This window comes from Dendronephthya gigantea, unplaced genomic scaffold, assembly GCF_004324835.1.
Source record: "Dendronephthya gigantea isolate DGI-Jeju-01 unplaced genomic scaffold, DenGig_1.0 000147F, whole genome shotgun sequence".
Lineage (NCBI taxonomy): Eukaryota > Metazoa > Cnidaria > Anthozoa > Malacalcyonacea > Nephtheidae > Dendronephthya > Dendronephthya gigantea.
In genome coordinates this window covers 215976-285655 of record NW_021163157.1, presented here as the reverse complement: position 1 = coordinate 285655, position 69680 = coordinate 215976, and the positions used below count along the sequence as shown (strand labels likewise).

General features: G+C 38.0%; 5 protein-coding genes and 1 long non-coding RNA gene across 6 annotated transcripts; 5 read left to right on the top strand and 1 right to left on the bottom strand.

Annotated features, from left to right (window-relative positions):
* Nucleotides 1-9025: 9025 nt before the first annotated feature.
* On the top strand, nucleotides 9026-12085 carry LOC114536807. Its single transcript, XM_028558150.1, has one exon. The coding sequence runs from the start codon at nucleotides 9026-9028 to the stop codon at nucleotides 12083-12085; it is 3060 nt and encodes a 1019-aa protein (XP_028413951.1).
* Nucleotides 12086-18401: 6316 nt separating this feature from the next.
* LOC114536806 (fibrillin-1-like) lies at nucleotides 18402-22463 on the top strand. The gene is made up of 10 exons (XM_028558148.1): nucleotides 18402-18444; nucleotides 18539-18550; nucleotides 18614-18727; nucleotides 19170-19286; nucleotides 19538-19907; nucleotides 20122-20492; nucleotides 20797-20919; nucleotides 21754-21879; nucleotides 22213-22335; nucleotides 22408-22463. The coding sequence occupies exons 1-10, from the start codon at nucleotides 18402-18404 to the stop codon at nucleotides 22461-22463; spliced, it is 1455 nt and encodes a 484-aa protein (XP_028413949.1).
* A 2063-nt stretch (nucleotides 22464-24526) lies between these two features.
* LOC114536805 lies at nucleotides 24527-25372 on the top strand. The gene has a single exon (XM_028558147.1). It carries the CDS (start codon nucleotides 24527-24529, stop codon nucleotides 25370-25372), a length of 846 nt encoding a protein of 281 aa, XP_028413948.1.
* Nucleotides 25373-25621: 249 nt separating this feature from the next.
* Nucleotides 25622-29278, top strand: LOC114536804. The gene is made up of 2 exons (XM_028558146.1): nucleotides 25622-25870; nucleotides 25961-29278. Exon 2 carries the CDS (start codon nucleotides 26075-26077, stop codon nucleotides 29276-29278), a length of 3204 nt encoding a protein of 1067 aa, XP_028413947.1. The 5' UTR covers nucleotides 25622-25870; nucleotides 25961-26074.
* Nucleotides 29279-34930: 5652 nt separating this feature from the next.
* LOC114536818 lies at nucleotides 34931-37072 on the top strand. Its single transcript, XR_003688487.1, has 3 exons — nucleotides 34931-35169; nucleotides 36280-36420; nucleotides 36663-37072. It is a non-coding gene; the product is annotated as an uncharacterized LOC114536818 (long non-coding RNA).
* A 10173-nt stretch (nucleotides 37073-47245) lies between these two features.
* LOC114536797 lies at nucleotides 47246-49564 on the bottom strand. Its single transcript, XM_028558142.1, has 2 exons — nucleotides 48661-49564; nucleotides 47246-48368 (listed from the first exon to the last, which is right to left on the bottom strand). Exons 1-2 carry the CDS (start codon nucleotides 48997-48999, stop codon nucleotides 47595-47597), a joined length of 1113 nt encoding a protein of 370 aa, XP_028413943.1. The 5' UTR covers nucleotides 49000-49564; the 3' UTR covers nucleotides 47246-47594.
* Between the last annotated feature and the right edge of the window lie 20116 nt (nucleotides 49565-69680).

The window sequence follows — 69680 nt, the reverse complement described above, 5'->3', positions numbered from 1 at the left end:
TTTCTTCATTATTTTGCATATATTCTTTATACAATTCCTTGAGACTTTGCTTGGAGACATATTAATATAACCGCAATCGGTGTAATGGTAGGCAATATATTGTGGTGGTGATTGGTGAAGTTCTTCACGACGGCAAGTAGGAAAATATGTTATCCCTGAAGGTAGGTAAAGCCACGCAACCCGATTTTTGTTCTATTATTTTATTCGATCTACAAAATCCTTGCTTTGCCGATGTCATTGTCAAGCGATTTTAGTCGGTCTACTGCAATCGGAGTATGTCAAAACAATTTGAATTTGCCGATTAAAATCGGCTAACTAAAATCGTAGGACAAAAATCGCGTCGTGTGCGCCTGGCTTTAGTTCTGATATATATCATGTCTGACCATTAATTGGTATACAGGGTGAGTCAACAAAATCTGATACCTTTGAAATTCAAATTAGCTGCAATGTGTCTGTAATCGGCTGTAACGAGACAGAAGTTGCCTAAAATATCTTATGGGTATACAAAGCATATCAAATAAGTGAACCCATTAATTAACCTTGAACATAAAGTTTGTTCCCTCTGGGAGTTAAAATGCATTCTAAGCTCTGTAATAAAAAAGAACGTGGAATTAGTTCAATTGGTTTAAACACTTTCGCATTAGTTAACCACGTCTTGTTGATGGTAAACAATGGAATTGTCAAATTCCAGCCATAAGTTCGCGGCTAATTGGAATTTTTACTCACCCTGCATGTATGTTATTGAATTCAAGATGGCTCCCTACAGTTTAATGAAATTGTCAAATACACGTCTTGAACAGGGATATTAAGCGTTGTCTAGATGACTAAACTTTTCTATGACTTTTAGGGAGCATGTATAATATGTAGAGTCGAAATCTATTTGGAACTTTCGCCTTTGGCAACCGTTGTTATAGCATTAAAGGCGTTTGGTTGATTATTTGATAAGCTTTATTCACCCAGGATTACCCAATCAGTAAAAACTGTTCTCCCTTGAGGCCCTGACATTAAATCAAATAATTTCTTTTGCAAATTCAAGTTAAAAACTACAATTACAAACTTAGTATCAAGATATAAAAATATATAACTAAAACAATAGTTTAATACTATATATGTTACAGTGAGATACATAGAATCCTATAAACGTTCGTCCAATATACAATAACTAAGACGAAGATTTTAAAAAGTTTAAAACAGATCTCTTCAAAGACAGTAGACTATCTTTCTCGTAATGCCTGCGCACACGAGAGCTATCAGCTGAGCTAGGGGTTACTCGTGCCTGTTAGCTCAGGCGACAGCTCACCGTGTGCGGATAGATTTTTGTGAGTTTTCTGCCCCATGGAACCTTTTCTCGCGTATCAAACAATGTTTCCTTTTGACATAATAAATGCGGAAATAAGCCATAACTCGAGAACGAAGCTTTCGGTAGCCTCGTTTTAGTGTTACAGCTTGTTTCCACACTTATTATGTCAAATTTAAAAAAGCTTTTTCATTCATGCGTTGAATAAGGATGTTTTGGACCTGGCTTTACACGTGGCTTGTTGTAAAACTTGAAATCGTTATATCCTGTTCTATTTAAAACGCTAATGTTGGGACGTAATTATCGAAAGGGTCTATTAATACGGAATAATTAAAATAAGCACCTATATATATTATATATCGTTCCTCTTTTATCGTTTCTCTTAGATAATTGCTAATCTCCTAGTGGTATTAGTACCCTCGCCTGCATTGCTCGCCGGCTCGGGATTTATTTTAAGATTCCATATACATATCTATATAGATTTATTTATAATAGGTGACTTATTGATGTTGTTATAAAGTGATATGTTACTTATTTTAGATGTCAATTTTTGCAACCCTGTTGTTGGCTGTCCACGAGATTCGGAGTAGAGCAGGTAAGAAGTGATAGTTGTTAAATGTCATTTACACAGAACTATTAGCCATTTCATTATAGATAAAAAGAGAAATATATAGTTATAATCCTCTACACCCTAAATTTGAATGGGGGCGATAAAGCCTTTTAAATACAGAACTCATGAAGAATGCTATCTCGATATCTCAGCTAATTTTGCATCGTTTCTATTGTAATAAAACTTTTAAATTATTTAATAATTATAATTTTATATAGAAATACGGTTCATATATAGGTAAGGAATTTCATCCTGACAGTAAGTATGGTGGCCTAGAAGGGCAATACAAAACTCAATTGATCTTTTGAATTATAGACAATTTTTGATCTATGAAAGGAAATGCAATCAAATCATGCGCCCTAGCTGAAGAAAGCGTACTAAGATTAGTAGTACTGCCAAGTTTGGCTGCGAAATGTTGTAGAATGTGGAAAATATAGCCTTGCATAGTTTGCAAATATTTATACTTTTTCATTAAAAACGAAAATTATTACCATTTTTGGGCTAAATGTGGTAACAATTTCCTTTTGAAGTAAAAAAGTATACAAATTTGTAAATTTTGCAAGGCTATATATATATATTAATATATATATATATAATATATAATATATATATATATATATATATGTATATAATATAATATATATATTAATATATATATATATATATATATACACTGTACAACGCAAACAGTTCATCAATTAGGCTAGCAGTCGATAGATTGAATGAGATCATTTACTGGATAAGCTATAACGCTGATGGTTAAAGTTTTATCTTAAGAAAAACTTTTTACAGTCGTAATACTACAGTTATAACCGGTTCGCTTGGAAGATCTGGAAAACCAGTGATTACCCAGATTGGGAATTATTACTACGTTCTTGATTCACCTCAGTCTATCATTTGTAAATAAGATAAAGCCACTGATACCGTTGTTCAAAACATCACAGTGTACAGTGGAGCTGCAGATATTATTGGGACTAATGGTGTGCGGATTTGTTGAAAATAACATGCAAGAGCAATTGCTACCTTTAAAAAGGGGCTGAGCAGCTTCTTCGACTGACCTATTCTCGCATGTGATACAATTATACCTGATCGTTATTTTAGTCAGCTCGAAAAAATTACTTAACTAACCGAAACTTTTTTTAAAGACAGTTTGAAATTTTTGCGGCTGAGTAACTTTTTTTTCATAAAATTAGTTCTTGGTTTGGGAAGTGCCCTAAATTGTATTAATTTTGTCAATTCTATAAAAAAAATACCAAACATGTATGTTACATACGTTCTCTGAAAGTTTGCATTACGATAATAGTAATGTTTGTGTACGTTTGTCTTTGCAAATACCATGTGAATTTAGTTTTGCAGAGCTTTTGGTCAGTAAGCCGGGACTATCATTATTTGATGATGATCAGGGATAACGGACTGAAAGCTCTCGAAACCTAAATTGACGTGGTGACGGTGGTATTTCCACAAACGTTCAAAATCTTTGATCCGCTCTCCAGAAGCTGATTATTTCTTACTTTGTATATAAATGAGTATTGTACATATATTAGCTAGAGAAAACTTTTTTTGCATAACGTGATGTATTCACCATACTATAAGAATTCTATGTCTTGACTAGGATATCTCTCAGTAAGTTGTATTCAAATGCTGTGGTGATTAATCGTTCCATAGTTTACCTTTATTTTCCTCAAATTTATTTTGTGAATAGACCTTGACGAATGTAATGAAAGTCCATCTCCTTGTGATCCGAAAGCAGAATGTAGGAATTATCTTGCTGGATCTTGCTGCACCCGTACCCAATTTCATTATAGCGCCATGGCTATACCAATAAAATGGCCGGGCACCGGGCACGCGCACGGATGAAATAATCCGGGATCTTTTACATGTTTGACGAGATCTATTACTCGTGATTGTTGAACTGTCATTTTCAAATATACCTTTTTCTTTTTAAAGTATTGTGATGCACATTTCCGACATTCTCTGAAAATTGGCTCAGTGTTTTTCTTTCATCTAAATTCCTGCATCGATCAAGATTAAATTATATAATATATATTTTTTATTTAAAAATCTAAAGTAAAAGTGTTCTTGCCCTTTCACGTGCATGCTCCTGGCACAAGCTTTATAGTATGTATAAGAAAATATTTTTCATCATGATTAGGCGGCAAAAGTGAATCTTATAATTACACAATATAATCTTTTAGCTTGTTTAATTATTCGAAATGGGTGATAATATTTCGTACATTAAAAATGAACAATGAATTAAGCAACTCTGTAAAATACTAGAGATATGCTCATATTCTAATTCACTAATAAAAAAAACTCTGTTTATAGATCTTTGCCAAATACCATATTTATTCTTCTCAACATCATCGGGAACGGTGTCTTATAATACAGAAAACTCCACAAGTATCCCAATGAAGGTTGACGATAGAGTTGGCGCCTTATTGTCATATGAAGCTATCAACAGACGGTTTTATCTCTATGTTAATGGTGAAGGAATCACAAGTTATTATTTAGATGGTTCTGATGAGATGACAACAAACATCGGAAATGTGAAGTTATTCACTGTCAATGGAAGAAACAATTTGATGTATTACTACCATGAACTGCATAGTAGAATATATGTGTATAATATTACTGGTGATCAATTGCCAGCGACTGAAGTTGATGCTCTCAAAGATATATCTAGTGTAAAAGATCTGGAAATGGACACAACAAATGGGTAAGGCGAGCAAGGCTTGTTTTCTTACGATTTTTTTCAAAAATGTTTAGGTTTTTATATTAATTTTACAAGGAATATATTCCTCAAACAAAACGTGTATAAAATGAATATATTTGATGACAGCAACTCTCAACTTTCTTTCAAATTGTACTTTGTTGTTATTGCACGTAAGACTTTATGAAATTGCTCCAGGCTTGTTTAATTATTAGTTATGTCAGTGTAAGTTGGAATTGAGTTACTTTAATATCCTTCACAGTTACCTCTACATAGCAAGAGCAGGTGATCCTCCAATCGTACGTTATAACCCAGCAGATAGCAGAATAATGGAGTTCAATTTTGATGGTTCAGCGCAGTCAATTTCTGTGGATGTGTACAATAACGTCATTTACTGGGCAAACTATGATGGAATCAATCACAATGTTATGAAAACTATGCTCAATAAGCAAACAATTGGTTTAAACATTAGTTATCCTGGATCGGTTGAATTGACGTCTGATGTTCTAAATTTGTATGTCTTGGACACCAGCAACAACCGTATTGATAAGTACTTGAAGACATCGTCCGAAAAACAAGGACATTTTACCTATCATGTTACGATAAATGACTTGATAATTGCATATGGTGAGTTTGCTCTTTTTCTTACTTCAACTTACATGAAACATAAGACATAAAATTACTGACATTACATTATTTTTACTGACTTGGTTACTCTATTTCCTGTCGTTGTAAACATAATTTAAAAATTCATATTTCTGTTCTGCTCTGCCTAAGTGTGTTTCAGTGCTACCACACACAATAGAGTATAACAGAACATGTGTTGTTATTGAATGTTGGTTTTGATTTTTATCAGCAGGCACACAGAAAGAACTTATAAACATTCCATTCATTTACAGACCATGATGAATGTTGTGCTGGAACCTTCTGTCACGTGAACTCTTCCTGTGCAAATTCTCTGGGAAGTTTCAACTGCTCCTGCAATGAGGGATTTGCTGGAAATGGCACTTATTGTCAGGGCATTTTTTAAGGAATTTTGACTAGTGGGGTAAAGTGTGTATTAGGGCCCATGCGCAAGACAAATATGTAATAGACGATTCCCCTTACTAAGAATTAGTAGCGCTTTGCATTATGGTTATGGTGTTATCACTGACATTCAAGACAGTTTGAATGAAAATATTGAATGTTTTCCTCACGATTTTGCTGTTGGTCATTCCTTATACACCTGCCCTAACTTTCCCAAACGCTCTTGCACAGGTGAAGACAAAAATTTACATGTGGCTTGACAATCAAAGATACCACTATAACCATGATGCAAAGCGCTACTAAATCTCAATAAAGGGAATCGTCTATTACATACAGATGTCAGGGCGGCGGAACATAATATATTTTGGGGGGCTAATTTCACGAGGAATTCGCGAATTTTTTTTGGAATTTCAATGCTCTAGGTCTTCGGAAATGGCCATTTCAGAGTCTTACTTGCTGCTTTCATCGTAGTTTTTGGCAAACACCGCAAACTGAAACGGCACAGCGCGTGTTGTGATATTTTCTGCATTTGAAAAATCATCTCTCAAATTCTCAAAATAATTTCCAAACAAAATGGCGGTCCGAAAATAATAACAATAATTGTACAACCACGAATAATCTGCTGTTAAAGACAACTATGAAAGATCAAAGAAAGTCAATTTACATTCACTTGATCCGTATCACAATATAGGATATCTTATTAGCATTTGATACGCCGGCGAGCATTAATTTGACGATTTCGTGGTAACGTAATATGTATGTATATTTAATCTCCCATTCTGGCATTCTTCATGAAATTTTTGAGGGGGCTAAAGCTCCCCCCTAGCCCCCCTGTTCCTCCGCCCCTGACAGACGTCTCACGTAAATGCCGTAATTACATACGTATTTATTTCTTCGAACAAATTTCAAGGCCCATATGTTAAAACTGATAATTTACCAACCCTTTACAGTGAAAAAAGGGCCCATTCTATCAGGAAATCAAGGTTCACTACTGGGGCAGGCACAGGGCCTACTGGGGTAAATGCCCCAGTAGTTATACACTTAAAAAATGCCCTGCTTATTGTGAAGGTAACTTTGCATGTACACTGATGGCGGTCAAAAAGAACTGCTCAAATGTTGCTATTATCGTATGTAACAGGAATCGTGACAATGTATCTTTTATTGTACACTAGCGGTCAAAAAGAACTGTTTAGATACAATTTCATTAAAAAAAAGCGAATATAAGAGAGAGCTTCATAGGCATTTTGGATAATTCTCTTATTCCAAACAATATTTCAATAATGTAAAGCAACCTGCCACACTTCCAAGATATAGTCAAGCAATGGTTTCAGGAAGAGGGAGTGACAGAAATGGATTGGCCTGCACAGTCAAAAACCTTAACCCTATTGAAAATCTGTGGGACAATGTCAAGGTGATAGTACAAGAAAGGATTTCATTCATAAAGCGTCCATGATTTTTTGGGTTGCTGTAAAGACTGTCCATAGGATGAATTTCTTTTGACCTTGAAGATTACCACCTTAACAGAAAGTATGCCACGCCGGTGTAAGGCCATCATCAATTATAAGGCCAAAGGAGGGTCAACAAAATATTTAAAATATTTCTTATAGCTTAGCATGTAATCTAGTCTATATTTACTCGTATATATTGTTAGTGGGACAGTTACGTTCATTTGAGAGCATTTTAACTTGTTTTGAGCAGTTCTTTTTGACCGCCAGTGTATATTAAAATTATGCCAACCTGCGCAACTAGCCAATGGATGATTCCACCTACAAACAAAATTTTATACTAGAAGAATAAAATCTAACAACACAGGTAGAAGAGTACTGGAGTGAAAAACCCCTTGCCTCTTAGCTATATTTTCTGTTGCATGTAGCTCTAGGTGTGCTTAATCGTGAAAGAACGAAACGACAAAAAGTCATTCGTATTTTCGAGCAGTTTTGTATCACTGTCAGTGGAAACTGCGATTCCATGCAATGGGATATGTGTGATAACTGTGATAAATGTGATAAATTCACCTTCTTCGTTTGAAATGACGGGTTTTTATAGCAAAATTCGGCCAATTTATAGATTTTCTTGTATATGCGAAATTCTATTTTTTCCAAGTATTTACTTAATTAATTACTTAATTAATTACTCAATTTTTCATGCTTGGATAATCTAACCCATAATTTTATGTATTCAAATTAATTTTTAAATTCCTGCGCGTATAAGTAATTGTGTGAAGAATTTCCTCTGTATTACACATTTCTTATAAGGAAAACTTTTACATTTCTACACAATTTTTATGGATATCTAGTTATTGATTTTGAAACAAAGTGTTTCAAATGAAATTTTTCCTAACATGCAGTTTAAAATCTTTTATTGCTTGCATTAAACTATCCGCTGTATAATACAAAAAAAATTCAATAAAACTACAAAGCAGGGGCGGATCTAGGATTTTTTTTACATTAGTCAAAATTTTCGTAGGCCAATTTTCGTCACCAATCGTCCTCCCCCCGCCAGATTTATGAAATTTGTGAGGCTTTCCAAGCTTAATGCCAGGTTATAGTCTGCTAAATTCCTAGGGCACAGCTATTGAATGCCGCACAAAACATTGTGTAGACGTTTTGTGGGTATAAAATGCATGTTTTTATAGCAATAGTCAAATCTCAATAATGGTAGAAATTTACCCCTTCGAACAGACCTCTCAAGAAATTTTCAGCTCAAAATGTTATTGTCTAGTGAAATGTAAGAACACAGGTTTATTACGTTTTCATTGAATTTGGTCAAAGCGAAATTGCTTTATATTTATATATTATAATGATTTCGCGAATATCCATAGCTTTCTAAATCTTTCAAACTGCAAATTACAGATTATTACACTAGCTCACAATGTATACAATGCCAGCAAGAAGAATCTGGGTGTACCATTGTATTACATTACATCAAGTAGCGCGCTATGATCGCAGGCGCAAAAAGATGGCGATTTGGCGCCAACGAAACGTTTTTTTTGTTTTTGACTGTATTATTGTATAGTAACAAGTAAAATATGGAGAAAGTCACAATAACTTGTAAGTAACACGTATAAGGTGCCTTATTTAGTTACTGCGGCATGTTGTAATATTGTTCATATTTGTTGTAGCGAATCTCATGAATATTCATGTGAATAAAGTTTGTGACGCGTTTAAAGAAATTGAAGTTTACATCATTCGAAGTTATTTAACCGAGTAAAATGTCAGTTCGAAGTAACGAAAGCGATAAAGAGACAATAGTTAGTAATGAAGAAGCCTCTACTGCAAAGTGCGAGAGATCACGATGCTTGGGAGAGCTTAAGGATGAACAAAGTAGAGTACAGCAGTCGATAAAAGATTTTGAAACGAAACCGGAAGAAGTAAAGGCCAGAATGGACAGGTATGAGAGTACATTCCATAAGTTCGTGAACAGTCATGAAAATTACATGAAGTATGAGAGAGATGAAGAGAAAAGAGAATTGATGACTGATAATTACAATAGTCAAAGAGATATGAAACTGCAGCTAGATTGCATGATTGATGTGTGGAAAAGTAATAAGGAAAGATTCCAGAACCCACCATCAGAATCTGGTTTTAGTATCACATCCCGTAAGAGCCGAAGTAGCAGAGTGTCCAGTAGAAGCAGCATAATTGAGAGGCGAAGAGCGCTAGAAGAAACAAAGTTGAAAATGCAAACACTGAAGGAGAAGCAAGAATTAGAACGCCAGTTAGATTTAGTACAGCAAAAGAAGACAGAACTCAACCGCAAGATTGAACTGTTAAGTGCAGAATCTGAGCTTAAACAAGCGAAAATTGATCTAGTGATGGAACAGGCCCCTGATAATAGAGATGATGATGGAAGGGAACTCTTAGATGAGTTTCGGATAGATATCGAGCAAGATAACCTAATCCCTGACCCACCTGTCGAGCAACATAACCTAACCCCTGACCCACCTGTCGAGCAAGATCACCCTAACCTAGAACCAACTTATTCTATTTCCACAACTTTCCCTGACCCAAGACAAAGGACCATGTTATCACAACATGTGACACCAAGCTCACACAACCCTCATAGTTCAGACCTGCAGCACAGTGCACCGGTAGAAAGATCTGTGACGGACACACCTCACCTTAGTAGAACGGAACAAAGAAAGAATATTAGACTGAATGCCACATCTCCAGAATATATTCCCAGTAACAATGTTCAGACCGCGACAGAGCAAGAAACCTATGCTCAAATGGATGCATGGAGCTCTATAGCACAGATAATTAAGGAAGGACCTTCCTTACCGAAAGTAGAATTGATGAAGTTTTGTGGAGATCCCCTAGAGTATGTTGAGTTCCTGACAAACTTTAAGGACAACATAGAGTCGCAAGTAAGAGATGAGTCACAAAGATTCACCCGGCTATTAGCGCAGTGTACTGGGAAAGCAAGAGATGCAATTAGGAGCTGTGTTAACCTAGATGCTGATCAAAGGTACAAAGAAGCGATGAGCGTGCTTCTTGAAAACTTTGGTCAACCACATATGATTGTTGAAGCCCACATGAAAAGGCTGAAAGAGCTACAGATCAAAAGATCCGATGCAGTTGCATTGATGGAGTTTGTGCGTTATCTAGAAGATTCAGAAAGAGCTCTTAGAAGAATGGGAAATGGTTACTCGAGTAGACTCGATAATGAAGACGTAATAGTAATGCTAATGAAGAAGCTCCCCGAGGATAGTCTGAAAAGAAAGTGGGCAGACAAAGCTGGAGACATCATTAAAAGCAAGGGACTAGTAACATTCAATGATTTTGTGAGTTTCCTGAAGCATATTGCTGGACGCATCAACAATATATATGGAAGAGAGCTCAAACTAACGAACGAGGCCAAGAGGCTGCCGACGACTAGGCTCAGATATGATCAACCAAGAGGAATCCATACAAGTGCCACGCAGAATAGATTTGACGATGATCAGAAAACGCAGAAGTTCCGAAAATGTCCACAGTGTTCTGCCCCACATGGCGTCTGGAGATGCCAAGTGTTTAAATCAGCCGGACTGGAAGATCGTTTGAAAACAGTAAAACAGCACAGGCTCTGTAATATATGCTTGGACGAAGGTCATTTTGCGAAGTCTTGCAGGAGCGGGTTCACCTGTCGTGTAGGTGGCTGTGGGATGAGTCACCATTACCTCATTCACAGAGAACAAAACACAAAGAAGGATGATCAAAGAAAGAAGGACGATCAAACAAACAAGGATAACGCTGACAAGTCTAGAGAACAAACCCCGAGAAAAGAGAACGAAGTCGCACAACGAAACACTACTGAAGAGAAACAGAAGCTAACAAACGCGCATTTGTCAGCATCCTTGCCCGAAAGCCCTCTAGATGATCCAATCAACGTTAATGCCGTCAAGGCTAACAAGCCGCGTGTTTGCTTTAAGGTCGTCCCAGTCAGAGTGAGTGTTCCCACCAGTGAGAAAGAGTTTGTCACACATGCGTTTTTAGACAGCGGTTCGGATGCGACACTTTGCTTAGAGAGCCTTGTTCGAGAACTTTCAGTAGAGAACGCTAAGCCAGTAAGGTATACGATGACTACGGTGAATTGCGAGCAAGAACGGATCGGTTATGAAGTACGATTGAACATAGAATCACTATCGGGCGGTGAGAAGTTCGAGTTAGAGAATGTATTGACTACCGATAGTTTGCCAGTGACCCCAAAGCACGTAGCTGATAATGATGAACTCAAGGAGTGGCGACATTTACGAGACTTGGTTTTGCCAGAAACCGACGATAAGCACATCACAATATTAATTGGTAGCGACCGGCCAGATATCATTGATAGCTGCCTTGATAGACGGGATGGTGAGAAAGGAGAACCATGTGCGGTCAAAACGCCTTTGGGATGGACAGTATATGGCCCGATGGGAAATGCCGAGGATGAAAGCGTCTCGGTCAGTCTCACTCGCTCAGAATATGATACATTGGATCATAAACTAGAACGTATGTTTAACGCGGAGTTTGACGACATTAATGAAGATTTGGAAGAAAGCATGTCTGTTGAGGATCGAGTGGCGAAGCAGATGATGATCGAAACGACAACGTTGAAAGATGGCCATTACCAGATTGGACTACCATTCAAACACAACCCACCACACCTCCCAGACAGCCTGCCCACAGCGAGAAAAAGATTAGAATATCTAAAATCGAGGATGGAAAGAAATCCCGTGTTCCACGAGAAGTACAGCAAGGTGATGAAAAAATATGAAGAGGAAGGAGCAGCTCGAGAAGTACCCGACGATGACCTTGCAAAGCTTAAGCCACTGTGGTACCTACCTCACCACGCTGTATGGCACCCGAGAAAGCCCGAAGAGCCGAGAGTTGTCTTCGATTGTGCCTCTAAAACTGAGGGAGTTTCATTGAATGATGAGATGAGATACAGGGTCCAGAAAACACCAGCACACTATTGGGCGTGATTTTGAGATTTCGAGTGGACAGTGTTGCGGTCACTGCTGACGTGAAGAGAATGTTTCATCAAGTATACGTAATAGCTGAGCATAGAAGCGCACTGTGCTACCTCTGGTGGCCGGATGGCGACGTGAAGAAAGCGGCAAAAACCTACCAGATGCTTGTCCACATATTCGGCGCGAAATTTTCTCCAAGTGTCGCTGGATATGCGTTGCGAAAGACCGCCGAAGACCACAGCCAAGACCATTCAGAAGACATCTTGGACGCAGTTTGTCGAGATTTTTATGTAGACGATCTCCTAAAGTGATTTCCTGATTCAGCAGCAGCGAAACGAGTGAGCAAGGAACTGCAGGATGTCCTAGCGAAAGGAGGATTTCAACTTACGAAATGGTGTTCGAATTCGCGCGAAGTCCTAGAACAGTTTCCAGTGGAAGGCAGAGCACCAAATGTGAAGGATTTAGACTTGCAAGCAGAAGAATTGCCTATGGATCGTGCCCTGGGCGTCCGTTGGGATGTCGAAAGAGATACGATTGTATTGATAGTAGAAGACAAGAAAGAGCAGAAAACTCGTAAAGGCGTGTTGTCGTCGATAGCGACGGTCTACGACCCAATTGGATTCGCTGGCCCACTTATATTACCGGCTCGAAAGATCAATCAAGAGCTGTGTAGATTAAAGTTAGATTGGAGCAGCGAGCTGCCTACTGAATTGTCAAATCGATGGGAAAAATGGAAAAGCGATTTAGCCAACCTACGCCGTTATGAAATACCGAGATGCCTCAAACCAAAGTCATTTAGCCAGATCAAGGAGGTAGAACTGCATCACTTCGCAGATGCGTCACAAGAGCACGGCTACGGTACCGTGTCGTATTTACGCTTCGTGAGCGACAATGGAGAATTCCACGTGAGTTTCGTGATGGGGAAATCCCGGATAAAGCCCCTCAACAAAGCGGTTATTGTCCCCAAGCTGGAATTGACAGCAGCGACGTTGGCTACGCGCGTAAATAAGACCATCGCGAAAGAACTGCGAGGAAGACTCGAAATAGACAGAACCATGTATTGGACAGATTCTATGATTGTCTTAAAGTACATCGCGAACGAAACAAGAATATTCGTAACATTTGTGGCGAATCGCGTTGCTGCAATCAGACAAGAGTCAACCCCGAGTCAGTGGCGCCACGTTAGGTCGGAACTAAACCCGGCAGACTACGCGTCGCGTGGAATCCAAGCCTTTGAGACAGAGAAATTGGAACGTTAGAAGCGAGGACCCGAATTTCTTTAGAAGCCGACCGAGGATTGGCCTATCCAACCAGCAGATCTAGCCGAAAGCCTGGAAGAGAATGAAGAAGGCGTAAAGAAAGAAAAAATTGTAGTCGGTGGAACCAATGTGAAAGACGATTTTGGAGCTTGCTATTTCAACGATTCTCCTCGTGGGAAAGATTACGAAGAGTCGTTGCATGGTTGATCAGAGTGCTTCGCAGACGGAAATTAGAGAAGACCCCAAATGCAAAGAAAGATTCGCAGGGCGTCGCGAAAGAGATCCAGCCACTTTCCGTGTCCGAAATAAATGAAGCTGAGAAGAAAATAATTAGACGAGTCCAGGAAGAGTCATTTCCCGAAAATGTCGAGGAAACGAAGAAAGGCAGTTTGTCACGACTTAAACCTTTCCGAGATGATGGGATTTTACGCTTAGGAGGAAGATTAAGCCAGTCAAGCCTGAATTATGATTCGAAACATCCATTCATCCTGCCGAAAGATAACGTGATATCCGAATTGATCATACTACACTACCACTGCCTTAACGGTCACACCGGAAGCCACCAGACGTTAGCGAAGACAAGAGAACGATTTTGGATAACGAATGGAGTATCTTATGTCAAGCGAGTCCTTAAGAAGTGTCAAATCTGCAGGCGAGAGAACGCGAGACCAGGAGAACAAATAATGGCACCGTTACCGGAAGTGAGAGTGTCGTCCGACGAGAATGGCGTAGCATATCCATTCGCGGCCGTTGGCGTAGACTACTTTGGGCCATTGTATGTGAAGTTGGGACCAAAGACAAGATCGAAGAATTCATCATTGGCAAAGCGTTTCGGATGTCTCTTTACATGTCTAAGATACCGAGCGGTACATATCGAAGTAGCGCAGGACTTATCGACAGACAGTTTTATAAACGCAATTCTACGTTTTGTCAGTAGAAGAGGACCACCTCGAGTGATTTACAGCGACAACGGTACTAATTTCAAGGGAGCGGAAGCAGATGTTGTCGAAGCCTTGAAGCTGTGGAATCGAGAGAAAATTCAAGGATCGCTCTCGCGTAGAGGAATCGAATGGGTATTTAACCCTCCGGCTGCCAGCCATCAAGGCGGCGTCTGGGAACGCCTCATACGATCGACTAAGAGAATCCTACGTTCGTTAGTAGGGAACCGTGAGTTGAATGACGAAAGTTTGAGAACATTCCTCGTAGAGGTGGAAAAGATCATGAACGACCGACCAATAACCCCAGTTTCGAGCGATCCTCAAGACCTAGAAGCGCTCACACCGAATGATATACTGCTGATGCGCAGAAACCCATCTATACCGACGGGAGAATACGCAAAGTTGGAGAAGTACGAGGCTAGATGGAAACACGTTCAGCTGCTAGCGAACATATTCTGGGAAAGATGGATTACGGAGTATTTGCCAACCTTGCAGGAAACACAAAAGTGGTTGAAGAAATTCCCCAACTTTGGTATCGGAGATTTAGTGCTTATCGTAGACGAAGATGTTCGACGAGGTCAATGGCCAAAGGGACTTATAGAAGAGATTTATCCAGACAAGCAAGGAGTTGTTCGTAGAGTAACGGTAAGAACGGCAAACGGAGTGTATCAAAGAGACGTGCGAAAGGTTTGTTTATTAGAAGGAAACTTGTTGGAACAAGAGATGGCGAAACAACCTTAACTCCGAAGAACCGTCTTACTTCTTAGGACACATTTACGATATTTAAGACGTTGAGTTATTGTTATAGAAAGACTCCCTTGTCGCCTTTCGGGGGGGAGTATGTACCATTGTATTACATTACATCAAGTAGCGCGCTATGATCGCAGGCGCAAAAAGATGGCGATTTGGCGCCAACGAAACGTTTTTTTTGTTTTTGACTGTATTATTGTATAGTAACAAGTAAAATATGGAGAAAGTCACAATAACTTGTAAGTAACACGTATAAGGTGCCTTATTTAGTTACTGCGGCATGTTGTAATATTGTTCATATTTGTTGTAGCGAATCTCATGAATATTCATGTGAATAAAGTTTGTGACGCGTTTAAAGAAATTGAAGTTTACACTGGGTAATGCGAATAATCAATACAAATGAGAATATGAATAGGCTCGAAATTCTAAATCGATTTGACGGGCGACGGGCGAATGCAAATATATGCTAAAACAGCAGCCTCAAAGCCTAAGTAAAATATATAAGCTAACAATAACATAGTTAAATCATCGGACCATTGTTTATATGAACTTATATCGGAGTATAGCTTACATAAACATCAACATTGGATAATTTACCTTATAACAGTACACTTCTCAATTCGTCGAACACATGCGAGTATATTTAATACAAAAACATCAATCTCTCGACGACACGTTATTTAATAGTGTCATGAATATAGCGCCCGCATTAAAACTGCTCTATACCGGTTTTTCTTTTGAATTCCCCTACAAAGAACTATACATTCGAATGCAAAACACGGGCTCTGATCGGTCATGATCGGTGATATTACTCACGGTCAAATATAAATGCATAATATAAATACATAAGAAATGCCTGCGGAGGAGGCTAGTCTGACTCTGATCGTTTGATCGGTCGTGATCGGTCAGGAATTAAACAGCCAATAAGAAATGAAGATCAGACCAACCTCCAAAACGATCACAATTTGTGTCTCCATGGAAACTATCGATCTGACCAATCAGATTGATGAAAAACGCCCATAACCAACCTCTAAAACGATCAGACCAAACCTCCAAAACGATCACCATTTTTGTCTCCTTCGAAACCACCGAATGGGCCAATCAGATTGACCAGAAACGCCCCTAACCAACCTCCAGAACGATCACGATTGTGCAGTTTGAAATTTGAATTCAGAGCGGGGAAATCAAGAGAGATCAGTGTTAATTTAATTCATTCGCCCAGAAAATTAATTATGCCGCTGCAAATTTACAACTGGACTGCGTTCGGAAAAATAAATATTATTTCACTTTCATTGAATCAAATTAGTGCGGAATTTTTACATTAGTCGCGTGATTGGTGTGACTACCCCTAGATCCGCCCCTGCTACAAAGTTTGCTCTCAAAATATAAATTGTCAATATTACAGCATTATACCTATTTGTATTACGGCAAGATGAACAATATGTACTAAACCTCTATCGATCTACAAAAAAGTGGTCTACTACTTAAATAATTTATTGAAATGCAGACTATCTGTTATCGGACACTTAACCCCCCGGGGTTAAACGGTTAATTGATAGACACCAAATTGGTCAAATCGGAAAAAAAAGAAGCTCTGTTTAGCGATATTAATTTATACTGTAGACCTCCCGGCCAGTAAATATAACACTTTATTGTATAGAATAATTGTATACAACCGTCTCAGTATCATTATATGTTTAATTTTATTTGCAATCCTCCTTTGTTATCTTTGTATATTATTTTCTAGATCGCTGTCAAATACCATACCTATATTTCTCAACATCAGTTGGAACACGGATGTATAATATAGAAAACACTTCAAGTATCCCAACCATCGTCGACGATAGAGTAAACGCGTTGACGCCATAAACAAACGGTTGTACGTCTATGTTCAGTCTGAGGGATTGACAAGTTTCTATTTGGATGGTTCAAATTCTACTACAACGTTAGTCACGGGTGTGGAGGTTTTCACCGTGGATGGCAGGAATAATTTGGTATATTACTACTATACAATTACAAAGAAAATAAAAACAATCAACATGACAACTGGAGAAGAAGGTGACGTTGATGACGCTTTATCATCTTTGACCAGCATCAAGGATCTTGAAATGGACACCACTAATGGGTAATAATTTATCATGTATCACCAACAGATACAGCTACTTCTCAAATTGTTCTTTTTTTTCTATTGTGTTACATGATTTCTTGCATATAGAGGTCTAATATTCACGAATGTAATCCCAGCAATATATTAAGTCTATTTCTATTATACGTCTTCTATAATCTCACCTGAATACCTTTGATATAGTAGGCCTAATACCTTAATTCCTTTCATACACCTTACTCTTTTCATTCATTTTTTCTTTTCCTTTTTGCTTGTATAATTACTAGTATATGCAAAATATGTGGTTAGATGACTAATTTATTTTAATTTTTCACAGCTACCTCTACATTGCAAGAGCAAATGATCCTCCAATCGTGCGTTTTAATCGAGCAGATAAATCAATATTGGAGTTCAATTTTGATGGCTCAGCCCAGTCAATTTCTGTGGATGAGTACAATAACGTCATTTACTGGGCAAACTATGATGGAATCAATCACAATGTTATGAAAACTATGCTCAATAAGCAAACGGTTGCTTTGAATATTTCATATCCTGACGTTATTGACTTGACTTCGGACATGCTTCATTTGTATGTCTTGGACACCAGCAACAAGCGCATTGACAAATATTTGAAAACATCGCTTGAAAAGCAAGGAAATATGACTTATGAATATACAATTTATGATTTAGTGGTTGCATATGGTAAGTTTATCATAAAATAATTTCAGTTTCATTTATCATAAAATAATTTGCTTTGTTTTACTACCCAAAACAAAGAGAAATATTAACGGCCTAATTTTAGAAAAAACCTGTGGGCATAATGTTTGCATCAAGGACCTATTTTTTAGTGTTTGAATATTTAGATATGATTTTTCATGCTTTTTTTTGTTGACTATAAAAGTATTTCTCAAACAAATCTTTAGTTATCATCAACCCTGAGTACCCGAAATCCAGTAATTCGTTTCCCAAATTATTTCAACAACAAGGTTTCACTTTTTGATTACTTAAACTTAATCGTTCTTGTTATCTGTGCTCAGTAACTCGTCACGGACGTTGCAACTTCTTGTTTGTTTCCCTACAAACGGCGTTTATATATAAGTATGGCATACAGTCCTTCAGATAAATTAATCATACTTACGATTTTATTACCTTTGCTTCTTTAAATACAGACTCAGACGAGTGTTGCCTTGATGCAGCTGCTGCCTGTCCCGCTAAATTTTCTTGCATTAACACTCTTGGGAACTTTGACTGTGTTTGCAGTGAAGGATATGTTAAAAATGTCAGTGATTGCGAAGGTAGTTAGCCTATTCTCATTAAATGGTAAATTTGTAGAAAACTTTGACAAAAGTTTTTCACGCGAAAGTAAAGTACAGAAAACCTGAGAAGCGTAAATCAATTTTGTGATTATTTTCAGCATTATTTGCCAGTAGGTTTACCTAAATATTTCTTATTTTATTAGTGAAATATTTTTTTTCTCTTTTCTCCACAGCTACCCCATGCTTAAGTAACCCATGCTTAAATGGAGGAATTTGTACAGACGTTGTTGACTCATTTGAATGTGAATGTCCTTCTGAATATCGTGGTAATAGATGCAAAATCGAAGGTAAAAGAAATTTAAGCTCTTTCTTGTTACTCGCTAATCACACTTATCTTATTGTTTTCACCACGGTGCGGAAGAAAACATAAGCCAAACGTGTAACTCTCATCTAATAACGGCACGAATCAAGTTTTGGCTTCCTTTAAAAAGATTTGTTATACCCTTGCTTGAACATGTGGGCCATTGCGATCTTTATATGGCACTCTTTTTGAAACGTACAGTTGTTACAGCAACGGTTACTAGGTACAAGTTCTGTATAGCTTTTTAATCTAGCTTGCTTTGTTTCTTATATGGTATATAAAACCCTAATCTTCAACTCAATCATTTAGATACCTACATTCATTTGCATTCAATAATATAAAAAAACTGTAGAGAGTCACCTTTATCACCTATAATATAATTTTACTTTTATCAGTAATGCTTCATTTATATCCAATTATTTATTCAGATATCAACGAATGTAATCGTTCTTACTGCCATCCGAATGCCGAGTGTGTGAACAATATGGGATCATTTACCTGTAGTTGTTGGTCTGGATACAAAGAAGACGGGTTGAACTGCACAGGTATTTTTTAATTTAGATGACAAAACAACTTGGCTGATTTAAGTTAAAATCTTTGAGTTTAATCGATTAAAATTATTAGCAGCGCAAGTCTTGTAATGTATAAATCTTGACTTGATCACGGATGTAAACCCTTGTTTTTTCTTTGATAAATACCTTTGCCGCATTGTCTGATAAATGGCCTTTGTTGCCAGACAATTGCTATTCCAAATTATTGTCCTTTTTCTCAAATTGCTGTCGTAATTTTTTTTCAGAAACCTGCGAAGATGAAATACTATTCTATTCCACGGGCTCAGAGATCATCTCACATTACCCAGCCTGTAACATCTCAGCCTCTGATAGTAAATTAAGTTATGACAAACAGAACAGAAGAATACTGTATTATGTTGACTCTGGAAATATCTTATACAGTGCCGATCTGAGCTGCTCGGACTCGAAAGTTCTAACTGATAAAGTTCGCGTTCTAAACTATGCATACGATGGTGTGAACGGTATTCTGTACTACGTCCATCCAAATATCTTTTTAATCTTCTCACTTAATATCAGCAGCGGAGATAATAAGCCTGTTCAAGAGTTGAGTTCCTTCACTGGAGTCAAGGAGATGGAAATGGACATAAAACATGGGTAAGTGTGTATGCAACTTTTAGGTTTCGCATCGTATGGAAAAAGAGTATTACTAATCAATTGGGTGCACTTCCTTCGTCTTAATAAATTATGTAAACAATAATCGTCGAAGGTTTTCAGGAGAGAAGAAGGTGGCCTGGGGGCTGGTTCTTTTTCATTTTCATTCCAAGTCATTTTGAGACGTTTATGTCAATGAATATTTCTATTTTTCTAGGTACCTGATAATTGCGAGATCATCGAAGCCTCCTATCGCTTTCTTTGATACCCAATCATCAACAACAAAAGAAATAGACTACGATGGTTCGGCCCAAGCGTTGTCCGTTGATCAAGATAACAAAGCTGTGTATTGGGACAATTTTGATCAAGATAAAGAAACGCACAATCTGACGAGAACATTCTACACTGAGCAAACACAGAATCTTAACATCAGCTATAACGGAGAAATTGAATTAGCACAAGACTGTAGGTACCTCTACGTGTTGTATAAAGAAGGTAAAATTATCGACAAGTACGACAAACGAACGTGGATGAAGTTAAATAGTACTCAAACTAATGATGGCCCACAGAAAGTGATTGTAGCGTTTGGTAAGTATATCCTCTATCCTCTATTACTATCACAGAAATAAAGTTTATTTGATGCCCAGTGAAACGTAAAAATGGCGGTGATTCTTCGTAAAAACAACGTGTGCAGGTATATTATTATTGGAAAAGTATTATTATTGAAAGGACAGACGAAATGAAAAATCTTTGGACTTTATAATTCTGTTTAAGTTAAACGAAGATCGATACCTGCTGAGTGTTTGCAGAACCTCGTCCTTTTTAAAATGACGTCTTAACTAACGTGAATTTTATAGCTACTATTCTTACTATCTACTTCTCTACTTTCTAGACTACGACGAATGTTGTGCAGAAACGTTCTGCCCGAGGGAAAACGCGATATGTACGAACAAGCCAAGTAGTTTTGAATGCATGTGCGAAAAAGGATATCTTCATAATGGCAGTTATTGTCATGGTGAGTAACAAAAACACGACATATTATGTTCTTTATAAAGACATTTGAGTACATTTATGAAAATTTCCCCAAACATGCAGGAGGATCTCGTGATACTTGCCATTTTGTTGATGTGTGCAATAAGCAAAAAATTCAGATTTAATACAGTCATACATGCATGCAGGAAAAGTTTACTCATGGTTTAATCTGTTGTCGTCGCAATAACAGCCACACGTTGATCATAAAAGACAGAGTTCACGAGATTTTCCATTGAGATCGAAAAAAATGCTATCTGTTTACATTTGTCCATAAACCACTTCCCGGTTTTCTGTAAGTGCATAATAGAGAGGTTAAGATACCCCGGTTCCGATATACGGGCACGGGTAGCCTTATTTTGGTCACTGAATTTCCATCATCGTTTCTCAATTTTTTCGAAGATCACCTCGACAATTCTTTTCTAGTAGGCTTTAGCCTCTTGAGGCGAGCATGAATTGTATCATGAAACATGCAAACAACAAGAAATTCCAATGAACAAAATATGGCTACCCGTACCCGTATACCGAAACCGGGTATCTCAACCTTAGAACCTCTCTAATGTAATCAACAAACGATAACGTGTACAAGTTTGCAATTTTGACAGGGGCTCCTTCAAAATGACAACCATGAGAGAGTGAAGAATTTGTGTTGAGAGAATACAATTATTATGCACTATTTTCAAAAGTTCTTTGTTTCTCTTTTTTTGTCATTGCCATCCCCCTATGAAGACGGTCATATGCAAATAAGTTGTGAAAGCCCAGAATTTTGGTTGTTAGACATAAAACTATATGGACATCAAGCTGTTGTTCATGTATTTAGATATTGACGAATGTGAAATGGATAACAACTGCAGTGTCAACGCAACTTGCACCAACACTGATGGATATTATAATTGCACTTGTATGGAAGGAACTGAAGAAGAACCACTTAACAGCGTATGCACAGGTAATTAACCTGGAAACTGAAAATTTCTGGCGTAATTTTCGCTACGTTCCGCTTTGCATGTGAGGCTATATTACTCTAGTTAATCATCAAGGATGTTTCACTAGAAAAAAGTTATTCTTTACCATTTTCTTAGATAATCATACCATTTCCATACTTAACTTTTTGAATCAGTTTTCGTGATATGTTAGCAGTAAATCCCCAGAGATATAAATAATTAATGTGTCACTGTACCTACCCCACTTATGTACGCGATATAAATGGCATTTTCTTTATCAATTTGCTGTATTTAAAATTTATTTCCATTTTTCCCTTATTTTTTTCTTTACAATTAAGATATTAACGAGTGTGAGTCGGGTGTTAGTTTATGCCATGCCAATGCTACATGCAGCAACTCTTACGGATCATATAGCTGTGAATGTATCGAAGGTTACACTGGTGATGGAGTGAATTGTACAGGTAAAATACCTCTACTATTGCTTCTCTTGCCGGGGCCAGTTGTATTAAAGAATAATTAACTTTTAATTGTAGTTAAGGACGGAATTGGTCAATCAGAGTTGTGTATTTCTGAGTTAACTGGGACTTAACTATGGAAAATGTAACGTAAAGAGTTTTATACAACTAGCCCCAGGAGTTAAAACCTATTATCATAATATTATTTTGTAATATCAGTTTGTGGTGGAAAGCTACATGTCACAGGTCTTTAAATAGCACTGGAGGAATCAAACTGACCAGAGGCATCGTAAAATGTCAGCCCCAGCTCTCAATCTTGTCCAACGTAATCATACTCCAGCCACCTTATCAACACCACCTTATTAACGCGATTTCCCTACAAAGCTGACTTTTTTTGTAAAATTGTCGTAATTAATAATTCAAAATTAAACAGCCCAATTCAAAATGAAACAGCTTGTCCATATCCCAACCAAAGGTAACAATATATTGGACCTTATAATCACCAACATGTAACAAGTCTATGATCAAAACTCCGTTTACATCATGAACCCCCCCCCCTCCCCCCTTTGGCCTTTCGGGTCATTATTTTTTGTCATTTTTTGGCCCATTGTACGACCCACTAACGCCAACTCCAGAAGGAAAGTCCTAATAAAACGGGACACTCGCCAAAGTAGAAAACACGGCTGCCTGAAAACCTGTGAAGCAAAATCACCATTTTCACTTTGAGTTAATAACCATTGGCACCGATACAATTATGCTCTAAAAGCAAGTAAAACTTCACGTAAACGATCCTCCATAGGTTTCTTCTGATTTTAAAAAACTAATCAAAACTCGTCAGCATGCCTTTTCAAATGGTGAGTCTGGAACATATCATTATTACCGAAACCTTGTGCCTTTCTTGAACCGATGCAAACTTACCAAAGTGTTGACCCTCCTTCTCTCTTTGATCAAGTTTGGATCTACTGTTTCTCGATTGCGGCTGTTTCATCTGTCCAGTGGAATCTACCCCATAAAGCACCTGTCTTGATGAGATTCCAACCTGGATTTTAAAGGAGTATGCCATAATACTTTCCAATCCAATTTGCCATGTTATAAACTGTTCTTTTCCTGATCAATATCTTCCCTCATCTTGGAAATTATCTAATGTCATCTCATGCAGTGCCAAAACAATGCCCGGTCGTCGGTCGAGGATGTGAACAATCACCTTAGACCCATTTCCCTAACGCGAACTGTCTCCAAAGATGCCGAGGGGTTTGTAATAGAATTCGAATTGTATATCGTTGAGGTTGACGTTGGGATTCAAGGAAATATATGTATTATATAAACTTGAGAGAAAGGGATAGACTTCAAAAAAAGTTTTATAAATCTAGAAATCCAGTAGACTGGGAAAATTACCGTCAAACGAGAAATAAGGTTGTCAGTATGAGAAGGAAAGCCGTACAATTGCATTTTAAAAAACTTTGCGTTTCTTTACAAGTATTACACGCTCAGACACTAGTATGGTAAGACCCACACCAGACATTAGTCTTTGTCTGTTAAGAAAACGAAGCATAGAGAAGTAAAAGATATCTTGCTTAGTATCAAAGAAAACAAGGCAACTGGATGCGAACTTATCCTCCCACGGACACTAAAACAATCCGCTGATGTTCTCTGTTATCCTCCGAGTACTCTGATTAATTATGTTTTGGACAACGAAAAAATTCCGCAACAATGGAAACAGGGTGAAATTGCTCCTGTCTACGAGAAAGAAAGTGCGTTAGATAAAATCAGCTATAGACCACTGTCGATTTTGCCTTCTCTTTCAAAATTGTTCGAAACGATAATGAGCACCAGGATGAGTCCCCACTTTGAGAATATCTATCACAAACATGTGTTTGCTTACAGGAAGCACCATGGTTGCGATACCGCTCTCTTAAGCTTGACTGAGGAGTGAAGGAAAGAACTAGACAATCGCAAAGTTATTGGACTCTTATCAATGGACCTGTCAAAGGCCTTCGACACATTACCACATGATCTAATTGTCTCAAAGCTACGACAATACGGGGCTGATCAAAAAACATCTGCACTTATTGAAGATTATCTTTTCAATAGAAAGCAAAGAGTCAAGTAATATAGGAACAGTTATTCAACCTGGTAAAATATTTCTGCTGCCATCCCTCAGGGATCCATATTGGGACCTTTGCTCTTTAATATGTTTATGAACGATCTGGCATATGTCACAGATCAAAGCAAACTGTCGGCGTATGCGGACGACACGCAAATTTTTTACGCAGATCCAGATCCAGTTAAAGTTCAAGAGACCATAAACACTGACTTGACCAACGTCGACAAATGGTATGCAGAAAATGGAATGAAAAGAAATTATACAAAATATCAAGCCATCGCAATGGGAAAAACAGAGATTAAACCTGAATTTTCTTGCGAAAACACAGTTATCAAAAACAACGAGGTTTTGGAGCTACTTGGGGTAACTGTTGACGAAAAACTGAAATTTGCCATGCATGTGAGCAAAGTTTGTCGTAAAGTATCTCAACAAGTCGCCGTATTAAAACGTATGAGGAACATGCTTCCATTTGAAACGAGATTAAGTATTTACACCTCCTTCATTGCTCCCCATTTCAATTATTGTTCCGAAAGCTGGCATTTCTGCAATAAGTCATCTGCCGACAAGTTGGAAAAAGTCAATGAACGCGCAATTCGCTTTGTCTTTAAAGACAAATCTACTCCATATGAAGAACTGCTTAATAAAATAGGAAATGCACGTCTTTTGAGACACCAGAGAGTAAAGAAAATAATATCTAATGTATATAAATTAATAAATGACTCTAACTCACTGGAAAGTCTAAAAGATCAGCTGCTAGATCTCAGACAAAGTTCATACTTGCTTAGAGGTGAAGATATCTTAAAACTGCCCAAAGTAAATTCTACCACGTACGGGCTGAAGTCTTGGCGGTATCAAGCCTCCAAATTATGGAACGCTCTCCCTGATGCAGCTAGATCGGCAGAGAACTACAACGCTTTAAAACTGTATAAACGCCATTGACATTGAACATATTTAAATACACTGTAGGTATAGGATATCTTCAATATATAATTATTGTAAATAGTTTAGTTATTTTATTCTTATTTTATTAGAATCTTCGTGGCATTACCTATAAATTATTGTGTATTTACTACACATGGACGCCAATTGTTATTTGCTATTGTAGGGTTGCATTGACGTATCACGTATACCTTCTAAAAATTCCTTCCATAAAAATTCCTTGCAACTTTGTAGATGTTAATTGTTTCAGACAGCCTAACTTACTTTACTTACTTATTATATCTAATTGATTCCTTAACTTGATTACACCTTGATTTACATCAATGATTAACATATATGATTGACGATAGTATGAACAGGATGTCGGTTCCAATTACAAGTAACAAAACGCATGCACAGTAGATTGTCTTTAGTCGTTAGTCAGAGAGAGAGATATAGCGAGGACCTATATCAGCAATTGTTTGAATTCAGAGATAGCTGTAGAGATCCACTCTTCAGGTAACGAGCGATTACATATAGTCTTAGTCGATTGACAATTTAATCAAAATGAATCTTTCCTAATCAAACTTAATCATTATCTTACTATAGAATGTATTTTATATAATATATTACGAAAAATCTCTACGGCGTAGTCGTGATCTGTCTTTGGAAACAAGTTCTGAAGAAGTGTATTCTGCCGCAATTTGGTTATAAGACAAGATCATGGCGACAGAAGAGGTCCAGAGTGGACAGTTGTATGAAGGCGAAAAGGCAAGCAACGGAACTGGCGAGTCTGACGCGCAGTTGGCGAGTAATCTAAAGAAAAAACGAGCGCTACAGCGAGGTAAGGTTACTCGATCTATAAAGAGAGTAAGAAAGTTTATCGATGAAGGCGCAGAGGCGCGCAAGAAAATAGAGAAAGAACTAACACAAATCCGAAAGGACTTTGAGTTGGCGCGTGAATATCACGCTGAGCTTTATATTTATGCTGAAGAAAGTCAAACGTCCAATATGGACGATTGGGAAGACGAACTGACAAATGATCTATATGACATAGAAGGGGCTGTCGAAGAGTATATGCAATCGGCAGTCGATCTTTCTAGCGTCAAAGCAAAGTCCTTAAACAACGAACAGATTCTCCATCCATCGAATAAGGACAATGTAAGTTATGTAACAGTAGGAGCCAGCATGCCTGAGGAAACGCAACCTAGTACTTCCGCCGCGGGAGCAACCCCTGTTGAGAGTGAGGCTGAAAATAATGCGAACACTGTTGCATCTGACGTGATCAATCCCACTACGCATGATACGGGCAACCGTACTTCACATGATTTCAATCTGAATTCAGAAAGAGATATTTCAATACGTTCGGAAGAGCGATTGAATTCAAGTCAACCTGTCAACAGTTCCAATTATCTTCCGTCGTCACCTCGGGCATTTGATAGTTGGATAAATGACCTAACTGAGTTTGAAGAGACTGTTTTACCGAATACGCTATCAGAAATGTCTGTCGCGCAAGCCCTCTATAAGTTAGAAGCAAGCAAGGACATCCCGAGCATTGAGTTAATCGAATACAACGGCGACCCGCTTACATATGTTGAATTCATTGAGCGCTTCAAATTACACATCCATGACAAGTCTCATCTCACCGATAATGTACGAATGGTACAATTGAAAATGCATCTAGCAGGCCGCGCCCGTCGCGCAGTAAGCGGTCTCGGCTCTCACGGGAAAATGTACGCAACGGCATTAAAAACTTTGAAAGAACAATTTGGCACACCAAGCGCTATAGCACGAGCACACATCAGCAAGCTACTGGAAAGACGTAAAATTCAGAGCAGTGATAGACAGGCCCTACAAGAGTTGTCGTTTGATGTCATGAATTGTGTCGCAACATTAAAGCAAATCAATCGCCTCGCAGACGCAAACTCCATCTATAATCTGCGCGACGTCGTCAAGCGGCTGCCTGACAACCTTATAGATAAATGGAAAGCAGCAGCGACGGATATTAGGGAAAGGGGAGAAGCGCCTTCTCTTGAGCATATCGGACGATTTCTGCGAAAGCGCGTGAAGGCTGAATTCGACCCTGACTTTGGGGATATCCAGAAATCCGAAGCCCGCTTCCCTCAGCGTGACAGGCGTGGGATCGCTTCCGGACAAAGAGAAAAGAAAAAAATCCAATGCTACGTTTGCTCAGAAGACCACCGAGTGGTAGAATGCCCTGTGTTTTCGAGCTGCTCCACCGATGAGAGAATCCAACACGTCAAGAAGCAGCGACTCTGTTTCTCCTGCCTCAACCGCGGTCACGTGACAAAGGATTGTAGATCCAAAGCAAAGTGTGATGTAGACGACTGCACTCATTTCCACCACCGCTTGCTACACGCCAGTAAAGAAACGAATCCTATATTAGGTTCGGTGACTTCTGCCCTCGATAGAGATGGAATTATGCCAGTCGTCAGAGTCTGTTTCAAGTCCTCCAACGGCAACGTACGCGAAGGAAACGTGTTGATAGACAGCGGCGCGGGTATCACAGTCATCCGAAAGTCATTCGCCAAAGCCCTGGGTCTCCAAGGGAAGAAAGAGAAGATAAATATCGCAGTCGTTGGAGGAGAGAGAATAACTCAAGACGACAGTCGCAGAGTAAAGTTTTGGATTTCTCCATTGAACGGAAACGAGTCGTTTCCAATAGAGGCTCACGAGATTGGCTACACCATAATCAACGTCCCCCCTCTTGATCGCGCTTGGTTGAGCTCCTTTGATCACCTAAAAGATGTTGACTTTTCACATCACGCTGGTCCGATCGATTTGATTCTTGGTGTACAATACAGCCACCTTCACGCCGAGAATGAAGTACGTCAAGGTTTACCGTTCCAACCAATAGCCAAAAAGACAAAGCTTGGATGGCATGTTATTGGTCCTGACAACGCGAAGGGTTCACCCGACAACTACCTCAGCTTCGCAAGAAAAATCAACCTGGAAACATTCTATGACTTTGAAACCGTTGGAGTTAGAGCTCCAGACTGTAAATGTCCGGTAGACGTGATGACCAACGACGGGAAAAAGGCCATAGAACTGTTCAAGTCCTCGTGTAAGAAGTTAGACGGACGATACGTGATCGGACTACCTTGGAAGAATGATCCTGCAGGACTACCAAATAATTATCCCTTGGCACGGCAAAGACTCGAGTCTTTAGAGAGAAGCTTACAAAGAAATCCAACGAAAGCAAAGATGTACAATGAAGCAATTAAGGAATACGAGAAGAACGGATGGGCCAGAAAGTTAGAAGACCAAGAAGTCAGAAAACCCCATGCACACTATTTACCTCACCACGGCGTCTACCGGCCAGAAAAGAAAAGCACGCCCCTCAGAATCGTGTTTGACCCCGCATCCCCCTACAAGAATATCTCGCTCAATTCGTTTCTGTACAAAGGACCCTGTCTGATTGGCGATCTTCTGGGAGTTCTGCTACGCTTTCGAGAAGAAAAGGTGGCGTTTGTCGGGGACATATCGAAGATGTTCTTACAAATACTTCTGCCTGAAAGTGACTGCCAAATGCATCGTTTCTTATGGAGAAACATGGACACGACAAAGGAGCCGACGACCTACGCCCTACTCCGCGTTACCTTCGGGGACAAGCCATCTCCAGACATGGCGAGCTACGTGATGCTCAAGATCGCGGAGGAAAACAAGGAACGCACACCGGAGGCTTCCAAAATCATTGAGAGGGACCGGTATGTCGACGACTTGATCCATTCATGCCCGACTGTGCAAGATGGAGAGAAGAGAATCAAGGACGTAGAGAAGATACTTGGAGAAGGTGGATTCAATATAAAGGAATGGCATTGCTCCTCACCTGAACTCCAACAAACCGTGAATGCGAAAAGAATGAAAAAACGCAAGATCAAATCTCACCTTCATCAAGCGAAGTAAACCTCGACAAGCAAAGCGGCATCAAAGCTCTGGGAGTTTCGTGGAATCCGATGTCTGATACGATTCATTTTCAAGTCCAATTAAAGAGAACAACCCCTTATACGAAAAGATCAGTCCTGTCAAACATCTCTCGAATCTTCGATCCCCTCGGATTAGCAACACCAGTAACGATAAAAGCGAGAATGGCGCTGCAGGAGGTATGGAAAATGAAGAAATTTGATTGGGATGACCCACTTCCAAAAGAGCTACAGCATAATTGGGACAAGATATTCGATGAGTTAGAAAACCTATCCACTGTTTGTTTCCCGCGTTGTCTAAAGCCGAATAATGCATCCGGTTCACCACAGCTTCACGTATTCTCCGACGCCAGTATCAATGCCTATGGAGCAGCAGCCTATCTTGTTTGGTCACGACCTGACGGTGTCGAAGCCCGCCTTGTGGCAGCCAAAGCGAGAGTCGCGCCAATTCGACAAACAACTATACCGAGATTGGAGCTTATGGCGGCCTTAATAGCCTCAAGACTAGCTAAAACGATCCAAGGTGAATTCAAGATAAAACCATCAAGCGTAACGTTCTGGACGGATTCCATGATTGTGCTCGCATGGATCCAAGCAGAATCGACCATCCTAAAGCCATTCGTCGGAGTTCGAGTGACAGAAATTCAGACCTCATGGGAACCCTGCTGCTGGAGATTCGTTCCAACAGGTTTGAACCCTGCAGATGACCTAAGTAGAGGCATTCCAGTGGAAAAGTTGAAAGAGCGTTGGATGAAAGGCCCCACATTTTTAAGAGATCCAGTCGAGCAATGGCCCTCCCACCCAAACAAGCAAGTTGAACTACCAGATGTAAAGAGTTCAGCACACATCCTTGCCCTGCAACGAGAGGTTACACACCCCATAGTGGACCCATCAAGATTCTCGAACTGGAGGAAACTGTGCAGAATCACAGCCTATTGTCTCCGTTTTATTAAGAACAGTAAGACCCCAGCAGAGCGACAAGATGGCCCCCTCGAGCCGATGGAAATCGAATCAGCCGAAACACATTGGGTAAAGTCAGCTCAGACGGAGCTTGGCGACTGGGAACATCAGTACAAAGATTTGGCCCCGTTCAAAGAAGACGGCGTAGTCCGCGTGGGAGGAAGATTGGCTCGCTCTCCCTTGCAATTTGACGAAAATCACCCAGTGTTGCTACCAGTAAGCCACGTTATATCGAAGCTAGTCGTCAAAGACGCTCATAACCGCGTCCTACATGCCGGTCGCGAACGTACGTTGTGTGAATGTCGAAGAAAGTTCTGGATTCCTCGTGGCAGAAATTTGGTCAGGAAGATAGTCAAAGATTGTGTCACTTGTCGCAGACTTAGACAGTACCCGCATACCACGCTGATGGCTGACCTCCCTCCCGACAGATTGAAGTTGTTTGCACCACCATTTACAGTCACGGGCGTCGACCTGTTTGGTCCCTTCTATTTGAAGTATGGGAGAAACAAGAAGATAAAAGCCTGGGGAGCCGTCTTTACATGCGCCACTGTTCGTGCAATACACTTGGAGATCGTCCAAGACTTATCAACAGAAGCATTCCTACACGCCCTTCGACGTTTCGCCGCTCATCATGGTTGGCCCAAAACCATAATCTCGGATAACGGAACGTCATTCGTGGGTACAGAACGAGAATTGAAGAAACTTCTAAAAGAAGGAAGGAAAAACCTGGAAGACTTTGCCGTATCACATAAGCTGAAATGGAAGTTCAACACGCCTGCAAGCCCCCATCAAGGAGGATTTTTCGAGAGCATGGTGAAGTTGACGAAATCCGCACTGAAGGCCATCGTTGGTCAACAAACGTTGTCATGGAACGACATGGCGACAGTGTTTGCAGAGGTAGAATGCTTGATTAATTCCCGACCTCTTGGATATCCATCCAATGATGCCAACGACTTGCAGCCGCTGACACCAAACCACCTCATCTTAGGACGTGCCACATCAGAGACACCACAAGGTCCATTCCAAGAAGTAAAGAGCAGCAGAAAAAGGTTCGAATATGTTCAGTCATTAATCCAGCAGTTTTGGCAACGGTTTCAACGGGAGTATCTGCAGAGTTTGATGCGCCGAACAAAGTGGAGGCAAAAGAAGAGACAGCCAAAGGTCAATGACATCGTAATGTTGGTAGACGACAATCTCCCACGCGGGAGGTGGAACATGGCACGTATCGTCGAGGTTATGCCGGGACAAGACGGTGTGGTAAGAAACGTAATCGTGAAGACGAAGACGGGAACTTATAAACGGTCAGTACAGAAATGCTGCATGATATTAGAAGAGGAATCTCTTTAACAGAGGCCCGGAGGGTTGTTTCAGACAGCCTAACTTACTTTACTTACTTATTATATCTAATTGATTCCTTAACTTGATTACACCTTGATTTACATCAATGATTAACATATATGATTGACGATAGTATGAACAGGATGTCGGTTCCAATTACAAGTAACAAAACGCATGCACAGTAGATTGTCTTTAGTCGTTAGTCAGAGAGAGAGATATAGCGAGGACCTATATCAGCAATTGTTTGAATTCAGAGATAGCTGTAGAGATCCACTCTTCAGGTAACGAGCGATTACATATAGTCTTAGTCGATTGACAATTTAATCAAAATGAATCTTTCCTAATCAAACTTAATCATTATCTTACTATAGAATGTATTTTATATAATATATTACGAAAAATCTCTACGGCGTAGTCGTGATCTGTCTTTGGAAACATTAATAAATGCGAATATGTCTCATGTGGTTTTAAAGCAAACTGTACAAACGCTAATGGCTCATATCTTTGTGAATGTCAAACTGGATATGAAGGAAATGGAACAAACTTCACAGGTATAATCTCTTTAGACGATGAAGTATGGGAAAGATTTTATTTTAAAGTTTATTCTCTCGAACATTTGAAATCTCCCACTCACCGAGTTGAACAGAATAAGCGCGAAAGCACAAAAAATTATATATATATATATATATATATATATATATATATATATATATATATACACCCATTTGCAAAAACGTTGGCCGCAGATAGATAGATAGATAGTTACTCGAAGTCTAATTAGAATTGCATATGATTACATTTGCATGGGATTTCAATAATATTACACAACATATGCAATTCTAATTAGATTTCGAGTATCTATCTATATATTATCTATCTGCGGCCAACGTTTTTGCAAACGGGTGTATATATATATATGTATATATATATATATATATATATATATATATATATATATATATATATATATATATATCACACATTATATATAATTTATTATATATCACATATGTAGTGTACTCTATTTGGCCATTTTTGTTGCACTTTCTTGAAAGCACATCGGCCGCTTTGCCAAGTTTATTGTTACAATTCTGGTAAAAGTTAAAATTCGGGCAAATTGTACAATTCAAAAATTCGGGCGATTTTTTTTGGACACCCCCTCCCCCAAACGAAGTTGCGCCCGTGCGCCAATGGTAATATACTGCCAGAGCTCAAATATTATGCTGCTTTTGCAGATATTAATGAATGTTTGAAAGGGCCATGCGGTTTCAACGCAAACTGCAAAAACACTGATGGGTCGTTCGTTTGTGAATGTCAAATCGGATATGAAGGAAATGGAACAAACTGTAAAACTAAAAGTAAGTTTTAAGTACTTCTATTTCTTATACCATGCTCAGGAGCAAAAATATATTATTTGAGTGAATCTAACATGGAGGAATTCCGTTTTAGGCGCGTACGTATCAGGAAGTTTGTTCACATTTTTATCAACCCAATCAAAATGCATAAATAATTTGGTCGCGTCGAATGCAATTAGCCTTTTCCACGATGACGAATATGCCGCCATTTTGGAGGTACTTTTTTCAAGACCGTGAGCGTAAGATCTCGCAACGGCGATTGTGTTTAAATTTAGGCTAAATTTATTCTTCAAATGGTCTGGTGATTCAAAAAATATGCTTTTCATGTTGTTATTTTTTAAACCCATTTGAGAAAATTGAAAGTACCCCAAAAACGTCATCGGGAGAAAGACTAATTCGGACGATATAGATGAGATGACAATGAAGCTTAATGAGGTTTATCATCTCATTATCTATTCTTTCAATTGCATTCGACGCGACCAAAATGCGACTGATAACCTAGGCCTAAATCTAATTAAGGGTGCGCATGTGGTTAAATATTTTCGTGAGAACTTCAACATTATTTTGATGAGATCTTTAAGTTAGAAGATACCTTAAATTAATTCATATTGTTGTGACATTAAATTTTGCTTTTCCAGTATCATCTAATCAACCAGTTTCACCAGGCAGTAACATTAGCACTGGCCTCATCATTGGAATAGTAGTTGCAGCGGTGGTTGTTTTAGTTGCAGGCGTGTTCATTGTGGTTTGTTGTTTCCATCGAAGAAAACCACAGGTGAAAAACACTGAAGACATCCGTAACATTCAAAATGTCGCCTACGAGCTTGACACGGAAGTTGGTAACAATCCAGACTCTCAATTGGAAGAACCGAAATATGCAGAGCTAAACCTTTCCAAAATGGATCCAATTGATGCAAACTATCAAAGTTTGATTGCTAAAGGTCATGGAAAGGAGCTACACGACAATGAAAATGAAGATGGGAAAATTGTTGGATATGCGGCAGACCCTGAAACAGTCGCCAATCCTAATCCGAAATTTGAAGAAGCGGAATATACAGAACTTGACAATTCAAAAAGGGATCGTATTGGTGAGGATTACCAAAGTTTAGTCACTGAAGGTTATGAGCCTCTTCACAAGAGTCCTTATGAAGACGTCAAAGCGTATGCTTCATTGAACCAGAATAGCAATCCAGGAAATGAAGCTTCCAATGATTCCGTGTACGAAGAATTACCCTGATGTATATGATCGCAAGAACCTTTCAAATTTTGAAATTTATTTCTATATCACGTTATTTCGTATTCTATAGATTTACATTAGTCATTAGTATATATTTCGAGGTGACTATTGATTTTCCTGTATTCTGATTGGTCAAGATTCACTGTCTCTGGTCGGTGACCATAACTTTTTGTTGTTGTTTTTCAAATAAGAAATTTGAAGTAATTATAAATTTTCATGAGACTGTGTTGATTATTATTTTAAAACACTTTGACCAATTGTTAATTAGTGCCTATATAGTGGCATTTAGCTGACGTATCAGTACTGAAAACGGCCTTTTTAAAGCCATGTTTGAAAAGCTTTTCCATACAGCTTTACCGCCTTCAAAATCTTTGCAGCGAGAGCCGATAAAAACAAATTCTGTCGTTTCCGGTAGAGGCTAGTCGTAAACATTAAGCTAAAGGCTCTAAGCATATTCCACTACTGTGCACACAGGATTTGTAACTTTGTAGGCGAAAAAGACTACATATATACAAAGCAGACTGCAAAAGCGTCTTTTGACTCTTTTCGATCGATTAAAATTTTTTTGACCATTCTTTCGGGAAGGAATTCGAGTAATCAAGTTTGCATAATGATATTAATTACGGATGTAACTAACATGGGTTACCTCTCGGGTTACAAGATTGATGCCATGATGGTTAACATGCTCAATTAAGCTCGTACCCAGGATCCTTCACTCCTCACAACCACACTCACAAACCAGAACAAACCAGGTCACAAACTGTCATATGGTTGATGACTTGTCTTGTATAACGATATACGTTGAACTTTTACAGTATTTATCTGAAAAAAAAGCACACAATGCGTAAATGAAACGGGTTATGTGGACTGCGACCAGAAATAAAGAAGACAAGCAGACAATATGTGGAATATACAAACAACAAATTGAGATATTTCGATCATAAATTCTTTAGTTGTAATCATGCTTCTTGCCCATTTTACTCGGTAAGTTTAACCCAAATGAAATATATTGAATGCTGTTTTGTCGTGTATTTCTATATATTGTTTTAGGAATATAAAATATTGAATACAGTTTTATTGTGAGAATATGTTTGGCCCAGTTTTAATACACACACTAGCTGCGCCACGTGCGCTTAATAGCGGTTTGCTTTACTTCAGTATATAATCCTTTGTTTTGACAAATTTTCAATAAATATCTGCCTATCTGGTACAATAATTCGCTGTTTATCATAATTTTAGTTGTCTTAAATTTTTCCAGCAAGTTTGCTTGGAAACGGGGATTTAATGGCACAAAATTGCGACAATATTTACACATATGTATTAAAGTCTGACAAGAAAAACCTTGGCAGTTTCCTGTCTATAGAGTATAGGGGGTATTTTTTGTGGTGTGCTCAGTATAATATTGCTTTATCAGCTGGACTCATTCATATATAGGATTGCTGATTAGTAACTTCTGCCATCCGTAGGGTAAAAATGTTTACCAAGGGATGCATAAGCTGATACATAAGCATGGGCCCAGTAATATATCACTAATATGCAGCTTTTAAGTAAATTGTATTTAATGTATATAGTGACAGAAAAATTACAATGAATTTTTTTCTAGTTGGCAGACATAAGACTTTTCCTTTTGCCTACTGTAGCATGTGTTGGTTGTCCTGACTCTATATTAGAGCCAAATATTTTGAGCTCAATATTTGATCCATCATGACAAATAATGCTGATGACATTTGCTGAGACTAGCAGAAAAAGAGTATATCTATGAGCAAGCTAGTCTACTCAATCATGTGCATTGACAATTATAATTTCTTTATCCTATATGGTAGTTACATAGTAGCTGACATATACCAGGATGAGTATCCCATACAGGGCTTCCACATTGCAAAGAAATCTCTTTTCAATTGACACTCCACAAGGGAGGGAGGGATCTGTTTTAATAGAATATATTATGCATTCTTTTCAAGTTCTTTGTTTATTTTTTTGCCACCCTTCTATGAGGTACAGTCATATGCAAATATAAGTTGTGTAAGCCCTGATCCTATACCTTTTTGACAACGCCATGTTATAGTAACTTCATTTTCTTGATATATTTTTTAGCTTGGTGTTTGACATTTGGTTCCATGTGATCTTGTGTCATCTTATGTCAGCTCTCTGCTCATTAAAATATGTCAAGATTGTTTTGGAAAAAATCTTGAGCCTCATTTGCATCCATTCGAACATTGAATAGAGGCCAAGGAGGTATGGTATTTTTGTGTTACTTGGACGTGAAAGCTTTTTGTTTAAAAATACCTTGAGAGATTACTTAATGTTTTTTAGCCCTATTTGTGTGTTTTTATACTCATGGTAGCTTTATAGTACCTGTTGCTATTTTTTTTTATTTATTCCTACTTCTTTCTCTTTACCTACGAAATACTGTAGAGGTTGATTTCTTATTACACCCATGGCATGGTAATGTTTAAATATATTTGTGATTGTTTCAGCCACGACCCTTACAACCCTGAAAATACAAGGATCAGCCACAATATTAGAAAGACAATGAAAGTATGACCTGAAGTTGGAACAAAAAGAGGTACCAGATTTTTGCTTCTCTTCTGATAGGTCACTAGGCAATGTCAAAAATATTGTGTCCACTATTGCAAAGTTGCATCTTTATTCTTTGTGCTTGCAATAGATATCTTCACTTGTTTTACTTTCAGTTGTTTATTATTTAAAAGTTTCATTATAATTTTTCATGTGCCATGTTTTCTGGTGTGCAGTGTTGTATTGTAATGTACTGTAGTGTGCTGTTTTGTATTTATACCACTTTTTATGGCTATTTTGTTGTGATGTTGTGAATTCCAACTCTCTCAAATTAGCTTGTAAATTGTTGCAATTTTATTATTTGGGCGCGAATCCTGTGAATATATAGGGTTGAAGTTATCGGTATTTTCTTGATTTTCCAAAAAAATTCGTAGTTTTCAGTAAATAATTAATAATTGATAAAATTCAAATTCACCATATTCGGTCTTCCGGTTAGAATTGAATCAATGAACTTATTGAACCCTCCCAGAATAGAAGCATTTCTGTGATCATACATAAATAAATATTTGTGTACCCGTATATTCAAATAGACAATTTATAAATTACTATAAGCACATTGAATCTACACACGTGCTATTCCAGAGCAGTGCTTTAACAACAAGGCTATGCCTATGGAGATATTATATATGTATATAAGAAGTAAGTGACCGGGTAAAGATGTATAAAACACAGAAACATATGCTACTTAAAAAGGTATATAGCATAAAAGAGGTACCTGGTACATGGCAAAAATATATGAATGCGTCACTTGCTATTTCCAGTTCCAGTTAAAAAATGAATGAAACTTGTTTTTTTACTTTTCTCGGCATTTAAGTGGCTAAGAAATGATGGAATTAAGTTGTATAGAAGATGGTAATTTTTTTAATTACAAATTTTCTAACCACTTGACACTAAAATAGCTTATCAGGTAAAATACATAATTGCCGGATAAAATTGGAAGATAAAATTGTATGCCATACTCTAGTGTAATTAAAAAACTGTGTTCATAGGAACCAATGTAGCTAATTGTTTATTTACATATAATTGTTTTTCTACTGTGCACTGCTTATCATCAAGGCTAAAATGTTCTCAAAGGATAAAGACTGTTCTTCCCTGATTGGTTTTTAATGCTCACTGTGTTCAGTAAACTAGGAGCTGATTGTTTATTCACATAAAAGGCAAATATCATCTACTGTGCACTCCTCATGAACCCATGTTTTGCACACAGTGCACTGCACCCTATCAGTTTGGGTATCCTTCCATCGACCACTACAAATGTGACAGATCCAGTCATTGTCTTCCTCTTCATTAGTCACCATACAGTTCTTTAAAAGTTTTTTTTCTCTTTTTGATTCTGGGCTTTCCCATCGAAACCTTTGCTCAACAAATCATTACTGCTTAAATCTGGTATAAATAGGTTTGATGAGAGCAATTATTTCATCTGGTAGACCAGGTCCAGGCTTGTACAAGTTTAGTGTTAATTGCCTTGTCTTGTTGTTAACGGCACCAACTATCTGAACCGTTGCATGATAAGAAAGTTTCAAAGTAGGCACGAGCATTTCCAGAACGAGAAGATTCACCGCCCAAAATCCTTTAAAATAGTAACGTTGCATGATAAGCAAGTTTCAAAGTAGGCACGACTGCGAGCATTTCCGGAACACAGATTTGTTCGGTATAGTATATGTGAGAATGTTTCAGCTTATAAAAGAAAAGGCAATTTCGGTTGTGAAGTCACAATTCGTTCTAAAACCTTAGACAGTTCTCCTTCGTGGTGTCTTTGCATTGATCGTCGATCTTGATAAACTGGTATGCTGTGTTTGGATAGGCCAAGCTCCTTGTCACCGTTTATGTATAGTTTTGCCATATCGTTGAGCGCCGAGTCGCATTGAAGGACTGAAGACACCAATCTACTTTTGAGTGATTCATAAGAAACCGGGTGCTCTGTCCCCCGTCCATTTCTTGTTTATTCACCACTCTGTAGAACGACTGTACCACTTTTCGCATAAAAATATAAAAAATAAGACAAAACTCTTGCCCAACTGCGGAGTAAAACGACGCGTCTGTGTACAAAGATTTGATAAAAGCCTCCTCATCAAACATGGCATCAATTTTCAGACCATTGCTAAATTGGACTTCAAAGATATCAGACAAAGTGAATTTCCGCCTTGTTCCTTCCAGAAATGCTTTCACAAATACTCCTTCTGGGAGAACCAGATCTTTCAAAGAAGATTCCCTGTTGTTGACCTATTTAAAAAAGTTGGAAAAATGCGTGTCTAGCATATCTCCCTAGACCACGGCAATGAGCACTTTTTTCAAACGCCAAAACACAGTTGATGACAGTTCCCCACCAATCTCAAAATCTTTCTCTTGGACGTGTGGCATTTGGGCAACGTAGGTGGCACATCGTCGAAACTCAGCATCGCCAAGCTCAGAGAACTTCTTTTTGTCCACCGGGTATCCTTTTTTCAGATAGCACTCCACACAAAACATGAAATAGACGTGCAAAGTCAAAGCATTTTGACAACAACCGATTGAGGTCAGAGAAGCAATTGTCGAATCGAATAACAATCTGGTTGATCATATCTCCGCCGAGCTTTTGCAGATCACGAATGCTATCGTCTAGTTCACGTGCAGACCAATCTACTGGAACTGCATTGTCACCACCGCCAACGACAAACCATCCAATCTCCAGATCACTTTGACCTTAGCTGACAGGTTGTCATCATCCTGAAATACTCTGGTGGCATCTGCAGGTTAAGTTACTGTTTTTGCTGCTGGAACATATAAAGATAGTATTGTTATGTTTGCATATAACTGTTTCCCTCACTGAAGGTTTCTCATTAAAGATTTCTGCCTTTCTGAGTTTTCTCATGCGTCAAGTCATTGCGAGGTAGCACACTATTCTTGACTGACATAGATTCTCCGGAGTTCACTCGCTCCTGTCTTTTCACGCGGTCTATACATTGTCAACATCTCGATCTTGTGTCTGTCCGGTTTCTGGGGCATTACGTCACATTTTACATTATTTCTGAATGAGGGGAAGTGAACGGCAACAGCTTTTGACAGATGAACTGAGTTGTGGGAATATTGTAGGTGCTTCGACCAAATGAAGGCTTTTCCGAACATTAATATCTTTTTACTCATCCAAACTGCTGATGTAGGTAATAATGGCATGCATGCTTTGACGAATTTTTACTCGCTCGAATCGAAACTTCACGCATGAAAATATCAGCTATTTGCGATGGAACTGCTGCTTTTTTATAAATGGGGCGCCTTTCTTGTTAGCTCATGCAAACTTTATAAGAAGTACATATACTAGCAAATTAAATTAACAACTAGGTTGCCTGCAAGGTAGGGATTGCTGCGAGCATTTTAGGGTCCAAGTGAATTGTTATATGATTGTTAGTAAACTAAATCCGTTTTGACTAATAGCAATAGAAGGTTTAAAACACGTAAAGTGAACCTCTATATAGCGTTAACTCGGGATGTACATGAATTAATACCTGTTAGTGAGAACACTTTCAATGACGTCAATATGTAGGTCCATTTATGCTAACCTAACTAAAGTTCTAACTTTTATCTCGAAATTGTTTTGAAATAGGCTGGTTTATATTATGATTTCGCGGATAAATTTGCTATAAAGAAAAAAGATTTATAAATGTTCAATTGCCCAAAGGATTTGTAGATTGCACTCGGCAAAAACAAATCGTCTGAAAAGAGCTATTTTACAGTGTCATGAATACCAATTTCCCCGGTGTTGGATACACCCGGGAGTGTTTTTCCCGCTGTCGAAGGGTAAAGGAGAGAACGCTGTCTTGCGAGTTGCAGCTCGTTGAAGTCAAAGTCTTTAGAAGCAGCTAGTTTTAAAAAATATTTTAACATACGAATCACAACAGGAGTATTAACAATAATAATAATATTAGGTAGAATTTAGCGCGCGTAGCGACATTAATTTTCCCCGCAACAAAGTTGAAAGTATTGTACTTTTCAGTTTCCGGGCGGAAAATATTGTTTGGGCGCAAAATTCCACCTAGCGAAAATACAGGCCCTGAGCAGTAGCACATGTTTAACAAAATAGAACATTTTTTGGTAACATGGTATTTGTTTTTGAAATATGCTATTTGTCTTTGTTGTAAGAGTCCATGTAAATGTTTGGCTTCATGTGAAGAGTAACAAAACATCACTTTAATCACTTTTGAACTTTGAACGCGCTCGAGAAGACGTGTAATCAGAAACCACGTGAAGATCCGGTAAAAGCACTAAATAACAATAACATTTAGCTCATTGTAAAATAGGAATAAAAACATATGCCTATGCTTACAGTAACCTAATATAAAACAAGACGCCTGTTCTGGCGTTAACTCCGGCGCACGTGCCAGTCTTCAATATAGAGCTTCTGAACATAAACAATAGAGTTCATATTCGCATTTAGATACCTTCCGAACCTATAAATGTTCGATCGCGAAATTCAGAAGCACATCGTACTTTAAAAAGTATAGAAGTTCAATTCTTCAAAAATGTAAATAAACTGCATGATACATTCGCTTTGTCTCACACTTTGCCTTTGGAATTCGCGCTTATATAGTTATATTAAATCTTCAATCCTGTGCAAACTACGACGTGTCAACGCGCCCATACACGACCACATCTTCTTGTTAAACGGCGAAATAGCAGTGATATTATTAAAATAGGACCAGAATCAACATGTATTAATATATTCTTACCCCAATTTAATCTAAACTTAATCGAACAGCATGAAAACAACGGTTTATTCGTTCCTCTTGGAGGAATTGTCGTATCATGCGAGCGAAATCGAATCGCGCATCGGAAAATTAGCCAAAGCTGTACACTACAACTCCTGGTAGATAAGACTGGGACATAGATAAATACGATTACATACACATTTCAAATACTAGAATGTTTCGCGCCATTTCAGACTTGCGACGACGAAAAAATAAAAAAAAAACAACAAAACAAAACTGAGGCGAATTTTCAACTCCGTCGCTGACGCCGGAGTAATTAGAGGTTTTTCGTTTTATGCACATGCACTGCATTGCTCTGCTCTAAATTTAATGCAAGTTGTCTGCTGACAAATACGAGCATGCACGAGAGGGAGAAATTTCAAATGTAGCTAATTTGGACCAGCGTGGTAAAACTAATTGAAAGGAAATTGAAATAACTAATACCTCAATTCTTGACATGTTATTGCGTAATAATCAGAACATGAAAAAGCTAAACTATAGTGATTCTCAAGCATAAGTTATGCCAGGAAATGCAATTTCTATTGGAAAGTACATATAAAGGCAAAATGAAGCAAAAAAATTGTATAAGGCGCCATTGATTATGGTAATGAAGATCAGGTTACAAATGAGAAAAGTATTCAATATTAACAGACATGGTTTCTCATTAACTATCCATACAATAAATATATAATTTTTGTCATGGACACAGTACGTACTACACTCACTTTTTCATTTCTTCAATTTTGATGACACCCTCCGTCACAGGTAGGGCGAGATCTTGTTTTTGTCATCAGCTTTGGACTCTTGGGTAAGGTTAGATGCCCTTTCAGCGCCGCCTGGTATGCAAAGAAGGGTATAATATTAAATCGTGATATGCCAAAAAATGTTTCCGCAATAAAGGAAAAAACCCGGACTCCAGTGGAACGCGATTTCCCGCCAAAATTAGTTATGCACTTTAAATAAGCCGTTTCTGTTTATGTTTTCAATACACTATACTGTAAATGTAATATTTGAGGTAATATTTTGTAAATGTAATTTTGAACTATATTGTAATATTCATGGGTAGCCCAGATATCTGTTTTCACTCAGTCCTCGAGTACATTGTTTATGCGCACAGTCACTGTACTGATTACTGTAACATATAGCTATGAAAGGAAGTTTTAATAAATATTTAGTCCAAATAATTCAAGAATAACAGTTTTCGAACAGTGAAAATGAAAAAACACACCACGGCGGCGACGCTGCCGCTGTAAACGGGCGCTGATTGATCTGATATGTCCGGTGTGTCTTGGCCTTTAAAAAATTTCCATAAGCGCACTAAGAATATTAATATAATAATATAAGAACAAAACATAGTGTCATTGTTACAATTAATTAATTAATTCTGTATAGCCTGGGCCAAGATTAAACAATTTTTTTTTAAATATCTTTAATAGTTCGGATGTATATATAACTACATAACATGCACGGACACTATACTTTTGCTTTGTTATTCGAAATTATTTTATTTCCTTTCTCGTGATAGTAATTATATATAGCATATTATATCTCAAAAGTAACAAAATAATGAATGATCTTCAGTTGAACGTTCCTGAGTGTTTTCGTTTGCTTTATTTGAGGCGTTAAAAACCATATCGATAGGAAACACCAATGCCTTTACTGACCCATTCCAAGTTCTGACTAGCTTTAATCTTTACACATTTGTGGACTCCAATTTTGTGGATTCGCTTCGTCTTTATTTAGCGTGAATCTCGCACCTTTTCCTATAAAGATGAAAACACTACTTTAGTCGAAACCGGATGGAGTAGAGCTGCAATGTCACCAACAAACGGCATCGATTTGACGGAATCATTTTCGACAATGGTTCAATCGCAATCACTATCGGCCGATAAGACACTATAAAATCCGCTTCTCCGAAAGAGGATTGTGCAATGTGTTGCAGTGTTGCTTTTTATATTTAATAAACTGCAACTAAAATTATTGTTAAAAAAGGAAAAACAAATAAATACTAAATATTACCTATAATTATTATCTTATAAATTACTTGTATCATCCAAAACGTGGTGTTTTGCTTGGCCACGAACTACACGTTGTTGATTCTTTGTTAAATCATTCAAATGTTTGCCATGGCGCAGGTAGTGCAGAATTCGCTCGCACTTTTCTTTGTGTTGAAGGATGCTTTTTTTTCTGTTCCTCGGTCAGGTTCACTCGATAAATTCGTTCCAACGGCAGGCTCTTGTTGTGGAACCATAAGGCGCCATTGATTATGGTAATGAAGATCAGGTTACAAATGAGAAAAGTATTCAATATTAACAGACATGGTTTCTCATTAACTATCCATACAATAAATATATAATTTTTGTCATGGACACAGTACGTACTACACTAGCTCACTTTTTCATTTCTTCAATTTTGATGACACCCTCCGTCACAGGTAGGGCGAGATCTTGTTTTTGTCCTAAGCTTTGGACTCTTGGGTAAGGTTAGATGCCCTTTCAGCGCCGACTGGTATATGCAAAGGAGGGTATAATATTAAATCGTGATATGCCAAAAAATGTTTGCGCAATAAAGGAAAAAACCCGGACTCCAGTGGAACGCGATTTCCCGCCAAAATTAGTTATGCACTTTAAATAAGCCGTTTCTGTTTATGTTTTCAATACACTATACTGTAAATGTAATATTTGAGGTAATATTTTGTGAATGTAATTTTGAACTATATTGTAATATTCATGGGTAGCCCAGATATCTGTTTTCACTCAGTCCTCGAGTACATTGTTTATGCGCACAGTCACTGTACTGATTACTGTAACATATAGCTATGAAAGGAAGTTTTAATAAATATTTAGTCCAAATAATTCAAGAATAACAGTTTTCGAACAGTGAAAATGAAAAAACACGCCACGGCGGCGACGCAAATTTTTTTTCCGTAGACAGTCGGACCCCTCTTAGATAGTCGGACTCCTCTTTCACTTGCGCCCATAAGCATATCGCACAGCGGCTACCCAAAATAACTTACAAAAAATTAAAATTTGCTTTTGCGCGCGAGTATGCAAACATGGCAGTGAACAAGGAAAATATCGAAGTAGTTTCGAATCCTAATGGAGGTGATTCTTCGCTCAAGTCATGCAGGATAACAGGATATCACGCATTTTATAAAACAGTTGCGGTGAGTATTCAGATTGCTCATTTATTTAACCTGTATTCATTGAGAGTTTATAGATGATTAGATATATTATTTTAGGCGGTTTACTCTCAGTTTATATTAAAATAGTTATATGATATATACAGTCTTTAGTTATTTTACACATATTGCTGCTCTATTGGCTTGTGGAAGCGAGAAAGTTTCGTTAAATTCAATACACTTTCAAAATACGCAGGAAGAATATTTTACTAGATTGTAGTACCATTATTAATACCAATCATATGTGCCACGTGTTTGAAATTCAGTTTTCACGCAGAATGAAATAGAAATGAACTTAATTTTCAATTGTTGAACGTTATAATTTATTCTTGACTTGGACTTCGTCTTCGGGCATGCTGGTGGTATGATACTGTTGAAAAGAATATTTAATCACAAATATGCACTATTTTGGGCACCAGCTGGCATGGGTTGATTACATTGTCTGGTGTGTCCCAAATCCCAAGTGATTGATTGCAAGTGAAGTATAGGCAGACAATTATTCCAAGTAGAGCAGTTTGCAATCTTAACAAAACCATATCATATTTTTCTTAATAATACGGCTTTGATAAATTTGAAAAGCAAGTAGTTTTACTCATACCATATCTGTTAAATATCTGATTTGTAGGGTCAAATCAAAGATGAAGCTCCTGATGCAGATTTAGCTATGATGAGCAAAACAGCTTCACACATGTGGAAAAAATGCTCTTCCAATGTCCAACAAGTAAGTAATTTAACAGCTAGCCCTGTTAGCACTTAAAAACCTCTTGGGTGATTGGATTATATGGGATGCCCAAGGGTTGCATCTCATGCACTTGGTGAGAGCAAGTGCATGTTGTAATTAAATACAAAGGTAAAAAGTATCAAATATGATTACCAAGCTGCACCAGTTGAGGAGCCGTTGAACGGCGAAACATGCATGACTGCAGATTGTAATGAGATAACATTTCCATGTCTTTCAATAATAGGACTGGAAAAGGGAAGCACAAAAAATCAGAGAGGATGTAGATTGTGGGTTAGTGGAAAACATCTGCAAGAAGTGTGCGAAGACATTTCCTCGAGCGAAAGATGCTATTTACCATGAAAACCATTGCGGTGAATGTTCATGCAATACCTGTGGAAAAGTATTTCAAAATAAGTTGTCTCTGAGGAGACATAGCAAAATACACGAAGAAAAATACAAATGTGAATTATGCAATAAAGCATTTGCCAGTCAAAACTCATTGGAACGACATTTGAAAACACACAGTAACACACGTGAAAAAAAATTTAATTGTTCTAGGTGTGCCGCAAAATTTTCCACCATGTTTAACTTAAAGAGGCATTCTAAAAACTGTTTGTAAACTTTTGTAAACCTTAAAGATCATTACATTTAGTGCACTTGCTAATCCTTATCTGTACACAAAGAATAGTAATAAATGGTCATTCAGGAGTGACCTATACTCCCCTACTTAGGAAATGACAAATGGATATCTGTATATAGTTACACCTCCCTCCCCAACCTTTCCCCTCCCAAGACTTTTGAAAGTTTTTTTCTCTATGTTTGAGGTGTGGACCTTATTTGGAATACCTTAATGTTCATATACCCTTGTTTTAGTGGCCATGTTTCTTCCAGCTTTTTTTGCCACTGGTTCATTTTGCCGCACATTCTCAGCAAACTTGTGTGCACGTTTGGTGCGACCAGCTTGTTTTACAAATGGGTTGTTTTTTGCCAGTTGACCTTTGTTTTGTTGTCTTCTCGATCCAGTTATATTCCTTCGCCGCTTCACTGCTTCAGGTTGCACATGGATCTTACCACGTTTCCGTTTTTTCACAACAGAAGTTGTTGTGAGATGCGTGTTATATACACCTCTTGCACCAAAAGAATGAAAAGAGGTTGCCAGCTTAGACATTGGCATACTTTTGACTCTGTCAGTGAATTTTAGGACACCTTTTAGAAAGTTTTGGTCAGCTCCATCCAACTTCTCTTTTAAGATATCCAAAGTTGTGGTCAAAGCTTCAGAGCACTCGTCAACTGAAATTGTGTCATGAGGGAGATTCCTTCTAGGTAGACCTGCAAAATAAAACGACACTTACATTTAGCACTGTATATAGACCCCTAAACTTTGGTTACGTTTTTTGGCAGGCAAATAAACATTCATGTGCAATTTTGGACAATAGAAATTAATGTTTTCTGTATAATTTTTATTGTCCAAAACAAAGTTAAGGGATCTATATGCAGTGTGTTTCAGAAAAAAATGTTACTATTTGTAATTCAAATTAGTCGTAATAAAGCGATTTGATTGTTCTAAAATTAGTAAAATACGAATTCAATGCAATATGTCAATTTTTGAATTACAAAGAGTATCGTTTTTTCTGAAACACACTGTATTTCACTTCAATTAAATAAATATCATTATCATTCAGAGGGTGTGGGGGGCATGCTTACTTGTTTTTGCAATATCTCTCTCATCTGTAAAATTATGAACATCTGGAAAGTGCTCAACTGGATCAGGAAGGGTCAAAACGTGATCATGCAGGCCTTCATAGTATTGCAATGGCAATGACATCCCAATTGCAATCTGGGCATATAACTGCCTCTGTGTTTTACTGAAAACTGGCAGAAAATTAACTGCATCTGCCAACTTGTGTGCCCAAAGAATGTACTGATGTTTGCAAGGTGATCCATTTTTACCAATTTTGCACTGGCAGATACCAGTGTTCATATCTACGAGGTACTGTATTCCTTCTGTGGTGAGACTCGGTACAAGGAATATCTTGTCACCAACTTTAATGGTTTTTGTGACCACTAACTTCTGCTCTTCATCGTTTGGGATTTGGAAGCCAATTCCACCAGTATCTTTTTTTCCCTTAGCTCGACCTTGAAATCGTCTGCTGTAAATACCATCATATTTGCCTATAGCAAGTTTGAAACAAGTGAATAATTAATATTTTCAAGTAAATAAGGTGCTAATGAAATTACTGTCAACCTGATGACATGTATAATTACCTGATGATACTGACAACACCTTGTCACAGTAATGTTGGTCAAGGTCGGTTATAAACTTATCAACAAGACCGACTACATTAACTTCCTTCTGCCTATTAAGAATCCCATCTTTAATGACCAGAAATTGAGCTTCACATAGGTTGTTGGTGTTGTTGCCTTTTATAGGTAAGTCCTTTCTGTAGCAAAGTGCCCAAGCTTCACGATCTTCAAAGACATTGGTTATATACTTTATGAAATTGGGATACTTTGATGCCAAATCACTTGATATGAGATCATCAAATGAGTCCTGGAGATCAACCTCACTCTCAGCATAGAGACCATGTTTGAATAGCAATAACAATGAAGGTCTATCTTCCATCGAGATTCCATTCTTTTTTTCATGCAACCAACGCCAAACTTGTTGAAGAACATGGAATATGCACAACAACAACACAGAATTAGGCCAGGCTTCTTTTAGAGCTTCCCGCAATTCAGAACAATTGTCCGTCATGATCACTCCTGGCCCTCCTGCACCATAAAATGCTGAATCACTGTCAAAGCATGATTTCATCAACTCCAATGCATCTTTAAGCGTCTGCTCTGTCTCATCGCTGGTTATGAAGATGCCAAGGGGCAAAGCACCACAAACACTGTGTGTAACCATAACAAATACACGGAGGTTGTACTCCTCCATATTGGAGGAGGAATCCAAGAATCCCAAGTCTTTACTATGTGGCACCTAAAAATTAAAACCAACAAACATGCCTTATGCAAGCATTATTTTTACACAAGTACGTCCAAAATTGTTCAAGTAGGATTACCAATTAATGAGCTTGGGGATAGACTAATATACTTCTTAGACCTCCTGTTGATTTGAATCATAAAAGATACAGTCTGATGGGACACATATGTGAAAGAACAATATCCCACCAACAAAGAAAATTTCCAGGAGGGGTGGGATTTTGACTAAAACAAGTTAATGCCAGATCTCACCAAGGCAACGAAGCCACACTTGTAATGTATGTACTTACCAACTTATGAACTCGTTTCATCAGTGGGGTTACAATAGCCAGAATAAATGGCTGATTTATTTCTTCATCAAATTTCTGGTATTTTAACGAGTACTCTAGGTTTTTCTGTTGAAGACATTGAATTCTTTTCTCAAGAGCTGAAAACATATCAGACATGCTTCCAGTCCCAAATCGTTCCTTCTTAAACTTCGAGTATATATCATTGAAATCTTTCCTCCGAGGAGCTTCTGATCGATCTGCAAGTCTCTGATGATACTCCATGTCATCTTGGCATTCACTTCTTAGTTGACGAAGAAACTCTCGATGTGCTGCCCCAGGCAACAAACCACTTGCAAACATTTGCTTAATGTCATTTTTTACTGAAGCTGGTATATCTTTAAAACTAAGTGAATGTAAGGACTGAACAGGGTGATTGTGGTTCCACTCTATGTCAATAGTAGAGCCAAATTCTTGAGCATCCGGCTTCTTACTTATTCTCACCACAAGAGAAAATGGGCAGTTGGTATTCTTAAATCGTGCACTTGGACACGATGACAAGATCTCACTCGGACGTTTTGTGCCCTCATACCGTGTGTTATGATGACATCGGAAATATTTCGTCAATATACTTTCTTGGTTTGAACAACCTTTTCTTGTTTTAGTAATCCTTAGAGTTTCATTGTTCTTTTGCCCGTAATTCTGAATGAAATTTGTTATATCCGCTTCGCTTTGCAGATTGGCTTTGATGTTAGCTTTGAATCTTCGAGCAATTCCTTGGACGTTTATAATTTTGTAATACCCTTCTTTGATGGGCAAAACATTTCTTACAGATTCATATAATGTTTCGGTATTCTCCTCGCCAGAGAATATATTTGTAATGTCGTGTATCGATTCGCGAATAAGGTCACTATGAGTGCTTTTTTCTTTGTCGGACATGTTTTGTTTGCATACTCGCGCGCAAAAGCAAATTTTAATTTTTTTGTAAGTTATTTTGGGTAGCCGCTGTGCGATATGCTTATGGGCGCAAGTGAAAGAGGAGTCCGACTATCTAAGAGGGGTCCGACTGTCTACGGAAAAAAAATTTGCGGCGGCGACGCTGCCGCTGTAAACGGGCGCTGATTAATCTGACATGTCCGGTGTGTCTTGGCCTTTGAAAAATTTCCATAAGCGCACTAAAAATATTAATATAATAATATAAGAACAAAACATAGTGTCATTGTTACAATTAATTAATTAATTCTGTATAGCCTGCGCCAAGATTAAACATTTTTTTTTTAAATATCTTGAATAGTTCGGATGTATATATAACTACATAACATGCACGGACACTATACTTTTGCTTTGTTATTCGAAATTATTTTATTTCCTTTCTGGTGGTAGTAATTATATATAGCATATTATATCTCAAAAGTAACAAAATAATGAATGATCTTCGGTTGAACGTTCCTGAGTGTTTTCGTTTGCTTTATTTGAGGCGTTAAAAACCATATCGATAGGAAACACCAATGCCTTTACTGACCCATTCCAAGTTCTGTCTAGCTTTAATCTTTACACATTTGTGGACTCCAATTTTGTGGATTCGCTTCGTCTTTGTTTAGCGTGAATCTCGCACCTTTTCCTATAAAGATGAAAACACTACTTTAGTCGAAACCGGATGGAGTAGAGCTGCAATGTCACCAACAAACGGCATCGATTTGACGGAATCATTTTCGACAATGGTTCAATCGCAATCACTATCGGCGGATAAGACACTATAAAATCCGCTTCTCCGAAAGAGGATTGTGCAATGTGTTGCAGTGTTTCTTTTTATATTTAATAAACTGCAACTAAAATTATTGTTAAAAAAGGAAAAACAAATAAATACTAAATATTACCTATACTTATTATCTTATAAATTACTTGTATCATCCAAAACGTGGTGTTTTGCTTGTCCACGAACTACACGTTGTTGATTCTTTGTCAAACCATGTTTGCCATGGCGCAGGTAGTGCAGAATTCGCTCACACTTTTCTTTGTGTTGAAGCATGCGTTTTTTTCTGTTCCTCGGTCAGGTTCACTCGATAAATTCGTTCCAACGGCAGGCTCTTGTTGTGGAACCATTTTTCTTCTTTAATACCAAGCAATTTAGTAAGATTTTCGAACGCGTGTGAGAATTGTGCTCTGTTTGACAGCCAGCGAGAGAAAGGGGATAACTCGGACCACGAGGAAATGTTGTTATGCAAAACCGCTGACTCACGCATGCGCATAATATGCGCATTGTGATAGAGGATGGCTCAGACCGGGGGAGCAATAAGACCGCCACACCGGCACTGATGTTGTCACGGATGGATTGATTCACATCAAGGCTGCAGCGGCTGGCTGAAAACCAAATTAGTAAGGAACATGATTAGCGACTATGGAGACCATCTGAACGAGTAGATGCCCGCTGATCCAATAAAATCTAGGTAAAGCAACTATACTTATCAAAATTAAAACGAAGACAGAATTGCTCAACTTCCGCGAAGCCAGTTGGAAAGATTTAACACATCACGGAAACCTTCGGAGTCTTTTTGAATGTATTTTAAATACTAACCTTCAGTTTTATCGGTTCATCGATCCAGCTCAAAATATGCGTTGATAGCGACGCCAGTAAAATAGTCGGAGTTTCATCAATTCTGGCTTCGATTCATCATTATAGGATGCTAATGTGGAACTTACATCGTTCTCGTCATCCATTAACTTTCTTAGTACGCTCTGCTGCAGCCTTGTCAACACCGGGACATCTACCAGAACATATCCAAGGGCCTGTAGCAGCTGGTGGAGCTCGGGCTGCTCGCCAGCACTGATGTTGATCTGAACGTAATAATAAAATGTTCATAGATTACAACTATACTTATCGTCACTCGTCAGCTACACCGCTGGATACTAACCACTATCCTGACGAGCAGTAATTTCGCCAATCTTTTGTCTCGGATTTCCCGAGCTCCCAAATACTGGCGGAGGATGGCTTCCATTCTTTTGGCCCCTTCAGATGTTATACGGGGCCACACTCTTGCAAAGCCCATTCCCCAGGCTAGAAGCAGGCCCTAAGAAACACAAAAACAGCTATAGCTTTTCCATATAATCAAGAACTATAAGTCTATAGACGATTGCAATTACTGATAGCTACCCTAATAAGTTATAACCATGTGCTTTTTGTGTGGTTTCACACCTATACTTTTGCTCATATGAAATGAACAGTAATATACCTTGTGGTCTTTGACAAATTGAATAAGTTCCAGTTCTCCATCATTTTTGTGCTGTTGATCTTTAACGAACTGGAACTTCAACACATCATCATCCAGCCTCTGCCCGATGTCGACGTTGCGGCCAGCCATGAGGAGTCTAACCCTGGTGGTTACGCTGCTGCCCACTAACCCGCCTGCCTGTGCGCCTAAAAATAGACATAAATTACACCCTTGCTGCAAGGTGCAGAGTAAAGACAGGACTTCCGAACTCGGCGAGTTCATGCAAACCTTGCTGTGCATGGGTGAGCAAGGGGAGTGTTAACAAAAGCGTACGTGACATGTTTAACGCCCTTGAAAAAAAAAGAGTTAGTTTCAAACTTTCAGCATCGTTCCTTGATTTTCCTCAACGGCAAAAAGTTCTCACTTGTTGCCCGCCAGCGACATTATATTAAGAATCGACCAGTCGCAATATAATTCAGCATTAGCTATAAAACAATGAAGAATACTCACGTAAATTCGTTACGAGCGTGCTGGTAACAGTCGGGTCATCTAACAGCAGCACCATTGATGTTAAAGTAAATTTTCTCAACATCGACCTCGGCGTCATCGATGTGGTAATCCACTAGCGAAGATTACCACATGTGCCTCTTCAGACGGAAATCCCTGCAGAAGTGCGAAAATTCTCAAAGCTAGAGACTTTCCGCACTTGCGCTCGCCAGAGTTGATGAGACCAATGCTATTCTCTATTAAGATAATGAACACGCATATCGTGTGTTAGCGTCAGTTTGGAGACATAATAAGTCGTGACAATCAACAGTATTTCGCAAGAGGTGGGGATTGGCTTATAGGACAGCCTCAACCGCCATCCGAATTTATATTACATGCTTTACTGAAAACCAATTATACAGCTGATAAAAGGATGTATATCATTTTTGTTCTTCACTTTGCCAACCTGCATGCGCTTTCTGGAAAAAAAACGGATTAACACTTACGCCAGGACGCTTCATTTGCTGACTGGATGATCCGGAATGCCACGAAGGCCATCGCCTGATGAAAACTGGTTTTGTTTTTGCCGATATGATCAATATGATGGAGTAGACTATAAAATAAAATTATAAGACGATGATGATATTATAAACAAAGAATACCGGATAACTAGCTTACATTCCCATTTAAGGAGAAAAATTTTAATTTCTTCAGTGAACACATTATTTTAAAAGCAGTTAGTAGCAAAGTTAGTTTCAAAGTTTCAGCATCGTTCCTTGATTTCCTGGACGGCAAAATATTCTCACTTGTTGCCCGCCAGCGACATTACATTGTGAATCGACCAATCGCAATATAATTCAGCATTAGCTGTAAAACAATGAAGAATACTCACGTAAATTCGTTACGAGCGTGCTGGTAACAGTCGGGTCATCTAACAGCAGCACCATTGATGTTAAAGTAAATTTTCTCAACATCGACCTCGGCGTCATCGTCAGATCACCACCAGCGAAGATTACCACATGTGCCTCTTCAGACGGAAATCCCTGCAGAAGTGCGAAAATTTACAAAGCTAGACACTTTCCGCATTTGCGCTCACCAGAGTTGATGAGACCAATGCTATCCTCTACTAAAATAATAATTAATATCCTGATACAGTCTTGTATGGATGATTTGCCCTAGTCGTTTTTCTACCTACAGTCGTTAACTTCTACCCAGACTCGTCAATATCCACTTTAGTTGCTAATGTTAAAGCTTCATTATACCACATATCATGATATGTGTCAACAGAATTTCTCATTATAATAATTAATATGTCCTTGACACAAAAGTGAGCTATTGACTTTATATTGTTGTTTAATCGGTTAATATTAATATCAGTAATTTACATTTCTTTTAAGTTTGTGCAGGCCTGATCACTTTCTTTCTTTTTCAAACATGCGTGATAATCTGACGTTATTCCTGAGACGTTTTCATGATATAGTTGTTGAACATCGTTATAAAAGCATTTAGGTCGTAAACCAAGCTTCTGTAAAGAAAAGCACCGTATTGTGAAGATAATGGCGATTGCTAATGTTAAAGCTTCGTTATACAACATATCATGATATGTGTCAACAGAATTCCTCATTATAATGATATTATTCTTTAAACTGTTAATCATGTAAATGCCATCCATTATATCAATGCTTTTCCCTTGCAAAAGCTGTTTGACAGAAAGTGTTGCATCAAGAACATGTCTGTTTATAACTAATGCAGCAACAAAATCAAACTTTGAAATGAGTGTACATGTTAAAAATGAGGATTCTTCACTTGAAAGAGAAGGATTAAACTTGTTATCTAAATTATTCGTCATGTCTTTCAGAGTTTGGAATAATGGCACAAAAAGCTCCTGGAATGTATCCAAAGCCCTTAACACGTTCAACCCACCGGGTTCTGCAAACATCACCCAATTTGGTCTTTCTACTTTCAGTAACTAAACTATAGGTTTTAATACTATCTTCAAAAGGAGTATTTCGTGTTTGAGAAATATTAATAAAATGAGATACCTCAATAAGATATTTAAGCATGTTCTTTGCCTCAAGTATAGCTAGAGAGTCACATACAGACAAATTAAGTCTATGGCTATAGCAATGGGTGTAGAGTGCTTTTGGTTTTGCCTTAAAATATGGGCAGCCAAACCATTGATGTACCCAGCAACTGCACCTGCCCCATCATAGCCCTGCCCCCTGCAGTCATCTATTGTCAAAAATAAGTCATTCAATGCATTTAAATAAGTTTTGCAAGTTAGGGCACCACTTAACCCCAATTCACAGTTTAAAAATAAAATAAACTTTGCTCTGATAGTCATATCTGAATCAACAAACCGTAAAACAAGGGAGAGTTGCTCCTTATGGGAAGAATCTGCAGCCTCATCTGCAATAATGGAAAAAAACATCACTGATAACTTGACCACAACAGCTGATAATCTTATTTTGACTCGTCTTCGAAATGTAACTTCTATTTTTTCCACAAGTCTTCAAATGATCCTCTGAAATTTTTAATTTAACCTTTGCTGATGTTGTACCTTGAAGCTGCTCGTCCTCTTACATCCGAAAATGCAGGTAACCGATGTCTTGCGATGCCAAGTTTCTTATCACCATGCATTGGTATACAAATGTGCAGTCTCGTCTCGTCTGGACATGAAATTGGGTTTGGCAAACTCCAGTCGACAATAGCTCTTTGCATTAATACGTCATTATTTGTCCTCCATCCTTCTTATGAGCACCAACTGTAAAATATTTCCACGACCGCTTCGCATCCCCCTGCAGCCAACGCAACATCAAGTGCTAAACACATTTCTTGTCCAAGGGAGTTGTAAATGGATTGATTTTTGTAAAATTCTGCGGTAATATGCTTCTTGCATAACTGTGTCTTTACCGATTTCCCAGAGGCAAAAAACTCAAACCAGCTATTTAAGGCGTTTCATCAAGTATGGGCGACAAAGCAATCAAGTTACTCAGTTCGAACAGAATCGTTTTCCCATCCTTGTCAAGGAACAAGGCATCTGTACAGTTCCCCAGCTGTTGCCAAAGCATTTTCTGTATTGTTAACTTTATCAGCAGATATTATCATTCCATATTTTGACAGCACGGTAATGAATGTTATCTGGCCTGTAGCGGTTTCATAACTTGGAATGTCCAAGTTGTGGTTATTTCTAGTTTGGTGGTTATGGAGGTCGGACCGCTTTGTAATAAATTTCTTTGTAAGATAGCTTGGTGCAAGGTTGTTAAGGCATTTATAGCCCACCACCACCGCGTGTTTATAAACGAGTAAGTCATCGAAGTTAACCATTTAAGTTGTTGAAAACCTGGTGTCACGTGATCAATTATTTTAACAGTCGTAATAATTCGCAAAGTTTTAAACTAATAACCCTCACTGAAGAACAGTATAGCAACTTGTTGATTCGTAGTGCTTTAATAAGTAAGGATAACGTTTCTCCATCAAAGCTCCTTTTCAGGAGGAGATCATTACCGCATTATGATCGCTTCAGCCAACGGGTGGAACCTGATCTGTTTTTATACCAAGATGTTCCAAATTAATAAGGCACCAATCTAAGATAGAATCGTTACTTGTAGGAAAATAAGAAGAGTAATACCCGTAAATAGGCGAGGGTACTATTAATCAGTTACGATTTTGTTACAATTCATTCGATGGTTCAATTCTTGCTGGGGGACCACAACTTCTCACTGTTTCGTCTTAAATTTTGCCATAAAAAAATCCGTTTAGTGGAAACAGACTGGATTTATTTCTTTAATAGTACTAAACTAAATATTCACAGGACGAGTTTTTTCCTGAGCATTTTTACCCCGAGGTTAACAACGAAAATGAAATTTTGTACTTTCTTGGAAAAAGTCTAGTTGAGTGTTCTTTTACTTGTGCGATCTTTTTTCTGTAATGCGGAAAACTTGTGAAAGAATCCATGTTACATTAACAAGGGGGAATTTCGTTTTAGTCCAATCAGCAAGTTTGTTTACATTTTCAGTAACCCAATCAGAATGCATAAATTTCATTAAAAGTACAATATATATCATTTTACATGCCTGAAAATGTAAACTAGTATGGCGATTAGTTCAAAACGAAATTCCTCCTTTCTTGTTACGTTGAAAATAACATAAGTCACATGTTTATTTGTTTGTCGTGACGTAAATAATATGATAATTGTTGTTTATGAATGAATAGTTTTCTTTAAAATGCATTCAAATGTTGGTTCCGATCAATTGCAAGTCGAAGCAAAAACGTCTCTGAATCTTCACCTTGTGTAATAAATTTTGTTGTTGTTGTTTCATTTGTGTACGCGTATGTGTGTGTGTCTAGCTTGTTAAAAAACTGTCCTTGTGTTTATATGTTTTCGTCATTTTTCCATTTTGTTTCTCATTCCTGGACACGAAATATTTTTTAATGTGACATTGCCATGTGTGACTATTCAGTTGAGTTGCTATAATCTGTTCCAATAAAATCTCATGGAAAAACAGTGAATTGTTCAGCTGCGATACTCAAGACATGCAATTTTACCAAAATTGTGTACTCAACGATTTTGCCATTTCCTGAGAGATGAGATTTCACGATGTTGAAAGAAAGACGTTAATGGATTGATTATTCTATAGATGAAGAAATAACGCTGAACTGTAATGGCAAGTGTAGCCACAAGAATATTAGGGTGGGCTTGTCTCGATTAATGTAAACTGTTGTATTGTTATATTTGTCAATAAAATAATGGTCTTTGAAAAAGATTCTTTGTGTTTCAATTGTTTTTGGCGTCGGCAATGAATACTCTTGGTTTCAAATTACGCCGTTATTAATTCGTGAAAACGTTTCTCGTATCTAGGCACTTTAAGCTAACTATATGCGTTACTTACTTATTATATCTAATTGATTCCTTAACTTGATTACACCTTGATTTACATCATTGATTAACATACATGATTGATGATAGCATGAACAGTATGTCGGTTCCAATTACAAGTATCAAAACGCATGTACGGTAGATTTGTCTTTAGCCGTTAGTCAGAGAGTGATATAGCGAGGACCTATATCAGCAATTGTTTGAATTCAGAGACAGCTGTAGAGATCCACTCTTCAAGTAAATAGCGATTACATATAGCTTTAGCCGATCGAGGACAAGAGAATGGGGGAACCAGGAGTCGGGAAAAGGGGAATTCCTCTGTTGCTCTGTTCCGTAGTTTCTAGCTGCTACCCAGCTCCCCCATTTTCCTGTTCTACTACTCCCCAGTTCCTCCAAAGTAACAAAACTGTAAATACTACAATTTCTATATATTCAATTTTTATTTCTATTATTCTGATCACAATTATACATGTGTATATTGTATTATATAAAACATATTAGAAAGTAAAATGAAAATTATATACACAGAACAGTTTTTAAAATTGAGCAATGTTATTCCCATATAACATATCTATAGTAAATTATATATCCTAGGAAAATTTTTTTTTTATTGCACTCTAACACCGAAGCGCCAAAATTAAATTCCTCTTCATTTGGTTTATTATAAAACCGTTGAAATGTCTGTTCATTCGACCATCCTGCGGATAACACAATATCCGGAAAGTTACAGTTGTTCGACGCTACTCGTTTTGCTGCTCGAACACTATGACTTTTAAATTTGCTAAAATCTGAACCAACAACTACCAAAACAGACTTTAGTCATCGAGATAATTATAGTAACTTTGGAAACCGTCCATACGGTTTCACATAACTCAGTAGCAATTGCTTTCTACCATGGCTATTTTCATCAGTTCTCTTGATATACTCTAAGAGATGAGTAACGACGCAAAGCTGAGGCTCAATAGGGTTTGACATGAGTTCCGACACGTGTCTGTTTGACTTTCTCCATAACGTGCAAAGTCCACTTGTCCGCAAGGAGAATCGTGTTATCGACAGTGAGAAGATGAATAGTTTGACAGCGTTGTCCACTGAGTAAGGTCAATTCAAAGTCAGCGCGGAAGGTATAGGCTGCATTCGAAAAAACTATAAGACCTTGCTAACATCCCATGTTGTCTGGTAACGCGGTAGGGCCGGGCGCAGTTCGAATACACCTTTCATAAAGTGCTAAACAATAGGTAGCTGTCCGAAAGTGACTTCACTATCACTTAACTGCAAAATTTAAGATAAAGCAAACTTCGCCGAGTTGATTAAGCGCTAGGACAAACCTGAGTCAAACAGCGATGACAGAAATTCTAACGTCCGTGGTAAGGGAGGGGAGATGATATCACAGTGCCTCTTCCTACAAAATTTTAACCATTTCTGCAGATGCACTGAGATTTAGTGCTGTCTCTCCAAGATTCAATTATACTAATGGTTTTAACGAGTAGCCACGTTGTTGTAGTTGTTGCCGCAGACATGACGAACCAAAAAGGCAAAGAGGATGAGTTATTTCCGATGATTTCCGACCATGGTTCAGACTGGGTTGTAGGACCACATGTAGGAGGTGGGACATGAAGAGAGGCTAGCAAAGGATACCAAGGCTGCGTGGCAGTCGGGAACAACTAAAATTCCCTTGGTATGCTCCTGAATTATTTTCTTTGCAGATTGTAACAGAAACCTAAACGGGGGGAAACAATAAAATTTCAGTTCAGTCCACGAGAAAGCATCAACGAACACTGCTTCAGGATCTGGCGGATGAGAACAATATGTTGGGAACTGTTTAGTTAAGCGTGATGCAAAAAGATCGATCTAAGGGTGAAAATTCAAGGTACTGAGCGCATTTTGTAATGACAATGGTTTAGTTTCCATTCTCTATCCGGATTACGAAAATGACGAGATTCTCATCCCATAGAGCGGCAAAGACGGCTATGACAAGAACCCAGCTACCGCTGTGGTGTTATCTATCATGAGTTTCACATAATAAGAGTGGTTCAGAACAGTTTAAAGGCAAAAGATGCAACCAAAAGTTCAATGTAGTTCATGTGATGGGTGTATTCGGCTGGCGACCATCTTCCCCCTGACGATGTATCACCAATGATCACCTAGCACAGCTCCCCATCTTTCTAGGGGTGCATCAGAGTATATAGTTATATCAATAGGAGGAATCAAAAGATATCTAAAACTCTCTTCAAAATGAGTCACCCACCATCGTAACTCTATCAAGCCATCCTCAGAGACAGTCATAGAGGAATCAAAATTACCTCTAGCATTTTTTGGAGCATCTTTTTTATGCATTTAAAGGTACCTATAATGAAGAGCCGCATACTGAACCCCAGCTAAGGAGGAGACTAGCTAACCAATAATCTAGGCTACCTGCTGGATAGGAATGTCTGCTGGACATTCCATTACATTATTATATTATTATGCTGGACATTCCATTACTACATTATTATTACATTATGTAATAAGGTTGATATTATTAATAACAGGGTTAATATTTAATAAGTTGTTTAAAGGGTTGTGATTGATAAGTGGGTGTGAAGGACAGAGACTTGAAGTGAAAAGACTGTAATTTCGTTGACTGAGTTTAGGAAATAAATATATAAATATGCGTATATGATACAAAGAGAATACATTTTAAACACTGGATATTCAATAACACGAAACAAAATTTTTTAAATTTTTTCCTTTTTTCTCACTTGTAACTTGGATAGTCATTGAGACATAAAGTTAATGACAAATCCTAGGATAATTACCTCTTGAGAAGGGGAAGTGGTGGGCTTATCATGATGGATAACTAGATCTAGGCAGTCAAATGTTTCAACTGTGTCAAGAGCATTTTGTAGCACACTTAGCATATGTATCACCCTGCAGATAGAAGCCATCAATATACCCACTAATAAAATAATTCATAGCTCTAAGCTTAGCCAGGGGTGGTTTTAGTTTATTATGTTAAGAATCTGATCATTTATTACAATTAAGTGCAAAGAAAGTTTGCACTATATCATATCATAGGAAATATGATTCGTACGCTTTTAAATGTCATTAAAAGCCTATTGTCCATGTTGCCAAATGTCAAAACATATTATTTAAATTTTTTAAATATAAGTTACACTTGTCTCTTTTACAACAGAAACAGGGACACTTTAATAGGACGTAATTGAGCAAAGTCTCACAAATTATATAAACCATGCTGCATGTATTGTTTGCTTTAGTTAACTCAAAGTTGCACTGTATTTCAGACAAGTAGCTATTTACTGTGTTTTATGCAGGAAGTGTTTGTTCATACTAAATCTCATTAAAGGTAAGTGATACTCCTTTCTCTTACGAGAACAACAGGGCCCTTGGGATGGGATACCAGATATGGATGACACTCATCGTCATCTTTACAACAGAAGGTAAGAGTCTCCAGCTCCCCTCTTGCTTCACGGTAGCGCAGAATGAAATAGGAATCCTTTTTCCTAATCCAGGTTAAAACCAATATTTTACAAATTTTGTAGTGAAATGCGACGCTTTGTACCTCATGATTTTCTGGGACTTTTATTGTTGTCTTCAGATTTCCTTCCTTGGTGTATATATGAACCGCTGTATGATCGTGTGTTGGTATCATGATTTCATTCCGCTGGGAAATACTCAATGAAAATTCCGCACTCAAGTCGCGTTTAAACTTGTATTTCAATCGACACGTCTTGTCACAAACATACACATGAGGGTCTTTGTGTTGGATGAAGATAATATCATCGTCTTTGCATATCGCGATTTTAATATCACAAACACCTTTGTCCTCCAGAAAATCCAATGAATGATTTGCATTTACATTGTAATTCGCATCCAATATCATCAACATGAATACTTCACCCGAACTGTCTCTCACCACGTAAACATTGTTATTGATATCAACAGCTAGCGCCAGTAAGAAACTATCTGCAAATTCAGGTAATTCAACACGTTTGATTTTTCCTCCCTCGTGGATAATCATGATGTAGTCAGGAGACCCAGTATCAGGGACAGTAAGAACATCCCCCTGACTGTTCACAACAGATAAGTCGGGTATTATTTTTTCATAAAGGAACTGTTCGTTTGGAGGATGAGGCAATTCCTCTGCCATAGATTTTCTTGTTGAAATTTTGTTCCAATTTATTATTGCGTGAAAACTACGATCAGGAAGTTCAATCGTTGGCATGCAGGCGGACACTTCATATGGACACTTGCTGCTGAATTTCAAAACATATTGAAACAACACATAGTTGATTAACATAACCGACTTGACGTTCTCCACTCGTTGGGTTTTATTCAACAACGATTTGACTCCACCGTTCAAATACACCGAGAATATCTCTTGAATGGCTGGTAAGCTATGCAGCTTCTTTAAAAACGACAAACACCCAGTGATTGCGGTCTCAGGACTATCGAGATGTTCCAGTATTTCCGAAACTATTCGTAGCTTCGCGGCAAAAATTCGATCTTCGATACTAAATGCCTCATTCCTGAAAGCAGTGGTTGCTGTCTCACGCGCTTTCTTGAATCTTTCCCTCGCAGTTTCAAACTCTCTGTCCGAGTTGATTTTAAGCTTTTCCATGGCGCGAGGAAGCTCTATTGCTTGGTTTAAGATACCAGACTGAATAACGCTCGAAGGTTCACCTGGTTCATCCTGAGTTTCGTTCGCTTTCTGCTCGGGATTTGATTTATCAAGAGAAACACTGAGTAACTCAACTCCTTCTTCTAGAAAATCGTAACTGGCGAGTAAAGTTGATCTAGAAAAGCCATCGATTTTAGACTTGATATCATTTAACTCGCGTACGACAATCTTACGAATTTCGGCATCGGTGACATCGCCGTCTTTGCATTTGTCTGCCGTCGAGTCTCGGACCTTATTCCATAATAAACCAAGTGTTGAACTGAGAACACTTGTCACAATTGAAGACATACCGAGTTTTTTTACTGAAACCAAAAATTAAGGCTAAATTTTGACTTAACACTGGTGAATAAGCTCAAACACATTCAAATCATATGATTCGTGAGGATGTTTGTATTTACGTTCTTCCGGTAACTTCGTCACATGAGAAACAGGCGAGATATGAAGGTTATTCAAGTTTACAGTATCGAATTACCTTGTTTACATCGTCTACAATATATCTGGGAGCGATCTCGTATATAAATATCCCAGCTGTATTTCACTTTGGTCTTATATGTCACTACACGAGCCGAGTTTTAAGTTAAAGTTATAGACACGAGCGAGATGAAATCATTGCGTGTTGGTAGTTGAACAAAACATTGTTTCAACAGAACTAAGTTAGGGCTATGGGTATTTACAAAAGTACATAAATTAGGCAAATAAAAATTTTATATAGCTACTTGACCTTGCATCACCGAATTCATAAATTAGTCATGACACCAACAACGGCATTTGTGAAAAAATCTTGCAAGATATTCGGACTAACAAACCGAAATCGCTTCTCTCGCCAGTACGCTTTTTTTCTCTTTGAAATTTCTTTGTTTAACCTCACCGTAGGCAATTTAAACTCTTAAAATGCACATGGGAGGGCAGAAAGCATAATCGGTTATATGCGCCTTAAGGCTGTACGATAATCTTTATTTATCGCTGAACTATCGCACAAAACTAAAGATTAATAAAGAAATAGGATAGAAATCACTGCAATTATTCCTAAAATCAAACCTGGGGCCGGTTGTATCAAGCCCGTTTAGCTTAAACGGTGGATAAGTAAAAATTAAATAACATTCTTACATCTCTCTTAAATGAGTCAACTTGTATATTATGGACTGAATATGTAGTTGTAACCAGTATCTTTGTATTAAGGTTAAAAAAATTTAGTTTGCTTGTTGAATAAAACGATAGACTGGCTTTCTATTTTGAACTTAACCACCGTTTAAGCTAAACGGGCTCGATATACAACCGGCTCCTGGGGCCGGTTGTTCGAAAGGCGTTTAACTTAAACGGTGGATAAGTTAAAAATGGAAACAAAATGATCTATTTATTGAACAACTGCATGAGCTAAAATATTTCGATGTAAATAGTTTAATTGTCAATGGAAGTACATAATAAATGCATAAGATGCAGGTTCAGTCATGGCTTAACTTTGGCTTATCCGCCGTTTAAGCTAAACGCCTTTCGAACAACAACCGGTGTCCCAGAAAATTTGGCCCCCCCGGGCCATATTTCCTAGGAAATTTGCCCCCCCTTTCGGAAATCTGGCTCCCTCGAAAACATACACTTTATTGCCATGAGTTCGAGAATCGCGAAGCTTCTTCTAAAAACAAGATCGTAAATGTTTGTTTGTATTCATACTTAGTTTGCTTCATTTATTTCAAAAGCTTTTCATCTCGGCGAAGAGCAAAGACGAATATTGTTAATGTGCACGTGGCTAACTTCTAGGATTATCATAACATTACTAGGGGCTTTAATCGAAAAATAAATAAATAAGTGGTAATTTCCTAAAACAAACTTAAAACTTTTATACACTTAACGGTTCTCTAGCTCTAAAATGGTAAGCAAATGGTAAACTAAGCTTTTTAGAGGGGGGCCAAATTTCCGAAGGGGGGGCCAAATTTCCTAGGATATTTGGCCCGGGGGGGCCATATCTTCTAAGAAATTTGGCCCGGGGGGGCCAAATTTTCGGGGGGGTCAAATTTCCTGTGACACCGGCCCCTGGGCGATAAATCAAGAAAGAATAGGCATAAATAAATGTGCTAGGAGAGCTTGTTGCGCATGTCCGTGACTGAATTATAACAGAATATGATCTCTGTAAATTAGATTTAATGAGAAAGACTAATAGAAATAGCTTTCATTCACGGTAACTAAAGCACATTTGAAGTTTAACAGGAAAGTTTGCGCAACAAGCTGATAACCCGCACCTGCCCGACTCCTTCCCTTCCGCCTGCAAAGCTTATTACCACGCAATGGCAAGGCGTTTGCTTCTTGGGAAAAATCAATTATTTATATCGCATACTGTATAAATAAGGTAAACGATGTTACTTTGGAGGAACTGGGGAGTAGGAGAACAGGGGAATGGAGGAGCTGGGTAACAGCTAGGAGAACTGGGGAACAGCTAGAGCCACAGCGGAACTCCCATTTCTCCCCATCCCTCGTTTCTACGTTCTGCCGGTTGCCTGGTGCCTTCTCCTGCTCTTGGTTCTCTAGACTTGCTGCAAGTCGACTCTTTAAAACCACACGCGAGCTTGAGCGACCGAGGGTAGCGAGGTCGCGAAAGCGAGGGAAGGGAACGCGCGGAAGAGTCTCGCGGAAGACTCTTCCGCGCGTTCCCTTCCCTCGCTTTCGCGACCTCGCTACGCTCGGTCGCTCAAGCTCGCGTATGGGTTTAAAGAGTCGACTTGTAGCAAGTCTGCAAGTCTATTGGTTTTCCTGCTCTCCATTTCTCCTGCTCCCCAGTTGCTCCATCCCCCTACTCTCCATTCCGCCGCTACCCAGTTCTCCCACTCCGCTGTTCCTCCATTCCTCTGCTCCCCAGTTCTCCCGCTCCCGAGTTCCTCCATAGGAATCGCCCCCATTCCTCGATTCCCCTGTTCCCCGATTCCCACATTTCCCGATTCCCCATTTCCCGATTCTCCGTTCCCCCTTTTTAAGATAGCCCACGAAATTAAATCTTAAGAAAATGCTAGTTAGGGCTGGCTAGTGAGGGCTAGTTATAATAATTTTGTTTTGTGGTTAACAACAGCATTAATTGATTCGCAATGCCTGATGAACGGAGTAATAGCAATACTTTACTTTGATTACATAATGTTAACTAATGTAAACAAGTTAATTAATTAGCGGATATCCATATAGGATCTAATCGGTATTGCAATAATAGCGACACTCATTGATAATACTCGCCAACATGATCAAGTTGATTGATTGACGTATATCTGTGATCTGATTGGTCGCTGTATAATAGCAATACTTATGCCAATGTTGCAGCAAACTCAAATTATAACTTCAGTTCTAATTACAATGCATGACTTCGATGCTCATTAAAATACATAATATCATTTTGAGAAATTTTATTTGAACATTTGGAGTCAAAAGGACTTGAATTTGGAACGCAACCTGCATTAAAGTTCAAGAGGCTGGTCAAGCCGTCGGAAGAGGGAGAGGGAGTTTGCTATTGAAGGTAAACATCGGTAAAATTATTCAAGCCAATGTCAATGTCAAAAGATTTTTTGCGTGCACAGTTTCTCTTTCGTGTCAAAATTAATGAAGAAAAATTACAGTTTTGTTACACTGTAGGCTCACTTGAAGGTTTCTAAATTCCCTGTTCAATTTCAACCAAAACTTGAAGAAAGAATATCTCGGCAACATACATATACCGACCCTGCAGCTGCTCTATTTTTAATCTTTAATCAAAATTTTTTATACAGCAACTAGCCAAAATATTTACAACATTGGTTTTCAAGACGTCGTACATGTTGCTACGGTGTACCAAATAATCGTATTTATATAATTCAACAATAGTTTATTATTGCAAGCCTGTGTCATCTGCATAGTGTATCAATAAAGAGACCTTTAGAAAACAATCATATTGTTGATTTAAATGCCTTTTCAATTGCGCCTTTGCTAAACTGTTCATCAACATTTCACGCACTGCGGTTCAGGCGTTCATGGCGTTTATTAATTTGACACAGCACTCAAAATAATATCTCTATACACCCGTATAACGTGATGGGATATAAGGATCGATGTCCCAAAAAATATTGTAATCAAATTCGAACAGGCTGTCAGACATGCATATCATTACATGTCCCGCTTAGCCGAGATTCAACGAAGCGTAAGATGAGTTTGAGCTACTGAAAGAGCATACACATGATTCTATCAGTCGCGCATGTATTCACCCTGACAATAACATGACATGTGCATGTTTGGTAAAATTAAGACTTATTTCAATACCTCAAAGTCATCCTTTATTTGTTGACACGGGTAACTGGGATCATGTAAACAGCCCCTTAATTACCTAGTATAAAAGGATGCAACTAAATCAAAATCAATAACGCGTTAGCGCCTATATGTTCATATATTAAAGTTCTCCACGATCAATTTTGTTTGAAATTCAATTTTGACAACTGTATGGGTTGAAGTCAGCCTTGCCTAAAACTTAGCATGCGAGCAAGTTACTGATTACATACAGCCGGCTGTTTCAAGAATCAAGATTAATTTGTTACTCCTCCGCAAGCATCTCTTATGTATTTGTATTAGTTATATTAGTTGACCTGCATCTAAGAACGAAAGCGGACTAATATTCATTTATGCAACGTTCTTTCGTCAAAATCCCGAGATCTTATTCGCTATATATGTCAGTGCATATGCTAATGCGACCTATAAAACAACTTTTGTATGCAGATTGTTTCCTATGAACTTATGATATGATGCTAATTAGCAGCCATTCCTTTGGTTGTCATCTGCATGACTGCAAATTTCCCCCATTATTTCTCGAAAGACGTTTTTAGTCAAATTGTACAGGGTGTATAAAAAAAAAGAGACCTTTAGAAATCAAGCTATTGTTAAAATTTGAATGCCTTTTCAATTGCATTTGCACATATGCTGAACCGATAAATAGTGATGGCATGCATGCATACATTAGAAAATGAATTGACGTTTGTACACAAGATTGTCTGCTCCTGGGAATTTGAAAATAACTTTAATAGCATAAGGAAAAATAACGACCCAAAAATATTCAAATGACTAAGCACACTACCAGAGCAAAAATGGTTCAACTGACTTCGGAGCAAAGAGTTTTTGTAGTCTTAACTTATACCCAGCCTGCCGTCATCAGAAAAGCAGTTCGCGATATGCACAAGCGTACGGTAGTTTGTGTTGAGAGAAATGGAGGCCACGTTGGAGGTCATGGTCCATGACATTCAGTTCTTTTGAGGTTCAATTTATCAGTAATTTTCAATCCGGATCGAAATGTCAAGTGAATCTGTGTCAGATCAAGTTGTAATTCATTCCTGACTCATGTAAACATTTTAATAGGCAGAGTTTGTAAAATGGGATGCTGAGCCATTCCGGATTCAAAGTCAATTCTAACTCATGTGAACAGCCCTAATACTCGCACGCAGTGTTAAAAATTAATGAACAAATGATTTGTTCATGTTTTGAAGGAACAGCTAAAGCAATTTATCACGCATACTGTTATCGCTTTTGTGCTTAGTCGTTTGTGCTTAGTCATTTGAATATTTTTGGGTCGTTATTTTTCCTTATGCTATTAAAGTTATTTTCAAGTTCCCAGGAGCAGAAAATCTTGTGTACAAACGTCAATTCATTTTCTAAAGGTCTCCTTTTTCTAATGTATGCATACATGCCATCAATATTTCACGCACTACGGTTTAGCATATTTGCAAATGCAATTGAAAAAGCATTCAAATTTTAACAATAGCTTGATTTCTAAAGGTCTCCTTTTTTTTGATACACCCTGTATTATTGCCAGCTAGTCAACAAATATTCCATCGTTATTATGCCTTTGGGACTTTTAATATGAACAGTATTATGCAATGACATTTGTCATTTGGATAGCTATACAGTCTTTCATCATACCGAACACAATATTCATAACACAATATACGAACATTAAAAAGCGGTAAAGTAGCGGTAGGTATGTAGATGGTAAACAAAACTTGAAATATATTGTTTAAGTTCACATATAGGACATTTAAATCAACAATTTCGTTCTCCATGGTCACTTTCACACTTGTTGTTTGTTGTATGGGCAGTGAAGCAATTCTTAAATGCAAATGATTTTAATTCGTGGCGTAGTCAGCCTGACAATTTAGTCCCATTATGCTGATATTTTGGTGTTGACAGTGAAAACAATGAATTTCTAAAGAAATGAATAATGTTAATAAAATTTCCATAGCAGGACTAAATCGCCAGTCTGGCTACGCCACTGATTTTCATAGATGAAATTCAGTAAATTATTGATCTAAAGAATACTCCTGATTTGCGGTATGTGCTTTCTCCCTTGTGGCTGTGACCAGATTATTGATCGAGGTCTGTAAAACATCGACTAATAAACTCTATATATTATACATTTACGAGGTCATTCATTCACACTACATTCTATATCTATCTGAAAAGAGCGTAAGGGGAACGCATCTTCTATTCCAATCTTGCCAAGATAAATATTTGCGTATTTCTTCCCTACCATATAAATGCATTTATCTAGCTATCAGTTTGAAAGACCCGTTTTGACTTGATCCGTACAAAAGACATGCATATATCGACATTGAATTATTTAGGATTTCGTCCCCTTTCGTCACAACCAATAACACACATGCATTTTCCCTAAACATGCAAATTTAAAAGCAGCAACCAGTAGGAAGCAGCGGTTTTGCTTAGGCTTACGTCTTGGTAATGATATTAATGAGCCTATAAGTCCCCTTTCGTTCTTAGATGCAGGTCAACTAATAATTGCATTGAGGCTACTTAACACGACCTGTAACTATAAAATTCAATTGAGTTTACGAATCGACGACTTCGGTAAAATACTCAGGGTTCTATATATAATATTATTCAACTTAGTTATTCCTCAGTTTGGGATGTTACCATTACAGTTCATCAATCATCGTCATCTTGTTGCATGCCCCCTGTTGTAACCGTATAATATAGACGATATCACAACACAAAATTACCTGACCAAAATATGCATGCTATGGCTTAAAGTTTACAAACAAATATGATAATAAACTTGTTTTAGCCAATAGAAACCATCTATTTGAACGATTGTGAACCGTACTCTCGTTCAGTTAATGAGGCTACTCGTTCGTTCTCGTTCTACGGTGCAGGTTAACTATTAGGCGGCATGAAAAAATATATCTAATATAAATACGGAGGAAATGCCTGCGGATGAGGCTAATTTGTTCCCACAAACGCAATTCTTCACAGCTATAGTGATAAAAGGGTCCATATATTCTTCAAGAGAATCGAGGATACAACTGATCTCTGGGGCAAGTATAGGACCTACTGAGATAAACGCCCTTGCAGTTACATAACTAATTAAAAAACGCTGTGAAATACAGTCATGCACTTGTTAAAACATTTTCGTTTAAAATGTTTGCAATTTTATCGTCACTATTAATGTTTAAAGAGCAAGTCGATCGACAGAATTAAATTGTGATACGTGTTATTGGGAATGCATGATTACCCGGCTGAGCTAACATTCATTGGAGACTTAGTGTAACAGATCATGTTCTAGATAATAAATAATCCCAAGTTTTTAACTTGTATCAGGCAGCCCGGTCAATGCGGGTACCGCATACTATCTTATCAATTTATAATGAATAATGACTTTTCCACGTAACGGCCCATATTCATATATTCATGTTAACACATTGTAAGTCTGCAAAGACAATCGATTTAAAAAGAAATTAATCATGCATAAAATGATTATATAAATATACAGGGTGTCTAAAAAAAAACGCAC

Bases quoted from the DNA above. Each gene is read 5' to 3' on its own strand.
- LOC114536797 (XM_028558142.1), bottom strand. From the start codon at position 48,999: ATGTTTGCAAGTGGTTTGTTGCCTGGGGCAGCACATCGAGAGTTTCTT. The intron at 48,369-48,660 runs GTAAGTACATAC...TTTAATTTTTAG, and splicing joins TGAAACGAGTTCATAAGTTG to GTGCCACATAGTAAAGACTT.
- LOC114536806 (XM_028558148.1), top strand. From the start codon at position 18,402: ATGTCAGTGATTGCGAAGGTAGTTAGCCTATTCTCATTAAATG. The intron at 20,920-21,753 runs GTGAGTAACAAA...TCATGTATTTAG, and splicing joins TAATGGCAGTTATTGTCATG to ATATTGACGAATGTGAAATG. The intron at 21,880-22,212 runs GTAATTAACCTG...TTTACAATTAAG, and splicing joins ACTTAACAGCGTATGCACAG to ATATTAACGAGTGTGAGTCG.
- LOC114536805 (XM_028558147.1), top strand. From the start codon at position 24,527: ATGAACGATCTGGCATATGTCACAGATCAAAGCAAACTGTCGGCGTAT.
- LOC114536807 (XM_028558150.1), top strand. From the start codon at position 9,026: ATGGACAGGTATGAGAGTACATTCCATAAGTTCGTGAACAGTCATGAA.
- LOC114536804 (XM_028558146.1), top strand. From the start codon at position 26,075: ATGGCGACAGAAGAGGTCCAGAGTGGACAGTTGTATGAAGGCGAAAAG.